General features: G+C 36.8%; 2 protein-coding genes across 2 annotated transcripts in view; both read left to right on the forward strand.

Moving 5' to 3' along the window:
* The first annotated feature begins 11,846 nt into the window (after nucleotides 1-11,846).
* On the forward strand, nucleotides 11,847-38,617 carry LOC127216365 (arylacetamide deacetylase-like 2). Its single transcript, XM_051177005.1, has 5 exons — nucleotides 11,847-11,984; nucleotides 21,632-21,854; nucleotides 25,369-25,438; nucleotides 30,071-30,242; nucleotides 38,015-38,617. The coding sequence occupies exons 1-5, from the start codon at nucleotides 11,847-11,849 to the stop codon at nucleotides 38,615-38,617; spliced, it is 1,206 nt and encodes a 401-aa protein (XP_051032962.1).
* A 26,640-nt stretch (nucleotides 38,618-65,257) lies between these two features.
* The window catches only part of LOC127216389 (arylacetamide deacetylase-like 2), a 26,075-nt gene continuing 19,243 nt past the window's right edge, over nucleotides 65,258-72,089 (forward strand). Inside the window, exons 1-3 of the mRNA XM_051177041.1 lie at nucleotides 65,258-65,476; nucleotides 68,615-68,837; nucleotides 71,030-71,099. Coding sequence (XP_051032998.1) covers nucleotides 65,339-65,476; nucleotides 68,615-68,837; nucleotides 71,030-71,099 — 431 coding nt within the window. The 5' untranslated portion in view covers nucleotides 65,258-65,338. The remainder of the gene's footprint in view (nucleotides 65,477-68,614; nucleotides 68,838-71,029; nucleotides 71,100-72,089) is intronic.

Here is a 72,089-nt window from a genome sequence, read left to right on the forward strand (position 1 = left end):
TTATAGAGAGGGAGGAGTGATGGGTGAGCAAATGGGTTAAGACCAGGCTGGAGAAACTCACAGAACCAGCTGACCTGAACAAGGGGGTGTGGCTCATGGATCCCAGACTGATAGTTGGGAAACCAGCATAGGACTGACTCAGACCTCCTGAATGTGTGTGTGTATGTGTGTGTGGTCTCCTGAAGAAGGAGAAAAAACCTTTTAAAAACCTTATAGAAGTGTACTATTTTAGATGCTTCCTAAAGTGTATACATACTTGAAAAGAATTTAAATGGAGTTGTTATGTATCAGGAAAAAAAAAGTCTCTATTAGACACCATTATCTATTATAGAAAAGGCCAGTGCCAGGTAAGGGCTACCTTTTTCAAATTTGTTGATCAGTGGATACTGTAGTTCACTACTACATTTTGTAAGACTTTGCAATTGCTCTTGGATATACTCTAGAACTTGGTAGTAAGAGTATTGCTGAAGACATTTGAGTCATAGGACATGAAGAAGCGACACTAATACTAATTGGTAAGTTTTAGCCCTGCTGGCTAGATTTCCATATATACTACTTGGAAGAAAAGTACTTATCAGTCCTAAAAAATGTGTGAACCCTGTAAGCTCCAAGAAAACCCACTCTGTTTGGAAAGGTATGCATTCTAGTACACAATAATTGAATTCTTATAATATGGATAACCAACTACATTTTGATTCTGTAATTTCCAGTGTCTTCTGGTATCTACTGCAACTGAAGTTTCACACTAACCAATGGCACATTTTGGCCTCAGCAGGGAGCCTCTAAACCTGCCACACAGTGTTGAGTCTCAACAGCTCACCTTGACCCTTCATGCATTTAAAAAGTACAAAGTTAGAGACATCTGCACAATACACCATTTGACAAGTTTTGTTGTGAGCTCAAAGTACACTCTATGGTTCTCACTGGACCACAGCTTTTGTATGCTGACTCAAAGAAGATTCCACCACAATGATACTGGTCTCTTATTAGTCATGGATGATTACTTTTTATCCCAGACATCCAGCGCCAATTAACAACAAGAAAAAGCTTTCACTTCCACAGATAGTTAATCCAAGTATTACAAAACTGACTCTGATTTAATATTTGCTTCTCTCTGAAACATCACAAGGCAGACCTCCTTCATGTAGACCTGCCTCTACACTCCTATCTTCCTAAATGTCATAACAAATGATTAATTCCCAAGCAATCAATGGTATAATTTAGGCTATAGCTTCAAAGTTCCCCACAGCACCCTCCCAAATAACACCATAGTGGTATCCACTCACAGGTAGAAATTTCTGCTGTTCTGGGGTAAAAAACAAAAACAAACAAACAAACACAAAACAAACAAACAAAAAAACCCCACAACAATAACTACAAAAAAAGAACAAAAGAGAAGTGTGTGTATTATTATTTAAATGTACAAATTACAATAATCACTGAGGGAAACCAACCAAGAGCTCAAAGCAAAAATTTGCAGGTAGGAATTGAATGAGAGACCATGGAGAAACACTGTTCAATGACTTGCTCTCCATAGTTTGCTTTCTCATAGAAGTCAAAACAATCTGCCCAGGAATAGCAGGGCTCCTCCATAATTAATCAAGATAACGTCTCATAGACATGGCTTATAGGCGAATGTGATGTAGACATTTCCTTAATCAAAGTTTCATCTTCCCAGATGGCTCTAGTTTGTGTCAAGTTGGCATGGACTAAGTAGCACACTGGTATTGTCCTAATACCAAAAACAGTTAAAGGTTTCTTGGAAAAAGAAAACAACAAACTAATAGTCACAATGAAATATTGACAAAACATTCGTGAACAAAATTCAAGAACACATCATCAAGTTCACTCATGATAAATGGACTTCATTTCAGATGCTCAAAGATGGTTCAATATACATAAACTAATGAATGGTGTAAATAGCATAAATGAATTCAAGAAAAAAAAGATGATTGCCTTCATACATGTTGAAAAAGCTTTTGACAAAAACAACACTTCACAATAATATTATCCAGATGGATAGGAATACATCTCAGCATAATAAAAGGTGTATGTGCTAAAATTGTAGTTAGTATCATTTGAGGAAAAAGTTGAGTGTGTACAATTTCTCCATTTCATATGGTCCAGTGCTACAAGTCTTTAGAGCAAATAAAAGAACTATGAATATCAATGAGAAGTTAAAATTCCTTTTCTGGAAGTAATCTGATCTTACCATATTTTACCATAAGTGGGCCTAATGCTCCATCAGAAGACAATGAGAACTAATAAGCATATGCAAAATTAATTAATTAACTAATTAATTAATTAATAGAATCAAAGTTAAAATACAAAAATCAGGAGCTCCCCCTCTATAAAAATATTAAACACCTTGAGAAATAAATTGAGAAAATAACCTCATCTTGAATAAGTTGGAAAGTTACTTCTACTGTGTAATCCCTTTAAAAGCAGAAGTGAGAGACTATTACAATGAAAAGGTTAAAACTTTAGGGAAGGAAATTGAGGAAGACATTAGAAAATGAAAAACAAAGAACAACCATGGCTATGGATATCAATAATTAATATTTAGAAAATGATTATCATATAAAGTGCTAATATAGATTTAATGCAATCCAATAAAAATAATCCAATGTAATTTCTCAATGAGATAGAGAAAAATGATCTTAAATTCCCTGGGAAGATCATGTACAGTCAAAATATCCCTGGAGAAAAGAGCACTGCCTGACAAATATCCATACTAGGTTTCTTATATTGCAGAATCTATATAGGAATGAAATATTCCTGATGTTGACTTAAAAATAGACATGGATAAAGTATTACAAGACAAAAGAATTAGTTCATGCCACTATGCCAACCTGATTTTAGACAAACATCACAGAATTATACACTAGAGGGAAGATAGTGAGCGAGGTGGGGAATGTGACTTTCTAACCCTCCACCCGAGACCCACCCCCACACATCCCATTTTGCTTGGCATTGCTTGTCCTCTAACAAGCTGGCAACAGTTCAATTTATTTACTACTTGCGTGGCCAGGGAAATAGGGTGAAAATTCCTGACAGTGATCAGAGCTTTACATCAGCAGCTGAGTTGCCCTCCCAACCGTAACTGAGAAATCAGAACCCTAGAGTGTCAGCCTTAAAATGCTGGAATCCCTAAGAACATTGTGGTAGCATTAGGTGGTAGCAACCTAAGCCAGGGACTGATAGGGATTAAAACTTAACTAGCAGAAGTGGGCTGCTTAGTGCACTCTGTGGATGTTATACTGGGCCTCCTTAGTTTGCTATGGCTGTAGAAGTAAGGCATCAAGCTGTCTAAGGATTTTACTATGGTTCTCTCCCCCTTCCTCCTTCCCCTACCTTCCCTTCTCCCTCCCCATCTTTCCCTCTCTCCCTCCTGCTCTCCCTCCTCCATCTCCCTCTGACTCGTTCTCCATTCTTGCCTCAGTTATATTTTGGGAAAAAGCCTTTCCGTATAGTCAGATGGCTGCCCTGGAGCTGGCTGCCCAGGTTCACTGTGAAGTCAGGATTCTTCTCTTGAACTCCTTGTTGTTGGGATTTCAGCTGGGCCCTACCTTGCCTGACTTAGATTTGTTTTGTTTGTTTTGTTTCGTTTCATTCAAATATTTGATTGGGAACCACTCTCTCCTTTAAAGGCTATCATGTGACCCTGTCTACTTCAAGGAACAATTGAGAGTTCCTCACATGGCCTCCTCCCATTTTCCATTTCTCAGGATTGTCTCATATGACTAAGTGGAAAAAACAATCCTTGGTTTAAGGGAGCATGTGACTGGTTAGGCTAACCCATTTAGTCACTTTGTCCGAAGGCCCTTGTTTGAAAACTTCATTCTGCCTACAAACTTTCTTCACAGAATATAAGATTAGTGTTGACTAGACTATGTATCTCACAGTGACTGGATTCTTGAGGAGCTATCTTGCAATCCTGCTTGCTACAAGCGTTTTGGATTTCTGAGTTTTTTGTAGATTCTTCTGTGTTTATACCACTAAGATATTGGAGTGTGGCTTTGGAACTTCTGCCAGTTTGGAACTAAGTCTAGCTCAGTTTCTTCCAGCTCCTTCCTCACTACTGTGTTTACAAGAAAGTCAACTAGGCATGAACAGTGAATGAAGAACAATGGACAAAAGCATGTCTCTTTTGTCTTATTACCTGTTCCCCTTATTTTTTTCTCTGATTCTCTTGAGATACTTTGATTGGCATGCCCTTCATGTTTAAGTTTTTATTAAACCCTCTGAACAAAGCCTTCATTTTATCATTTTATTATATTCTTTCCTATTAGAAAAAAAAAAGAAAAGAAAGAGATGCCAGAAGCCAGATAGTTAAAATATTCTTCTATAAAACATTATTTATATATATATTATATAATATATATAACTATATATTATATATATATATAATATAAACAAGTCCATTTCAATGAAAACAAACATTTATAGAAAATATTTGGTTATTTGTGCATCATTCTTTCCAAACTACTTCCTGCTGGTAAGGGGCATTGTCATGGGGGATTCTAAGAAGATGCAGAAATCCTGACTGTAGTCCATAAGGCTGCTTTGTCCAGCTATTTTGATTGTAGAATCACCTGGTACTCTGTTTCAGGCAGTCTGGCTTGATCAAACCACATTAGTCTAGAAGGAATCCACATCTTATCATTTTCTGTGGAAACAAAAATAGAAATCCTTTTTCCCCAGTAACTTGTCCTTGAACTTAAATTTGGAGTCAAAGAATTTTTTTATTTAATTTATTATTTTTCATGTCAATAGCAAATCCCTCTCCCTCCCTTCCTCCCTCTCTCCTTCCCTACTTCACTCCTTCCTCCCTCTCACCTTCACTCTAACCCCCTTATCCTCCCATCCACCCACCTCAATTCTGGTAGGGGAATGCCATCCAGTTGGGGTCATGTAGATCTGACAGGTGAAGTGAAGTAGGGACTAGGCCTTCTCTCCTGTCTCTAGATTAAGGAAGTTATTCCTCCATGGGGGATGTGTTCGAAAGGTCCTTTTGTGCACCAGGAATACATCCTGGCTACATTGTCTGAGGTCCCTTAGACTGCTCAGTCCTTCTGGCTGAGACCCATATTCAGGGGGGCCTGAGTCAGTCCCATGCTGGCTTCCCAGCTATCAGTCTGGTGAACATTAGCTCCTCCTTGTTCAGGTAAGATGTCTCTATGTGTTTCTGACACCTGGTCTTGTCCTCTCCATCTGCATCTGTGTTCTAGGTCGACTCAGAGTTTATGTATGGGTGTTTGCTTATGTTTCCAACAGGTATTAGATGAGGGCTCCATGGATAAGTTAGTTGTTGATCTCACTCTCCAGGAAGGGCACTTATGGTAGTCTTTCCACGGAAGCTCAAATTGTTATTTGGCAGGTGACTTGTAGTTCTCTAGACGTTTTTTGTGTTCAATTTTATCTTCAAACCAATACTGGCTCCCTCTTTTATGTTCTCTCTGTCTGTCTGTCTCTCTCTCTCTCTCTCTCTCTCTCTCTCTCTCTCTCTCTCTCTCTCTCTCTCTCTCTCTCTCCTGTCTTCTATTCCTAACCAGGCTCAATCTTCCTGGTCGCACATGTTTTCCTTTCCTCCCCCTCGTTTTCTCCTACTTCTCTCTACATTCGCTGCCCCTGCCACTTCCCCTGAGCTCTGGGGGACTTGTATCCTACTACCTCTGGTGGTGTGAATTATAGGCTAGTGATCCTTTGATCTAGGTCTAAAATCCATATATGAATGAGTACATACTGTGTTCCTCTTTTTGTGACTGGGTTACCTCATTCAGGATGGTTTCTTCAAGTGCCATCCACTTGCCTGCAAATTTCAAGATACCATTATTTTTTCTGCAGAGTAGTATTCCATTGTGTAGATGTGCCACATCTTCATTAACCATTCTTCAATTGAGGGGCATTTAGGTTGCTTCCAGGTTCTTGCTATTACAAATAGTGCTGCTACGAACATAGTTGAATAAATGTCTTTGTTGCATGCATGTGAATCCTTAGGGTAAATGCCTAAGGTCGGTGAAGAATTGTGGTAGGATTTTAGTGAGGATTGCATTGAATCTGTAGATTGCTTTTGGCAAGATTGCCAATTTTACTATGTTTATCCTACCTATGCAAGAGCATGGGAGATCTTTCCATTTTCTGGTATCTTCTTTAATTTCTTTCTTTAGAGTCACAAAGTTCTTATTATATAGGTCTTTTACTTGTTTGGAAGGGTTACACCAAGATACTTTATGTTGCTTGTGGCTATTGTAAAGGGTGCTGTTTCTCTGATTTCGTTCTCTGTCTTTTTGTTGTGTGGAAAAAGTAGGGCTAATGATTTTTTTGAGTTTATCTTGTATCCTGCTAGTTTGCTGAAGGTGTTTACCAGCTATAGGAGTTCCCTGGTAGAGTTTATCATATCATCTGCAAATAGAGACAGTTTTATGTCTTCCTTTCCTATTTGGATCACCTGATCTCCTTTTGATGTCTTATAGCATTAGCTAGAACTTCTAGTACGATATTGAAGAGATATGGAGAGAGAGGGCAGCCTTGTCTTGTTCCTGATTTTAGAGGAATTGGCTTAATTTTCTCTCCATTCAGTTTGATGTTGGCAGCTGGTTTGCTCTATATTGCTCTCATTATATTTAAGTATGTTCTTGTTATCCCTGACCTCTTCAAGACATTTATCATGAAAGGGTGTTGAATTCTGTCCAAGGCTTTTTCAGTATCTAGTGAGATGATCAAGTGGTTTTTCTTTTTCAGTTTGTTTATATGGTGGATCACGTTGATAGATTTTTGTATGTTAATACATCCCTGCATTCCAGGGATGAAGCCTACTTGTTCATGGTAGATGATTTCTCTGATGTATTCTTGAATTCGGTTTGCCAGTATTTCACTGAGTATCTCTGCATCGATGTTCATCAGGGATATTGTTCTGTAGTTTTCTTTCTTGGTTGTGTCTTTGTGAGGCTTGTGGACCAAGGTTATTGTGGCCTCATAAAAAGAGATTGGCAGTGAACCTTCTGTTTCTATTTTGTGGAACAGTTTGAGGAGTAGTGGTATTAGTTCTTCCTTGAATATCTGGTAGAATTCTTCACTGAATCCATCTGGTCCTGAACTGTTTTTGGTTGGAAGGCTTTCGATGACTGCTTCTATTTCATTGGGGGTTATAGGTCTATTTAAGTTGTTTGTCTGTTCTTGATTTTATTTTGGGAAGTGATAGTTATCCAGAAATTTGTCCATTTCCTTTGAATTTTAAATTTTTGTGGAATACAGATTTTCAAAGTATGGCCTGAAAATTGTCTTGATTTCCTCTGTGTCCATTGTTATGTTCCCCTTTTTGTTTCTGATTTTGTTAATTTGCATGTTCTCTTTCTGCTTTTTTTTTTTTTTGTTAATTTGGATAAAGTTTTGTCTATCTTGTTGATTTTCTCAAAAAACCAAATCTTCGTTGCATTGATTTTTTTGTATTGTTTTCCTATTTTCTATTTTGTTGATTTCAGCCTTCAAGTTGATTATTTCCTGGTGTCTACACTTACGGGGTGAGTTCTCTTCTCTCTGTTCTAAGGCTTTCAGTTGGGCTGTTAATTCTTTTATGTGACTATCCTCTGTTTTCTTCATATGGGCACTTAGTGCTATGAACTTCCCTGGTAGCACTGCTTTCAAACTGTCCCATAAGTTCGGGTATGATGTGTCTTCATTCTCGTTGAATATTAGAAAATCCTTAATTTCTTTCTTTATTACTTCTTTGACCCAGGTGTGGTGCAATTGCACATTGTTCAGTTTCCATGAGTTTGCAGGTTTTCTGCTTTTTGTGTTGTTGTTGAATTCCAATTTGAAAGCATGGTGGTCCGATAAGATACAGGGGGCTATTCCTATTCTCTTGTATCTGTTGAGGCTTGTTATGCCACCTAGTATGTGGTCAATTTTAGAGAAGGTTCCATGTGGAGCAGAGAAGAAGATATATTCTTTTGTCTTTGGATGGAATGTTCCATAGATGTCTGTTAACCTAAGCTGAGACATAACTTTTGTTAGTGCTTTTGTTTCTTTGTTGAGTTTCTGATTTGTGGTCCTGTCTAGTGTTGAGAGTGGTGTATTGAAGTCTCCCACTATAAATGTGTGAGATTTAATGTGAGCTTTGAGTTTTAGTAGTGTTTCTTTTACGAATGTGTGTGCCTTTGTATTAGCGGCATAGATATTCAGAACTGAAACTTTGTGTTGATGTATTTCTCCTGCGATGAATATGAAATGACCGTCTTCATCACTTTTAATTAATTTTGGTTTGAATTCTAACTTTTAGACATTAGGATAGCTATGCCTGCTTGCTTCTTATTTCCATTTGATCGGAAAATCTTTTCCCAACCTTTACCCTGAGGTAATGTCTATCTTTGAAGATTAGATGTGTTTCTTGTATGCAGCAGAAGGATGGATTCTCTTTTTGTATCCATTCTGTTAGCCTGTGTCTTTTATAGGTGAGTTAAGATTATAATGTTGAGGTGAGTAAGGACCATTGATTGTTGATGCTTGTTTGATTTAGGTTTGTTTTTGGCAGTGGTATTGTGAATATATTAGTTCTGCTTTACCCTTGGTTTCTGGTGTAGTTGGATTATCTGTTGCATACATTTTTGTGGGTGTAGTTACCTTCCTTGGGTTGGAGTTTTCCTTCCAATACTCTCTGTAGGGCTGGATTTGTAGATACGTATTGGGAAAATCTGGTGTTGTCATTAAATATCTTGTTTTCTCCATCTATAGTGATTGAGAGTTTAGCTGGATATAGTAGCCTAGGCAGGCATCTGTGTTCTCTTAATACTTTTAGAACATCTATCCAGGACCTTCTGGCCTTGAGGGTTTCTATGGAGAAGTCAGGTGTAATTTTGATAGGTCTGCCTTTATATGTTACCTGTACTTTTTTCATTGCTTCTCTTAATATTCTTTCTTTATTCTGAATGCTAGGTGTTTTGATTATTATATGTCGTGGGGTCTTTTTTCTTTGGTCCAGCCTATTTGGGTTTCAATATGCTTCTTGTACTTTCACGGGCATGTCTTCCTTCAGATTTGAAAAGTTTTCCTGGATGATTTTGTTGAATTTTTTTTTTTTTTTTTTTTTTTTTTTTTTTGGCACCTTTGACCTGGGTTTCCTCACCTTCCTCCATGCCTATTATTCTTAGGTTTGGCCTTTTCATGGTGTCCCACATTTCCTGGATGTTTTGTGTTAAGGATTTTTTGGATTTATGATTTTCTTTGGCTTCTGAATCTATTTCTTCTAGTTTATCTTCTGCGCCTGAGAATCTCTCTTCCATGTCTTGAATTCTGTTGGTTATGCTTGTGTCTGTAGTTCCCTATTTTTTGCCCAGTTTTTCTATTTACAGCATTCCTTCAGTTTGTGTTGCCTTTATTTTCTCTGTTTCAGTTTTCAAGTCTTGAACCATTTCCTTCACCTCCTTAATTGTTTTTTTCTTGGCTTTCTGTACTTTCCTTAAGGAATTTGTTCATTTCTTCCACTTTTTTGTTTGTTTTTTTCCTCCATTTCTTTAAGGGATTTTCTTACATCTTCTTTGAGGGCCTCTATCATTTTTATGATGGTAATTTTTAAGTTTTTCCCTTCTGTTCCCTCTGCTTTGTTGTTGTGTTCCATTCTAGTTGGTGTAGATTCCCTAGATTCTGGTGGTGTCATGCTTGTCTTTCTGTTGTTAGGTGTTTTCTTTTATTGCCGTCTTCCCATATCTTCTTCTAGTAGGTGTTGGTGGGGTTTCCCCCTCTCTCTATGGTAATTCTTTGTGGGCTTTTGTGGTTCAGAGATTCAATATTTGTAGCTGTGGGTGTTCCAATCTCTATAGGAGGTCTCGCTGCAGACAGGGACCCAGGTTTGAGGTCAGGGCTGAGGATCCAGTAGAAGATGCCACTAGCCAATGGCTCTAGCCAATGGCTGGCATAAGAGGACAAAGCCTGAGCTGAAACTTGGGAAGTTTCTGCAGGGTAGTCTGATCTCACTGGAAACTGGCACTCTCCAGCTGAGGCCTCTTTCTTTAGTAGTGGTCCTGCTTTAGTGGTCAAGGATCTTGCTGGCAGGAACTCAGAGTAGACCCACAGAGATAGTCAGATCTCTGGGAGGGGCCAAGACTCCAGCAGGGGACTGGAGGTGGGGTCGGAGACCATGCAGGTGGAAATTACGGGTGGTCCTGCGTGGATAGGCAGGTCTCCTTTGTTCAGAGTTGCTCCGAGGAGTCTCCGAAGTAGGGTGGATTGTTGGCTCCACCCTCTGTCCCAGTGCTCAACCACAGTGGTGGGACAGTGGGCAGGGTAGGGCACAGGGTAGGGGTGGGCAGGCTCATGGTGGGGATGGGTAGGAGTGTATCAGAGCTCCAAGGGTGCTCTCGATGGGGACAGGACACAGAAGCAGCAGGATCAGGGGCCAACCCAGGGAGTTCGGGAGGGGGAGAGGTTGTAGGGGAGAGGCAGCCCAGATTGGGCCCAGACTCACCTCTGGCCAATAGGTGGAGGAAGAGGACAAAGGCTGAGCTGAAACTTGGGAAGGTTTTGCAGGATAGTTGTATCTCACTGGAAACTGGAACTCTCCAGCTGAGGCCTCTTTCTTTAGCAGAGCCCCTGCTTTGGGTATCAAGGTTCTTGCCGGTAGAAAGTCAGAGTGGACCCACAGAGATCCAGTTAAAACATTCTTATTTTTCTTTCTTATGAATATTCAAGGGTATATGGAGCTTATATGACTGGATGTGAGGGAGGATAATATCTATCAAATTCCTTGTAAGTTCTTTGCAGTTCAGAGGAGAATGGGTAGGAGAACATGCAAATATATTCTAATGTTTTCATAGTGGATTAGTGTTTCCAGGATGCACATATGGAGTTGTTTCTTTCCATTTGTTTGTAGCCTCCCTCTCCCTTTCCATCCACAATCCATGTAGTTCTGTTTCCCCAAATGCTTTTAGAGAATGGATGGCTGTTTACCGACATTCTGGTATTTAGATAGGTATCAAAGCAGGCCTGAGTTAAGATTATGACATAAAACAATAAAGAATGCCAGGAAGAACTTCTGCCCACAAGTTCAAGAGGAAGGTGGGAGAGCCCTCATCTTAGGAAAGTATTCTTTGGCAGAAGTAGTAGACTATGGATAAGAGAGGAATTTTCACAAAGGAACAAACAAATGCCAAGTTGTGTTCACTTCTAAAATCTTTCATCTAATCTGAATATTGGAAATATCAGGAAGCAACAAATGTTTGCACAATCAACATTCAGATTTTCTAAGATCAAATAAATAACTACATGCATCTTCAAATTTTAAGTTCAATAGATGGTGACATGCATATATATTTAAGCATTTGATGAATGGTTCATAACTTGGAAAGAATAGCAATTCCATTTCCCACTGCCTTTGCAGTTTACTGACAAAGTAATTTGATTTTTCTAATGAACGATGGTGTAGGCGTTAGCCTTAATGTTGATCAAATATTATCTAATATCTTGCTTTACACTGTTGTAACTATTCTTTGTAGCAAGGCAACAGAACAAAGGAACCTCTTGGTCAATTTACTTACCATTTTTTAATTAGGGTCCTAAATCTTCTGTTTTTCTGTTGTTATGTACTTAGAAGAGCCCACTTCTCTCATATGTTTTTGCCATTGCTACACATTTTATTAGACTGTTCGTAGTAAATTCTGTTCCCTAAAGCTGTGTAGTTGTGTAACTGGTTTTGACTGTGGCTTGATCTTAGAACTGAATGTCAAGTCACAGTTGCTAAAACCAATATTTTACTTTAACCAGTTCACCTTCTACCTTTGTCTTACTGCTCCATAGTATATATATGAGATGCTGTTGACTATTACCACATACAAGTTTATTAAAGATTTGTCATGGGGTACAAATCTCTGTGCTTTGGATTCTTTTGTGTTCTATTTGCTTATTGTGTTTATTCGCCTGTTCCAGAGAACATCGAAGAACCCTGGAAAGTGAGATTCATGGATGCTATTATAAAAATGACTTCATTTGTGGTAATATATATATATATATTTTTTTTTAAACTGGGGAGTTGGGATACCATGTATATTTGTGACTTCTTTTATTTCAAAGTGTTTGAAAGAGACATCAGTGTTATTTATTATGTATAAACCAATAATCTTGATATTTATTTAATCACTAATATGCTTAACCAATTTTCTACAAACAGAGGGACACATAGTGATTGCTAACATACTGAATATTATGAAATATAAACATCAGAGTAAAAAGAAGTAGTATTGTCTGAAAGCAATATTTGGAAATTTTTAGAAAGCTTGAATATTTTTTGATGCTTTTGGCAATACCTAAACTTGTATGTTCTTTGGAATCTCACATATCACCTCCATCGAGTTTACAATTATGGAGAATTTTAATCACTATACTTTTAGTTATTTTCTCTTTTAATGTGCTCCCAAACTTTCTGTTCACAGAAACTTTGTGAGGCTTCCAAATAAATTTTGATTTAGGTATATTTGTCAAAACTATCTAATTGAGAAGTTTTTCCTATGATGATATTGATACTGTCATTGTAAGTTAATACAATTAATATATTTCAATTAGATGAACCCACAGAAACAGCTGACCTGAACAAGGAAGGTAACACTCATGCAACCCAGTCTGATAGTTGGGAAACCTGCACAGGACTGACCCAGGCCCCCTGCATGAGGGTGTTAGTTAGGAGAACTGGGCAGTCTATGGGGCCTCTAGTAGTGGATCAGTATTTATCCCTTGAGTATGAATGGACTTTGGGAGCCCATCCACATAGAGGGATACTCCCTCAGCCTAGACACATGGGCGAGGGTTTAGGCCTTGCTCCATATGATAGGACAACATTGAAGATTAACCTCACCCTCCCTGGAGAGCAGAAAGAGGATGGGATGGAGCAGTGGTGAGGTGGGGGCCGAGAAGGAGGGAAGGGTGAGGGAATTGGGATTGACATGTAAAACAAGCTTGTTAAATGAATTTTTAAAAAGAGAAGTGATAGTGACATTTATTCTATTTTCTCAGATATCCCTAACTACATCTGTTTGTGGAACATAGTTGACTCTCCTGTCTGGGTTTGCAGTAACCTGTTGTGATATCTCCTTTAAAATCTGATGAAAGGGTGCACTGTGTACACATGAGCAGAGCAGGTTGACACACTCCCTGACATGTCTCAGACACCCACAGCAACTCAAAAGCCACCTGTTGTGATTTGCTGCTGTATTATCTTTCCTGAGTTCTAAGTTGTTGGAATTCAGCATTTTTTTTTTTTAATGGCAGTGATATAACTTAAGCACAAGAAGACTATTTCTGTACACCACAGGGGATACACTAGGTTACCTTTAACCAAGCCATGTTTTTATCTGGAAGCCTATGGATGCACAGACACTAGGAAGCTTAGGCAGAAGACAGGAGAAAACAAGGGATCCCAGGGACACAAAACTGTGGCAGATGAGGAACATCCTAATGAACTACAGAAGGGCTGACAGATTTCCCATCTGGATATCTACTGTATTTTAGTCTCAGAATTTAACATTTGCTTGGTCATCCTGGAACCATTTTCTTTCTTTACTAACCTGTATTTCACTTTGTTTACTTGACAGATTTAGATGACCCCTCCTGGAGGGCATCACCCTACATGTGGAGTGGGGGGGGAGGATGGAAGAGGAGGGTGGTCTGGGGACATGGGAGGGTAGGAAAGAGGGAAGAGGGAGGGACAGAGGGACAGAAGGAAGGAGGGAGAGGGAACTGAGATCAATATGTAAAATAAAAATAAAAAAATGAATTATATTTTTTAAAAAAAAGTAGAGGTGGATGAGCCAGTGTCTTTCAGTAGAGAATCTGCCAAAACTCAGAGTCTCTCATAAGCATCTGGACTTCAAAACTGGCACTTACCTCTTCATGGATAAGAATATATTCTGAAAACATGAAATTGCAAAATTTGAATTTTAGTCTTTCAAGTTTCAAAACAAAATTGACACGTGCAAATATAAGTATAGTTTTCTTATATATGCACATATAGGAACAAAATATGATTCTTTAAGTGGACTTCTTAGTGATTGAGAGCATCCCAATGGATTTTAAACAATATGTATTTTGTCATTGCCAAAATGGAATTATAATAGCTCAGTTTCCATAAAAATATTTTAATATATTTTATGAAATAAACTGAACAGAATTGATAAAATAATGTAAAAATATTAAGTAAATATTTAGTACTCACCTGTAATCCACTCAAATTATATGTAGTATAAGATAGGCAAAAGCACACAAACTTAATGTTGTTTTACTTTTTGTTTTTGAGTTTACAATATAATCCCACTTTCTTCTCATCTTCCTACCTACATCGCCTCCAATATACCCCTCCATGTCCTCTTTCATATTCATATTTTATATTCATATTGATTATTGCTGCATGAATATATATATATATATGTGTGTATTCATATTCTTGAATATAACCTGTTGAATATGAATAATGATACTTGTATGTATGTTTCAGGGCTGAGAATTTGGTATTGAATAAGCAATTCATGTGGTCTTTAATGCAGATGACAACCTCTCCTGCTGCCTCTTGTCTATATTTTTTTTTATTTAAGTTTGTGTGTGTGTGTGTGTGTGTGTGTGTGTGTGTGTGTGTCTGTGTCTCTCTGTGTGTGTATATATATGCATACAGTTGGAGCTATTCTTGTTGGGCAGACATGCTGGAGAGACACTATATTGGTGAAGATTCTGGCATAACTAGCATAGACAATCTCAAAGTAAACTCTTTGACCTTCTGTCTCTTAAAATCTTTCCACTTCCCCTTCCCCAATGCTCCTTGAACTTTCTCAGGTTTGGGAGTGTTTTATAGATGCACTCACTGGGAATGAATTCCACACCTCTTCATTTTGTTTGGTTGTGTTTTTTTGCATATGTGGCAAAGAGAAGTTTCCTTGATAAGATGTGAAGACTTTACTCATCAGTTAGTTTAAGAAATATTTTTAGACTGTTGGTACGAATTTATTGGCTCAGTACATTACCTTCCAAGATTTGTAACTTCACTAATACTGAGGAGTTAGCTAGGTTTCCAGTACCACTCAAGGTTTCCCTCTTTTTGAGTGAATCTTAAGTCCAATTAAAGATACTGAGAGTTGGTGGCTACTACCAAGGTATGTGTGCTACTACCTCCCTTAGTGTCATTGTGCCATGCTGGTAGTTGATGTGGTGCATAGACATCATATGTTGATAGGACTCTTGTTTGCTTCCCTTACTTCAAACCTTTATGGTGCCCTCTGGTACAATGAAAGCTAGTCTTCAGTGAGGTAACTTCAGGTCAGTTCCAGCTCCTGGCTCTCTGGGCTCTATTTCTTATATTTATGGTATCTTCAGCAACATGATCTCACTTTTTGCCTCTTAGGAGTAACAAAGATAATGGCAATAGGATTATATTTAGAAGTTTCTTGGACCACTGTGTTCAACAATTCAAAAGAAAGCTCTGCATGTCTTGTACTGGGATTTGGGTTATGTAGTCTTTGACTTTTAAAGGGGTCATTGACATTCCAGATGAAAAGTGTTCATTAAAATTTTAGATATATTTTTATTTATATAAAGAATTGCATGTATTATAGTTCTCTTTGCAAATAGTTATTAACCTTTACCTAGTGGCAAGACCTTCATTAATTAAAAAAAAAATAACAAAATAATATAAGATGAAACAAAAATACCAAAGTTGTATAGGTAAAACTTGTAGTAGGAAAAAAATCAAGAGAATGCATAAAGATCAGAAACCTGTGTATTTGTTTTACACTAATAAATCCCATTAAAACAACAACAATGGCAAACAAACAAAACTAAGCTGGAAGCCATAATATGTATATAGAAGACCTGGTTCAGAACCATGAAGACCCTTACTGCTTCTGCAGTCTCTGTGAGTTCAAGAGCTTTGCTCATGTTGGGATAGAGGGGATTGTTTTCTTGGTATCCTGGTTTCCCCCTGGCTCTTACACCCTTCCTGCTCCTTCCTGGGCTCTTAAGGAAGTGATTTGATGGAGACATTCCATTTAGGCTGAGTATTCAAAGGAATAACACACTTTGTTATTAAACTTTACCTAGTGGCAAGGCCTTCATTTTGGGTCTTCAGCAATGGACCCTTTCTGTGAGTTTACAGAGAGCAAGCTAGAATCTTGACAATAGCCTGAGTTGTTTGAGGACCCCTTCAGTGAATAACTCAGTTGTATGTATTTCAGCCCTGTTACATGAAAATTTCTTTTGTGAGAAAATAGGTAGTTTGGTCTCTGTGTCCTCCATTATTTTGTAATTTCACCTATATTACCTTCATATACATTTTTGGAAATTTCTACTGTATTAGATTTCCACACTACCCCTCAATTGGCACTTAATTTTACCTGTGTCTTCCCACATGATCCTCCCATCTCAACTCCCACATCTATCCATAATTAGTTATTCTATTTCCTTTCCTAATGCAATATATCTATTTCCCTTAGTTCCTTACTTATCCTATCCTATGTGCTCTGTGGAATAGATTTTAGCTTGGTTATCATGGACTTAACAGCTCCTCCATTTAGGGACACTCCTGACAAATGCTTGGCCTCAGTGGCTTTTCCTTATTCTTGGAGGGAGAATCCACAACCCCCTTTTTTCTATCCTCAACTCTAAAGCTAGAACCATGGCAGCCACAGCTGCCAAGTTTTGCTGCTTCCTGGAGCTTCAATGTGCTCCCCACTTGTTCAAACACACTTTCCCTAGCTTTGAATTTTCAATGGTTTCCTTCATATCTAAGATGTACTGTCCTTGTACTCATTCTGTAGACAAAGCTGCCCTTGAAACAGAGCTCTACCAGCCTTTGCCTTCAGAGTGCTGGAATTAAAAATTTGCAGCACCATGCTTTTCTCTTAAGATGTTCTTCAATTCCTTTTCACTTTTCCTTCATCCTTTTTACAAATTGGATGTTTAGCCGAGTGAGAGCTTGTTGTGAGGTTACCACTCCCTTTATTCTACTATTCACTAGGCTTTCTCTTTAATCTGCTTACACTTCCTGGTGTTATTTGTATTTTTTTTTCCTGCTCAGTTTTCTCAGATAGATTATTTTTATAAAAGAATAGAGATCAGCCATAGTTTTAACCAAAATACCATGAAACAATTTTCAGACTACATACTAAAATTCTTCTCTGAAACCTCTTGTACCAGGCCTCAATAGTTGAAATCACCCTCACCACCTTTGTCTTCTGTGCTCCTACTAGTATGGCTCATTAAGCCCAGCTTAAACGTTCAATCACTTTTCTAGTTCAGAGTCCCAAAATGTTCCATATGCCTCCAAACAAAAACATGGTATGGCCTATCATAGCAATAAGCCAGTTGTGAAGTTGAATGCTTTTAGTAATTTTCATCAGTGATGTCACCTACTGTAGTGGCATCTTGATTTATCAATGAACTTTCAGTGGTGGCTATATCCTAGAGGCATGACTTCAGGTGCACACATAACCCCTTATATGGAAGAGGAGAGGCTGGCTCACCCTCTTGGGTTATGGCGAAAGCTCGGAAGGGCAGAGGCTGCATCTTCAGGAACAGGAAGACTGCAGCCGTTATTTACTATTATTTGGGTAAGGCTTCCCTAGTAAATATCTGGTTATCATTTATCTTGGGTTGTGTAGACACATTTAAACCTCACCTTTACCCTACAGTAAAGAAAGTAAGAAAAAAGCATATTTTTTTCAGCTGTGCAGCCACTAAACTCAACTACAAGCAACAAGTAAACCCATCCTGAATGTTCAATTGTTTTTAAGTGTCATAAGCCAAATACATTAGTTCATCACTTTTAGTGTCAACCTTATTCAAATTGTCATAGCATGAACAAAATGTCATGAATGACCCCTGTCCTTATAGAGTCCTCATGTATCTCAGAAATTTCTTGAGCTGAACCTCTATTATTTGCATTTCTCTCAGCATTCATGTCTGACGAATCTCACTAGAGTACCTCAATAAACCTGGAGCAACATATTCCTGACACCATGATCTGAAACCTCTGAGAATGTGAAACTGAACAAATCATCCATTTAAGTTGGTTATCTCATGTGTTGTCATGATGATTATAAACTGACTAACATACCAACATATAGATTATGTAGAAGTATCACAACTAGGATATAGAAAGAACTCCTTGAAGCAACTTTTCATGTGTACCCTTGTAATAAACATCTCACTGGCAACTCCTAATAACCATGAACCTTTATATGCTTTTGTAGTTGACCCTCTGTACAACATCATCTAATAGAGTCATTGGAATAATGCTACATGAAAACTTTAAACTCAGCAACTTGGTATTTTTTAAAATTAGTATAGGATATAGTATGTTTCCTTTTGATATTTTCATGCATATTTTTCAAATTCTCTTTTATCAATCTCCTATCTGTTTCCTTCATCCCCTGCCCCTTATCTTTGTCACCCAAGTAACCACCATTGCATTTTCAGCTCACATATGTTTTATTACTTTCTTCATTTTTTTCCATATTTTTTGTCTCTTAATCCATTTTAGAATCCTCTTGCTAACATCATAAATTTAATTCTATGTTTGCACACAAAAAATTAGGGTGTGTGTGTGAAAGGATGCTTGCTGTTATGTTTTCCTGTTACCAGAATAAAGATTACTTAAAAAATAGAACAAAATGTATTCTAGAACATAGATGGCTCTGAATAAGTAATAAAAATAATTCATTTACTCACATAATTTGGGTGGTAGTATATCTCCAGATCTCATTATTTTTATTTAAGACCTAAGATACAGTATGTAAGCAGGTTAAAATAAAGATAACTGGGGATTACCATTGATATCTTAACTAATAAATGGCTATCCCTGTAGTGAGGTAGTCCTTCTGTAGCACTGACCACGCCCATTGGGGGTGGAGCGATGGGCGGAGGTGACCTGAGGAAGGAGGTCGGAGGGGACCAGGAAGGCGCTCTCTCTTTCTGGCGTGACTCGGACAGGAGAGGATTGGGTTGAATTTCCTGGTGTTCATCTGTCTAGGTTGTAAGTTATTTCTCCCTGAATAAACATCTATTCGGCCTATTTGTTTATCCTGATCCTTATTTACCGCAATATATCCCTCTGAGAAATTTTCCTATTGAAACTTTAGTGGTGAGATGATCACTTTCTCAAGAGATCTAAGACATTGTTGCCATGGATTGTGGGATTTATATCTACTAATCATGTAAAGACAATGTTATTTCTAAGACACAACAACAAGAACAGTTTGGGAACTAAGAAGAATAGCTACTTTACAAATTCTTAACAGATGTTTTTGTATATATGCATGTATTTCTATATATGCATGTATAATTTTATTTGAAACTTCATAATATAAAAAGAAATCTGTTGAATGTAATAAAACTACAGTTCTGATATCATCAACAGTACCTGTCACTTCTCAAACATTATTCCTATACAACTGCCATGTTGATCATCTACTTGTTACATTCTTCCAGAACTTGGAATTTTTATTTTATTCTGTTATTTCAATATATGATTTATTAGGTAATTACATAGAGAAGACAATATGTACTATCGACAAGAACAAATGGTATTCCACATTGTTCTTACAGTTTAAATCTGTGTAATATTGACCAGAAAAAGGAATTTCTTGAGTCAGTATATTCATCTTTAATATAGATGGGCATAATATCTGTATGGATTTATAACCTTAGCAGAAACAACAGTATATGCTCTGAAATACTGTAGTCACATAAAAATTATATACTGGTTTAATTGAAATTGGTCAGTCATGCCATAAATAAATTATCAGGAATAATAAAGAGAGCTTGACTTCAATGGCATAAATAAAAAGTGACTTCTTTTTCCTTCAAGTCATCTTAAGAACAAGAGAAGATGCTGTTTTATAGTGGAAAAGGGGAACATGAACCATGATCAATATAGTTACTGGATAAAATTTTTCAACCTTAAACTAGAGATGATGGAGACAGTATAGGGCAAAACACTTGCTGCTCAAGCATTTGAATGGGACTTGAGCTCAGAGCTCAAAGAGTATTGGCTGTGATAGCACATGTATCTCCTACAGTGGATGGGCAGGAAAAGACAAGAGAATCACTGGCAGCTCATGGGCAAAAAAGATTGCATATACAGTTAGATCAATTAAACCTGTGTTTAACAAGTACAAAAGAGGGACTTGTCCCTTCCCCCTTCTGTGAAGGACTTTATGTGAATCTCTTAGAATACACCTTGTATCCTAGTTTCTCTGGTGTCTCTTAGAGTCCTCCTTGCTTCCTAGCTTCTCTGGTCGTGTCACCTAAACTTCTTTACCTAGATTTATATCCTCCTTCTTTACTCCTCCCTGCCCCCTTTTACTTCCTGTATCAGCTTCATCATTTGTCCATATAGTGGACATTCCAGGGAAATACCCTTAAAGAAAGCTGACTTTTTCTCTCCCAGTGCTATATATTACCAACAGATCTTAGGCTATGAGTAGCTTTTCTTGTGCCCATCTTCCCTCTCCATGGTAGTTATTGGTCTGACTTAGACTTGTCAAGTCCTTGTGCATGCTGCCACAATTACTGAGTTCATTTGTGACACCACCATGTTGTGTCTAAAAGACAGTATTTCTTTGTATGTCTGGCTTAGATAGTCTTTCAATACCCTTTCCTGCAATGATCTCTAAGCTTTGGCAGGAGAGAAGGTTGTAGAGATGTTCCATATAAATGTAATGAACTTTACCTTGGTTCATTTTGCCTCTTTTTGTTAATAACCATTTGCTACAAATAGAACTTTCTCTGATGAGGACTGATAGATGCATTAATATATGGGTATAATCATTAGTGTTCAGTTTAATAGTATGTACATTTAATAAAGAAGCAGTAGTAGGTTTTTCCCTATAGCCTATGACCTGCTATTCACAGACTCATGACCCAACAATGGTGTCAGGTATGAGTTTTGTGTTGTGTAATGGAACTTAAATCCAATAAGAACATGGTTGGTTACTCCCATAATGTTCAAAGGGCTATTGCAACATTGGGCAAGTCTTGCCAATCCAGTGACTATTGTAGTTCTCAAAGTTCACTGTTGGGAAAGATTGGTGATTGCTTTCCTCCTGTGAAAGTATGATTCACAACGTACAGCCCTAAAACTCTAGCAAATAGGGATAAAGTTACCAGGTAAAGAGCAACTTAATTTCTCGAAGCATTTATTTATTTATTGTTTGTTTGTTTGACATATTCATGCATTTACCTCATGAATTCTCTTCTCACACTCTTTCCTGCGCTTACTGAAATTATTTTCTAAAAAGTTTCCATTTTACTTACACAGCTTCACTCTGCTGGCGATTCAATGAGTTTAATAGCTTGCTTGAGCATTGCGAGGAGATTATTTGCTATAACAAGGATAACTCATTAACAGCTATGCAAGAAAATGACTCCTCCTTCTTATTAGCCTATAACCAACAATAGTTTTTCAAGAACACAGGGAATTTTATTGACCTATTCCTTATCCTTGATAAACTATTGGTGAACTCAATCTTTCTTTTCAGGCAGAAAACCACATTGAGATTTTCATGCTACCAAAAACACTGTCTGTTTTTATCATTGCATCTATGTGATTTAATGTTATTAAAATAAAAATGTATAATCTTTAAAATTTTCTTGTTTTTTATAGGCCACATTATTTGAAAATATAGGTCTTATGAAATATGAAGAAGTATTTTTAACTGCAACGGCAGTTTATCTTACTAAACCAATTTCCGATGAAAATATTACAGTGATTGACACAAACTTTAGTGACATTCCTGTTCGTCTGTACTTGCCAAAAAGGATGTCTGAAGGACAGAGACCAGCTATAATATTCATTCATGGTGGTGCCTTTGTCTTGGGAAGTTGCAGTAAGTGTACTTGTAATGTATGTGTTGTTCACATATCCATATTGAAATAATTGCTGTGTGCCTTGTATCAATAAGTTGACAGCATATTTGTCAGTACAATATTGATTTGGGTATATGCATCATAACAGAAATTCATTGGAATGTATGGGTCATGGATTAAAAATATTTCTTCCTTTATACCTTGATAAGTAAAAAATTCATGTAGAAATAAGATGGTTTATTAGGAAAACATATTTTTAAATAAATATGTTGATATTCTAGATTTGAAAATGCAACTAACAAGCATAAGATTTAGATTAAAAACACCTAATCACATACACAAGATAAACATTAATATGAACAAGGTTTTCAATTATTGTGTCTCAAATAAAATAATACTGCCATACTACAGTTATAATTGCTTAAGTTGTAGATTGTGCTATATCAATAATATAGAGGCTAGAATCAAAATCATAACCTTTTATTAAAATGATAAAATAAAATAAAGCTGAGTAATCAGTTCCTGTCTGGAGATTTAGTTTAGTAGCTAAGACAGCCACAGAGGCACACATGCATGCACATACAGACACACCCACACATATGAGCACACATACACACCATTTTAGACTTTTGATGACAATAGGTTGAAATATTGTACCATGTACTTAAGCAACAAGTGACAACACTCTTTCCCCCAAAGAACCTGTATCTTAATTATTATATCCATTATTTTGTTCTCATAAACTGGAACATTTCCAAATAAGCATAAATACTATTTGTTCAGCTGGGCAGCCAACTGAGTAAGCATTTTTCAAACAGGTATTATCATTAGTGTTTTAGTGGTGAAGAAACAGATTAAGGAATGTTTTCAAAGTCCCACAGTTAGAAAGGGGAGGAAGTAACAGCCCTATCAGCAGAAATCAGGGCATTCAGGCTCCTGCTCCTACTTAGCAGGCCATCCATGCTCTCACTTTTGCTGGAAAATGCCACCTCTCAAAAGCAGTTAGTCCCTCTGTTTTACTTCAAAGGCATTTCTAGATTTTCATCTTGTTTCCGGCCTTATCCACTCCTTCTATTACATAATTCCATATGTTTGAAATCTCCCAGTACACTACTCCCCATACCCATCTCATACTTATTGCTATTTTACTCGAATCTTATTGATTGATCCCTTCTTTTCTACTCTCTACATATATATCCTGGGAAAAGACATGTTTATCTTTTGGTCAAGGTGAGTAAGGTGAGTTTCTTTGCTTTCCTTGGGGTATTTCCTTTCAAATCATCATCAGATCTGTGGGGGGGGGGTTTGTTTGTTTGTTTGTTTTGGTTTTGGTTTATTGAGATAGGATTTCTCTGTGGTTTTGGAGGTTGTAGACCAGGTTGGGCCTCAAACTCACAGAGATCCACCTGCCTCTGCCTCCTGAGTGCTGGGATTAAAGGCGTGTGTCACTACCACCTGGCTCAGATTTATGTTTCTTCTACCTAGATTTGTACCCATTTTGTTGACTCCTAAATATGTACTGTGTCTTCTACCTTGACCTCTGTTGACCCCGGTTTCTCTTTCAGTTATTATACTATCATGTTTTATTTTCTAAGTCATGTTTCCATGTGTAATCTAAAATGACCACTGCCCTTTGCTACACTAATATTTTTTACTGTTGCATTGAATGAAAGGATATTCTTTGTACTTCCTTTTTCTCCTTAACTTTATCTATTCATTTGCAGCTATAACTAACAAAATAAAAACTAAGGCCATGTGGAAATAAGTTATTGTTTAGACTTTATAAATATTAATAATCCCCAGGTTTTATTATTATATTCTTTAGGTATTGAGCCTACATTTTCTTCTACTTTATTTCTTTAATGTTTCCACTGTAGCCCTCATGTCCATCCTGTAGATATGGGCCTTGTTTTACTTCTCTAAATTTGTTGTTGAATTTGGGTTCAATAAATTCAGCTGTGGACTGGGTTGCATACATGGTCATTAGTGTATCACATGGACTCTTTAACAGATAGCATTATATTCTTTTTCTTAAAGATTAAAAGGGGAAATACATAACACAAACACACAATAAATGCAAAAATGCCCCAGTAATGAGAGCCATGCTCTACTTTAACATTCTTTTGGCTCCTACAGTTTATGACATGTTCTGAACACTAAATTTTGAGCATTTCTTATTCCTATCCATATTACGTAGATTATCATTTATGTTGTTTCCTGTTCTTTTATTTCTGGTTACTCACCACATGTTTTTGTTTGCTACCTTCTTTCTAAACCTTCCGTAATGGGAAAATATGGCCACTTGAATTATTAGTAGACATCTCATGAATAGTATTAAATTTTGATGTCTTTTTTCAAATATTAGAATGTAGATACACACATTTTGTTATTTTGTTCTCTTTTTGCCTGTATTCTCTAGCTTTATGCACCAAACATGATTAGCTATCTATTCATGTTTCCCCAAGCTGTGAATTCTCAGTTACACTATTGCTAAAATAAAATTTCCTTTTTCTTTTGTTCATTTTCTGGCAATTCTTATGTTTTTATGTTTAACACAACAGATGGAAATTTCTACTTTATAGGTGAATTAGTATATATTGCTAATTAAGAAGAATTTGACATTACCTTCTATTAAAATTTTAGGAAAATATTTTCCTCTTCTACCTCTTTTATACTTAACTCTATTTTATATGTGGTTAACTTTTATAAGAATTACAAAAGTATGAGTACACCCTTATCTAATTCTAATGAAAATTTAAATTGTCACTCTATACAGAAAGCTAACCTAAAATTTACTTGTGAGATTATTAAATATTCATGGCCTTCTGTAAATATGTAAGCTCTGACAAAAGAAAAACTCAATTGTTTTAATTGCACTAAATAGTACACCTTTCCTTAAGTAAGTTGATATTGAAAAGTTTCTAAATAGAATCAGGCCGGAGAAACCCACAGAAACACCTGACCTGAACAAGGGCGATCTCATGGACTCCAGTCTGATAGCTGGGAAACCAGCATAGAACCAACCCAGGCCTTCTGAGTATGGGTGTCAGTTAGGAGGACTGAGAAGTCTATGAGTCCTCTTAATTACTTGAAAATGGTGGGGGGGACAGGGGAGGAGGGGAAGGAGAGAGAACTGGGATTGTCATGTAAAGTAAGCTTGTTGCAAATTTAATTAAAATATTATCATAAAAAAAGAAAAATAAAAAAGAATAACTATGGTGAATCTCTGAATTTATGAAAATTATAATACTGTCTACATTGATATCTCCAACTTAATTTCAGATTTTCTAATACATCTACCACTAGTCTAATGGAATATGGTGTTAATGAGTTGCAGACAATCTGTTTTCCTGGACTCTGACAGAATGTTGATCTACAATGAAAGTGGAGAATACTGAGTTTCCATTAGTCAATTATGATTCATATTTTTATCACATTCACAAGCACTGCTGGCTGCCCACTGTTTTCTATTTACAGGGTACCATTATATATTCATTCTTTTCATTTCAGATATATTCATTCTTTTCATTTCAGAGATATCAGCTTATGACTACCTGAACAGATGGACAGCAAACAAGCTTGATGCTGTTGTTGTGGGAATAGAGTAAGAGAATGAGACTACTTTCTGCAGCCCTGGCCTTCACAATGTAGGCCAAAGCAATCAAATACCCATATCCTTTGGATTCTTGTTTTTATTTCTTAATATTTTACTGTTTATGTATTCTCAAAGGCATAAGTCTTTGCTTTGATTTCTGCTATTGTAGAACTATTGTGAGGCCAGAGGAGTAAGTATCTTTGTTAATGCAGCTATGAAGTCTTTGGGACTATGAACTCCAGGATTCTCAAGCACCCAATTTTACCTGCAAGTACCATCCCTTGGAAGTTTATTAATTATATGATTGTGACATTGTGTTTTTTGGGAGCTGTTTATAAACATTGTGTGGAGTTAGAATTGTTCTTGCTTCTAGTTTTATTAAATGAAGATTTTTGAATAATTTGAACGTTCCAAGATATTATCCAAATGATTGTTCTTAGTATTTTATTACATGACTTTTCAAACATTTACAATAATAGAGCAAATATATCAGTAAGTGCTGATTACTTTAGGACCTCATGTGTGTCGTTTGAATTACTGAGAATCTCAGCAGGTAGATGATGAGATTGCTGCCCATCTTTCCACTTACTTAATGAAGAAATTAATGAACAGAACTGTCGACATCAGACAAAATCACTCTAAGGAATTTCATGATGAAGGGTATATTGGGGGCAGTAGAATATACTAAAGAGATCAGTTCTGTCTTGCTCTTAATTACTTCAATATAGAACTAAACAAATGGCTTAAGTTTTAAGAAATATCTAAATTGTGACACTAAATATGCAATGCCTTCACTGCTGCTATTTATATATATATATATATATATATATATATATTTTTTTTTTATTTAGAAACAATCTTATTTCACATATTAACCCCCCCTTCCACTCTCCCATGACCCCACTGACCTCCATAACCCACCCTCCGCTCCCCAAGGATAGTGAGGCCTTCCATAGGGGATCATCAAAGTCTGTCACAACATTTGGGGGAGGGCCTAGACCCTCCTCTGTGTATATAGGCTGAAATAGTATCCCTCCATGAGAACAGGGATCCCAAAGTCCATTGGTGCACTAGGCTTAAATACTGGATCCAATTTAAAGGTCCCAAGACTGCCCAGGCCTCCTAATTAACTGGCACACACATTCAGAAGGCTTGTCTCTGTCCCATGGTGGTTCCCCATTGGACTGGTGTCCATTTTCTCTCACTAGGTTAGGTCAGATGTTTCTGTAGGTTTCTCCAGCAAGGTCTTGACTTCTTTGCTCATCCCCTACTCCTGCTCAACAAGTGGATTCCAGGAGTAAGCTCACTGTTTAGCTGTGTCTCTCTGATTCTGCTTCCATCAACTACTGGTTGACGGCTCTAGGGTGGAATTTAAGGTAGTCATCAAATTCATTATAAGGAGATAAAAGTCAGCCTCTCCACTACTGCCTAGTCAGGGTCATCTTTGTGGATCTCTGAACATTTCCCTAATGCCAGATTTCTCTTTAAACTTATACTGGCTCCCTTTATTAAGGCATCTCCTTCTATTCCTTCCCAGATTCAATCTTCCTGATCCCTTATGTCCTCCTCTCCACTCCTCTTCTCCACTTTTCTTTTTTCTCCCTCCCTCCCTTCTCCTCTCATGCTCCCAATTTGTTCAGGGGTTCTCATCCCATCCCTTTCTGCTACCCCAGGGGATCATATATTTCTCTCTTAGGGTCATCCTTGTTTCCTAGTTTCTCTGAAGTTGTGGATTATAGGTTGGTAGTCTTTTGCTCTATGTCTAATATCCATCTGTGAGTGAGTACAAACTATGCTTTTTTTTCTGTGTATGGGTTACCTTACTCCCACCCATTTGCCTAAAAATTTCAAGGTTCCTTTTTTTCTGCTGCATAATACTCCATTGTGTAAATGTACCACATTTTCTCTATTTATTCTTTGATTTTAGGGGCATCCTGATTCTGGCTATTACAAACAATTTGACTATGAACATAGTCCTTGTTGTATGAATGTGTATCCTTTGGGTATATGCACAAGAGTGGAACTGCTGAATCTTGAGGTAGACTGAATTCCATTTTCCAGAAAAACTGCCATTCTGATTTCCAAAGTGGTTTTACAAGTTTGCACTCCCACCAGATTGAGGAGTCATCCTCTTTCTCTGTATCTGGCTAGTATAGACTGTCTTTGGTGTTTTTGACTTTTAGCCCTCCGATAGGAGCAAGATGGTATCTCAGAGTTGTTTGGAGTTGCATTTTGCTGGTGGCTAAGTATGTTGAGCACTTAGTGTCTTCCAGCCAATTTAGATTCCTCTATTGAGAATTCTCTATTTAGTTTTGTATCTCACTTTTTAATTGGATTGTTTGGTGTTTTTGTGACTAGCTTCTTGAGTTCCTTTTATATTTTGGAAATCAGTCATCTATCTAATATGGGGTTGGTGAATATCTTTTCCTATTCTGTGAGCTGCTGTTTTGTCTTGTTGACTATGTCCTTTGCCTTACAGAAGCTTTTCAATTTTAGGAGGTCCCATTTATGAACTGTTGATCTCAGTGTCAGTGCCATTTCTGTTATGTTCAGGAAGCAGTCTCCTATAACAATTTGTTCAAGGGTACTTCCCACATTCTCTTCTAAGAAGTTCAGTGTGGCTGGATTTATTTTGAGGTATTTGATCCATTTGGATTTGAGTTGTGTGCATAGCGATTCATGTGGATCTATCTGCAGTCTTCTACAAGCTAGCATGCAGTTATTCCAGCACCATTTGTTAAAGGTGCTTTATTTTTCCATTGTATAATTTTAACTTGTTCATCAAAAATCAAGTGTTCCTAAGTGTGTGGGTTAATGTCAGGGTTTTCAATTCAATTCCATTGGTCTACCTATCTATTTTTGCACAAATACAAAGCTCTTTTCAAACTATACCTCTATAATAGAGCGTGAAGTCAGGGATAGTGATGCCTCCAGAAGTTTCTTTATTATACAGGGTAATTTTGGCTATCCTGGGTCTTTTGTTTTTCTATATAAAGTTGAGTACTGTTCTTTCAAGTCTGTGAAGAATTGTGCTGGGATTTTGATGGAGATTGCATTGAATCTGCAAATTGCTTTTGGAAAGATTGCCATTTTTATTGTTGATTCTACCTATCCAAGGGAGACCTTTCAACTTTCGGGTATGTTCTTTAATGTCTTTTTTTAAAGACTCAAAGTTATCAGTATATAGGTCTTTCACTTGTTTGGTTATCATTACCCCAATATATTTTGTTTATGGCTATTGTAAAGGGTGATGCTTCTCTGCCCCTTTATCATCTGTATATAGTAGGGCTACTGATTTTTTTTTTTTTTTTTTTTTGATTTAATCTTGTATCCTGCCACTTTGCTGTAAGTATTTATCAACAGGAGGAACTTCCTGCTAGAGATTTTTAGGTCACTTATATAAATTATTATATCATCTGCAAATAATGACAGTTTGACTTCTTCCTTTCCAATTTTTATCCCTTTATCTCCTTTTGTTGTCTTATCGATGTAGCTAGAAATTTGAGTACAGTGTTGAAGAGATATGGAGAGAGCGAACAGACTTGTCTTGTTTCTGATTTTAGAGGAATCATGTTGAGTTTCTCTCCATTTAATTTGATGTTGGCTGTTGGCTTGCTCCATATTGCTTTTTTATGTTTAGGTATGTTCCTGTTATCCTTTATCTCTCTAAGACCTTTATCATGAAGGGGTGCTGGATTTTGTCAGAGGCTTTTTCATCATCTGGTGAGGTGATCATGTGGTTTTACTATTTTAGTTTGTTTATGTGGTAGATTACACTAATGGATTTTCATCTATTGAATCATCCCTGTATCCCTGTGATCAAGCATATTTGATCAAGGTGGATGATTTTATTTTAACTAAGTTTAACACAATGTAATCTTAGTGAAGGCTTTTAAATAGTGAAAATTGTTTAAGAATTCTATACATTTTACGTTGTTGGCTGTTCTTTACCTTGAAGAATATTAATGGTTTGTACTATTGTGCTCAGATCATGCTAATTTCAAATATTCCATGCCAGATTAAAATAAAAACATGAGGATTGTGTGATGAATATTACTCAATATAATCATGAAAATAACTCACCAATTCTAATGGTTTTGAAAGTGATAGAGTTAAAAAATGAGATAGTCAAGTTGAGTTATATTCCTATGATAGAGCACAGATACATACCACAGAAGACAAGAAAATGCAACAGAACTTAGCCTTTTTTCAACCTTATGAATCAATTTAAAAGGTTTAGTAAAATCCATTTTTATACTTAAAATATTCATATTTTACATTCTTCAAATATAGTTATATTTACTATTATATTGCATTCATTTAAAACACCTGGATAATCCTAACAGTGATTCTGAATTGCTTTTGAGTCACCAAGCACACTGAGGGCCACTGAAGCTCACAGGCTTCACAAGGTGAACACACCTGTGAAGTTCCTCCTTAGAACCAATACCTGGAACCCTAGCTGGAATCCACTCCTCACATTTAAGACAGAATTTACCAGTGAGCTTGGGGTTAATTGTTAAGATTTATGACTTAAAGTGAGGCCAATACATCGGTCTGTATGTTGATGAGTGTGAGATAATTAGTTGCATAGTTTTAACAAGGGTTTTGTTGTGTTTTTTACTTGATTTACCTCTACAGCTACAGACTTGCTCCTCAGTATCATTTCCCAGCAGCCCTTGAAGATTGTGTTTTTGGGATCAAGTTCTTTCTCCAGGATAAAGTCCTTGTAGAATACAGAGTGGATCCATCTCGAATTTGCATTATGGGAGACAGTTCTGGGGGTACTTTGGTAGCAACAGTGACTCAACTGGTATGTTGTGCTTGTGTCATATTTGTTTTAATCCTAACACACACAAAAAACAGTGTTTAAAGTGTATTTGCATTAATTTTAAATCACAATCTGGGAAATTTGAAATAAACAAGAACAATTATTCATTTTGATGATAAGGAAAGGTTTTACAATCCTATTTTAGGGAGTGGGGGACAGTTTCTGGATATTGAACACAGGGCTTTGTGCTTGCCAGGTAGATTATCTACCACAGGATTATGTAACCTTCCCTTTTAAATTTACTATTTCAAAATGGGCTTTTGATAAGATTCCCTAACTGATCTGTACTTTGTGTAACTCTTGAACTTGTGAGCCTACAGGCCCTGCAACTTAAGAACTATGCTGTCTCTAATCTCACTCCATTGCATTGGGTGTGTTTCAAATATTGCTGACATTATTAGCACTAATGAAATAAATAGTTATGTGGTAAAGCAAAAAGAAAAAGAAAAAAGAAAGAAAACTGTCACAATGATCCAGGCTCACCTGACAGTATTGGGAAAAAGGTCACCAATCTCTTGGAACTACTCTAACTCTAGTTATTTTTTTATAAGGATATTTTTTTGTTCACAACTTATTGAATTTACATAAGAAGCTATTAAAAAGCTTCTCAATATTTTTGTATCATTAGAATTGATGAATAAATTAGTTACTTTTTCCTCCTCTGAAACTAAACGTTTAACAAGAAGCAATTAAAGGGGAAAGAGGGTTATAATGGATCCTGGTTTGAAATATTCAGTGAATACTGGCAGGGAAAAGGTATGCTAGTGACAGTTGTCTATCACTGTGACTGTTGGGAAGGCTGTTGGCTCTTATTCCCAAGTCTAGCATTCAGAAAGAGGTGTTTGCTGGTACTCAGCTCCATTTCTGATTATTTCTCTTTTATTCTCCTGAAGCTCAAGACATATGGAGATGTCTCCATTTTGGGGGAATCCTTTTCCCTTAGTTAAGTCCCTCTTCAATACTCTAGAGATACTCCCAGAGATGTGCTTCAATGTCTTACATGATTCTAAATTCAGGCAAGTTGATATTAATGAGTAACCACAGCAATGTGGTAAATGGTAGCTTGTGAAAGATTACATATCTCCATTTATTAGAATTCCTACTGTAATAAAAGCAAGACACCTAGTATTAAAATTCTTACAGAGCATAGCTAAATAATCATTATATAACAGGTAATATTGTAAAAGTAATTTCAGCCCAAAGTATGACTCATATTCCTCCAAATGTTTTTGTAGAACAAAAATGTATCTTTTCCATTATACAGATTAGCCTCCTCTTATAAAATAGATATAGTCTTAAAATTTGTATTTATTAAATTTTACTGACTATTTCCAGGTGTTCCTTTTTGTTTGAAATTTATTCTAACTATTCAAACTATGTATTTCCTTCTTCAAGACTATTTTTAAGAAAACTATCCTTTTAATTATTCAACATTATAAAAAAATCCCAATTAATGCCATATCCTATAACCTCAAATTTTTTCTTGAATCATTTAATATTCTGTCCTTACACACACACACACACACACACACACACACACACACACACACACTCACACATGTCCTAAAGCAGATCATGGTTTTCAAACAGAAGAGCAAAAGATAGATGTACTAGAATATAAAACTATATGTTTTGTGATTAAAAAATATAACTTACAAAATAATTTCATTTATAAAGTACAAAGAGTTTCTTGGGAATCCCATATCTTTCATATTTAGTCTTAACATATAAGCACAGGATATTTTCATGAGTTGAAAACTCAACTAAGTTTAAGAATGGAGGGACATTGTTTAACCCTCTTCATAGACACTAGAAATCTTAATGTGGGTTTGGTTTATATCATAATCATATTGACAATGATCTTAGTTTTACACAAATAAAGGTGCATTCCTTTCATTAGCAATAAAATAATACTTTACTGCACAAGTAAAAAGTACATATAATTTGTTCTCTAGGGTGTCTACTTGTCTGTTGTTGTTAATTTATTTTACAGAATATTTTACTTTCCCTTTCATAATTACTATATGTTGGCATAGATACTGACCTTTGTCTGTACTTGGCCTTTAAGACACTTTCTACATTCTCTACAAATAATATATTTCTCATTTTCAAGTTTTCTTTCATCTTTCTCAAAAAAAAAAAAAAAAGAAAGAAAGAAAGAAAGAAAAGAAAAGAAAACATTTAACTCACAAAAGTTATTGTGAGTTTTACCTGGCAACACAAATGATCGAAACACATATGCCAGGTCCTCTCCTCATTTGCATGATCCACTGTGCTGTCAGACTTCCATTGCACAACCCCATATAACAAAGAAATTACCAAGACTACAACAGGTGAGCTTATAACCAAGCCTGAGTTCCCTCTGGATACAGGACTTGCATGAAGACCTTGGCTGCTCTTTCCTCACACAGTATTCTCAAATATACCATCAGAAAAGAATGACACTATTCTAAACTGTGAATCTGAAAGCTAATATAATGACTTAGAGATTTAAAATGTGTCACTTCACTAGGGAGCAGCACTGTGATGATTTTCATATAAATCCCGAAGTTCATGAGGCTCTGCTAAGTCATTTAGAAAGATAAAAGGATGATGAATGAATTAGTTAAATAAAGATAAAAGGATAGTTACATGCTGTGATGGTTCAGAAATTGTCAGGAGTAAAAAAAAAAAAAAAAAACCCATAAACAAAACTAGGGTAATCAATAAAGATATACCCCCTCCTTTGTATTTAACAGAATATAGAAGTTTTAAGGTGTATATGTGTGTATGCATAAATAGTATAATAGCATATATGTGTGTGTATGAATGCATAATATAATAGCATATCTATATTGTGTATTTGTAGCATGTATATGTGTGTGTATATAGCATGTATATATGTGTGTATGCATAAATACTATAATAGCATACATACACACACACACACACACACACACACACACACACACACACACACACCTTGAATCCTAGCACTTAAAAGGCAGAGGCAGGCAGATCTCTGAGTTCCAGGTCAGCTTGTCATACAGAATGAGTTCCAGGACAGCCTGTCTCGAAACACACCCCACACACACACACACACACACACACACACACACACAAACACACACACACAAACAGTGTTTAATATACAATGAATAATGATCATTGGTCCACTGGGATTAAAGGAAATTGCTCTTTCATTTAGGAAGTGATTCCCTTAATTAGGTATTAAATTTATAAACACAAGTGTATATGATTATGGTGAAACATACTAAAATACATGGGACAGTTGTTGCCAGAATACTAATCCTGTGGTTGTGGTTGGTAAAAAATTCATTAACTTTTGACATTTTAATCCTCAGCTGATTGACAAAAGTCAGTTTAGCCTGTGACTTGAGCTAAGATAGGAAAAAGCTCTACGTGCTTGATTAACAAAAGGCATGAAGAAAGGCTTAGAGCTAGTAGAATAAAATATTTTTAACAAAGTGAAATCATTGAGGACTAGAAAATAGGCTCATCAGATAAAGGTGCTGGACACATATAATAAATTAATAATAAATGTAATACAGTGTTTAGAAAAAATAAGATTATAAAATGGGCACATCAGCAAAGATGATTAGGGGATCAGGAGCATGTGCTGGATGGCTGAGAAAAGAAACCACTACATCGAGCTACCGTAGTGATTTATCTCTGTTGTGTTGGAATGCTAGGGTCCACTGTGCTCCCACAACCCTTATGCCCACCTGCTCCATTTTGTGCCACATATTTCACCAGCCACAGTGGGAGCCTTATGTAACCTTTCTTTCCTGCTACCCAAAATGCCTTTGCATTTATTGGAGTGGCTACTGAAATTCTGTTAGAATGTATGCAAGAGAAGTCTATAAAAGTAAGTCAAGCAGTTTAAGACACAGTATTTGTTACAGCCCTCTTTACAAAGTCCTAACATTGAGATGGGAGTTAGCCTTACAACTATACTGTTTTTCCTTCCAAGATTCTGACATTAGGGTAGTTGGAAGAAGGTCTTATACTTTTTAGAGAGTATTAGGCCATCTTTTGATTCTGTGGCAAGGGTGATGCCCCTCCCACAGCCCTGGTGCAATGTCATAAGAGGCTGCCAGATGTGGAAACACTGTGAAAAGCAGAGATGTGGCTACCAAGTCTTTTTTTTTTTTCTGTGTTCTGGGGTTCAGATGCTTTGGCCCAGGTCAGACCCTGTTATTCTTCTGAGTTTTTCAAAGTCAAGGTTTCCATTGCTGCTCCTCAGGTCTTCAGTGTCCTACGTACATTTAGATGCTTCCAATTCTTCCATAATTGTCCAATTGTCCTCTTCTGTGCCAAGGAACCCTTAACTTGTCACCAATGTCTCTCTAGGGGACTTGGCATAGGATATTCTGAAACTGATTTAGTGTACTGAGATCTACTCTTTTGGAGTTTATGATGAAAACATGGGCATTAACAAGTACTTATTTGTAAGGAGTATGGTTTTTCCGCCTGCCTCCTGGTCTTGTCCCACCGCCGCACCTGCAACAATTAACACACTGAGACTCTGTATTTGATACAATTCTGTTGGCCAGTTATTTGTTTCTTATTGGCTAGCTCTGTCTTAATTATTAACCCATTTCTATGTATTTCCACGTGGTCTCCTTACTGGGGAATGGGGCAGGCATCTGGTCTCCCCGGTCTCTCCATGTTGACCCCTCCTACCTACTTCCTCTTTCCTTCTTGTTTCCTAGTCCCTCCTATCTTCCTTTCCTATTGGCCAACAGTGCTTTATTCATTAACCAGTATGAGAAACATATACAGAATGACATCTCCCATCACTTTTTAAGGTTTTTTTTTTTTTGAAAAGATTTTACAATGACATTTTAAAAAGTGATTTCTTAGTAGTAAAAACAAATATTGCCACCATGAAGTTTTATTAGCTTTATTACATGCCACAGACTGCATAATTATGCAGTGAGAACACAGCTGACAAATCATTGAGCTAACCCACTGGGGTCATTTCCAATGGAGGAGGCCCACACACAGGGTGGTGGGAATATTTGCTTTATGAACAGTCACTGTCCTTACTCTAAATTCCTTGTGAAGCCATAGTGTTCCCTTTCTGTGGTGTGATTCATGCCAAAAACTCCAGCAGTGTATTAACCAATTACTGGGAACATTTCCCCAATGCATTGGTGTATTGAATGACTCCCCTCTGGCATTCATAATTCTAGCAAGAAAGTAACCACAGTCAATACCCTTACTCTCTCAAACAGGTCTTTGTATAAACTTAGAAGTCTGCCCCTCTGCATTTATCTTCCTTGGCAGATAGTTGGTCAGTGTGTGTATTCAAAGCAAAGAGACCTCAACTGAGACAAACACAGATGCTCAAGGACAAAACTTACATCTAAAGTTGTTGAGATAGAAGACAAAAGTGTCCTGGATTCACTCTGCCAGAAGATAGGAAAGTACTGTTGCAAATTAACCTCATATTTACCTTAAAGCATGCCTGTTCTTCACTTGCCAGTCTACTAACAATAGATCTATGTCATAAAGTTGTAATTGGCCACTGTGCCCTCCCTGTCCGGTGGCAGTTTTGCTCCTATGGCCTTGAACCCTTGTGTTGTCATAGTAAATGGATGAGCTTCTTATCACTTGTTCTAGGAATGTGCTTTTGATCAATATGAGAAATTTCTTTATCACTTCAAGGCTCCTGAAGGAGAAAAGTTTTTAGACTAGAAGAAGAAGCTAGAAGTAGTAGCAGGGGTAAGTTAAAAGCAGGATAGGATTATTAGAGTAGAAACAGAACAATAAAGAGCACAGGAAACAAAGAGCATGACTCTCAGATTGTGTTTGAGGTTTATTATAGAAACCTTTTATCCCCTCCTTAACTCCTGAGAAGCATTTCACCTTTGGGACCATGGGTAGGAATGGAGCAGGTCTCATCGCCTTTACAATTACAGTGTCTTTAGGGAAAAACAAACAAAAAACATCAGAAAAAGAAAACAAAACTAAACAAAAAAACAGGAATGAGCCACTTAGGACTGCACAGGAGTGGCAAAATGTGAAGCCCAGACACTGTCACCCAAGGTTCTTCCCTTTAAGGCCGTGTGTTATGACATTTATTACAGCTTCTTTTGATTTAAAGATTGTGTAGTTTTCAACTACTACCAAAACTGCTGTTCTGTTTTCTCTCCTTTAAATGTCACAATTTTCATATAATGTCTCTGTGTGGGAGTGCACATGTTTGTGTGAGTATACATGTGTGTGCACGAGCATGTACATGTTCATGAGTGTAATCGTGAATGTATAAGTCAAAGGTTGATACTTAGTGTCTCCCTCTCTCTTTTTTAACCTTATTTTTGAAATTCAGTCTCTCATAAAACCTGAAGAACAATGGCTCAGTCAGATTGGCTGTCCAGTTATTTTTGAGGTCCCTTTGTGTAAACCTTACCCACACAATGCTGGGTAACAGACTTTCTGCTATGCCCAGCTTTCTTACATATACTTTACTGACTGAGCCATATACTAGCTAATTTCTCATTTTCTTCTATATTTAAATATAAAATTAAAAGGTTAAGCTAAGGTTTAACCTTGCTATTCTTCAGGTACAAGACTGCTAGCTCACTTGGAGGCAGCAATCCTATTACATATGAAGGAGTTAACACTTGACCCTGCCTCAGTTTTGACACTATGCTTATGACTGGCTTTCAATCTAATCTTCAGAGGGCTCTTTTATTCAGAAAAAAATCCTATCCCAAAAAAGAATAAGAACCATGGAAAGATTCTCTTAGGGAAAGCTTTTACTTCTTCATTTCTTTATGAAGTTACACGAACTCCTTTCTATTGCACTGCAATTTGAAGTTGTAAGATGGTTAATCTTGAGATGATATGAAAATTTCAGTGATTTCTTTCGTTTTGTGTATGTCCTTTGCTTTCATGAGTTTATGGGCTTGAGAACACTTTGCATACCTTGGAATACCCAAAGCAGGCAGTAGATGCAGTTGCTGGTACACAGCTGCTGTAGAGGATGGTGCTGTTTAAGTACTCAAGCCCACAGGTGAAGGCTAGTCTCATTGCTGAAGAGTGGGCAAGAAGAAAAGCATGTGCTACACACTACGGGCTCCATTTATTTCTGATAAGAAAAAGGTTACATGCACAATATCCCATATCTTTTCTTTCTTCTCTTCTGGTTTAGATAAATTATTTTCTTTGCCTTCTATCACGTCTAACACGTCACATTACTTAGATAAACATTAAGTATTTTCTTTAACATATCAAGTTCCATTTGACATTACTTTATATGCGAGTTTTGCTAGTTGTATCTCTTTTTATTTGCAGATTTTGTTCATTATATTACTTAAGTCAAAACATTTTTAGGAAAATTAGACATGGTAATACATGCTTATTATTAGATCACTTGGGAGACTGAGATAGAAGGAAAGTAAGATGTACAACATGAATTTCTTATAAACAACAAAAGCTAAATTTCTAAAACAAAAAAAACTGCAAAATCCAATGTCATAAACATAGTCATCCCATCATCATTACTAGGATGTGACTGTTCATCTTCCTGTTTTGTTGTCATATGTGAATTAATGTGTGAGCAACAGAGTGTACATTGTTTCTGCACAGATTTCACTGGGATAAGACACTCTCTTGTCTCTTAATAAATTTATAAACGTTATCTGAAATTAGTGTTTCAGATTAATAAATTTACTTATGCTATTAAAATGAAATTTCAAATTGTTTTAAAGCCATTGATTCATTCATATCCATTATATTTCTAGCTACAGAATGATCCAGAATTTAAAGACAGGATTAAGGCACAAGCTTTGATATACCCTGGCCTACAATTGCTTGATACATTTCTGCCATCTCACCGAGAGTATGAACATGGTCCAATTCTGTCCAGGGGGATGGCATTTAAGTTTGTATCCCTATATGTGACTGAAGACAAAGTTCTGTCCCAGGCCATACTGAGAAATGAACATATGCCACGAGAATCAAAACACCTGTTCCAGTTTGTTAACTGGAGTGACTTCCTTCCTGAGAAGTATAAAAAGAACCATGTTTACACTGAGCCCATTCTTGGAAAACTGAATGCTTCCTATCCAGCACTTATGGATACCAGACTGTCCCCTTTGATAGTCAGTGACTCCCAGTTACAGAGTTTGCCATTAACTTACATCCTCACTTGTGAACATGACGTCGTAAGAGATGATGGTCTCATTTATGTCACACGGCTTAGAAATGCTGGGGTTCAAATTACTCATGACCACATAGAGGAAGGAATCCATGGAGCCCTATCATTTACCAGAGCTCCAGTGTTTTTACATCTAGGATTCAGAATGAGAGACAAGTATATAAGTTGGTTAGAGGAAAATCTATAAGTCAGTGGTGCATGTCACTAAGCAGTCTGTAAAGTAACCTGAAAGTTATAATAAGGCTTTAGATAAAGCTACAGTTAAATTTGAATGAAGATTGCTGTGTATGTTTAAGAATAATACTTCATCTTCTCAACATCAAAAACATTGCTAAAGTAAGGATATACATTCTGTATTCCCATTAATTCCCATTTGTTGTGAAAGATATATTCTTGAGTATTCAAAAGTAAAACAGTAAAACATTGTGTGTTGTTACATGTGATAAACCAAATTCAGAATTTATTATATGAAAAATAATTTTGAACAAAAATTAATTGTACCATGAAGACTGGATGTGTTGACACATTACTCTACCTGCGGGTCACTGCACCTTTGAAATGTGAATGATGCTTTCCCAGGGTTCACCCAATACCATTGGAAAACAGGCATTTATAATATGATTTGTAACAGCAGCAAAATTACACTGATGAAGTAGCAACAAAAATAATCTTATGGTCAGGAGGTCATCATAAAAAGAGTAACTATATTAAAGAATCACAGCATTAGGAAGGATGAGAAACACTGCTTTATGGTGACAGACTGTCTTAAAACAATAAAATAAAAAGGAAGAGTAAAGAAAATAAACCATAAATGAAGATAAAGTATGATAAAATGGAATTGTAATGACATGAGTGGACTGAGCATTATACTGTACTTCTGCTATGGTTTTTCCAGTCATGTGCTCTCCATCTGTTCATACATTATTTTGTTCTGCTCTAGGTAGAGTAAGTTAGTTGCTGTTTTCATTCACTCCCCCATGAGGTTTATATACTGCTTTTATAAGAACATTTTGTTTAGTGGAGAAAAAAGTTAACAGGACTACAAACTGTTCTAAAGCTTTAACAATTTGGCCTACTTAAACTTTAGTAAGATCAAACTTGTAGGCACCTACATGGATTGCTTTTATTGATAGACAATGTCTCTTGATGCATGATGATACCCAGCAAACTGAGGAGTTCAGACAGAATATAGTATTCTTTTGGATTTCTGTACTGACTCATTGTGCATACACAGAGGCTGCAGATTCTAGGAGTTATCTGAGTTGGTGATGTTCAGACTTGTTTGCTTCCCTGTGATGATGGGACCCATGCTCCTGTCAGCACAAATCAACTCAGAAATATCCACATTTCTGCTTGCGAACATTGAAATTGATGTGTAATTTCCTGATGTCCTGGTGGTACTGCTGCTTATGTGTAGTCGTTTGACTGTTTGAGCTTTCTCTTAGTGCCAAATAAACTTGTGAAATCAAAGTTAATGTGTCTCTTGGATTTAGTTAACAATCTGACCCTAATCTCCAAACACATTTCACTAGTGCTTTTCTTCAGCTTGGACCTTTTTTGTTCACCTCAACCATGAGCTTCTCACTAATCTCTCAGACTTCATCACATGATTGCCTTCCCTGAGATCCAGACACTAAGCTCTTGTAAGAACATCAGGAAGAGTTGACTAAAGGTTTCTTTGCTGTTGTTTGTGATATTATACTATGTCTTAAGCAACATCACTCTGCTTGTTTCGTTTGTAAAATAGAGGAAATATTTCTTATCTCATATCAAACCATGAGATGCCATACTTAGAAGCCACAGGATCATGATAAACCAGTACAGAAGCTAGCTTGTTGGAGCCCCATTCTTATAGTGGGATGCCATGCTCAGTCTTAATGAATGGGGAGGGACCTGGCCCTGCAGCATCCTATTGTGCCAGACTATGTTGTTTCCTTATGAGAGCCCTTATCCATGAGGAAAAGCAGAGTGGGAGTGGGCTAGCAGAGAGGTGGGGGGAGGATTGAAGGAGGTGAGGGGCTGGGAGGAGGTGTGGGAGGGAGAACTGTGGTTGGAATGTAAAATGAAATATGAAAATAAAAAATAGGGAAAAATTAAAATTGCTTGTCTTCATTAACTATTAATTGAAAATTGAGGGAGGGTTAAAAGGACATAGGCAGACATGGAAAGTGATAGTTGGTTCCTTCAGGTGACAGATACTTGTTCCAGAAGATGTTTGAGGACAATAGTTGGAAATGCTCTAGAAGAGGGTATCTAAAATTAACCAATAGCGAGAAGGTGAGGACCAGGGGACCCAAAAAAGCAACAACCCCAGGGCCTGATTTGCTGACTCCCAGCCTAGAATTTCTCCCATCCCAAAGGGAGCTATTTGTAATACATGTAGTACCTTTCATTCTCAATGGCTTAGTGTTATGCTATTCCTGGATGTTTAATTCTTTGTTCTTACCATGGAATGTCCCCAACAATTCCTTAAGTGACCACTTGCACCCTTGTTATAGTATTTGAAGTTTTGTGCAGAATATGAGGTCTCTTCTCTGAATTGGTATACCTAACTGAAAGATATAGTCAGAAGAGACTATAATAGTTTGGTTTTGCTTCAGCTCCTTCTGAGTGAGGGAGTCCCTCTCCCCAACCACTGTACTATTATGGTCAGATCCTCCATCTATACAAGAAGTAGAATGAGAAACCAAAGCTGATGGAATGATGGTCTTTGATCTCATAAAGAGAAAGACAAATCTCCTGAACAACAAGGACCGGGCTTATATAGTCACTCCTAAGCCAAGCGATGCTGCCAACTGGACTCCAAAAAACTGATCATCTTCCCAGGATAGAAGGATGGCAGAGGGCTGATTCTCTACTTAATATGACTGGGGAAAGCCCATTAAGAGGCTCACATCTATGTTTAAACCTTAACCTCACACTTAGCTCTTGAGCTGTGAAATAGCTAAGTATAGGTGCATCAGGGTAGGCTGGCTAGGGGGAAAAGGAAACATTTCTCTCTCATTCTTGAGCTGTTGTATCCAGAAGGCAAAACCTGAATTTGCCTTGAAGTTTCCTGATGTAGAGCAATAAAGGTCATATGAAACTTGCTTTGAGTTTGAGTTGGGAAGCACTTGAAATTCAAAGGCAGGGTTACAATGAGTGAGACAGGAGTGGAAGTTCTGTGCATTGGAAAGTGATGGTACCCCTGAGGAGCTTCAGCTGTTTATTTGGAACCCACATGGCTACTGAAAATTTGTCTTTGATCACCCTAAGAGTCCTTAAGAAGAGAATAATCAATGTCCCTCCTTAAAACTTTCTCATCAAAATCCACACTTATACATGGGACCCTGCCCTGTCACCTGTGAACTGCTTATGGGATGTGATATCTGAGCTGTGAGGGAAGGTTTAAGGGTGGCAGGAGCAGCATCTCCCTTAGCTGGCTGTATGGCAGATACTAGCTCTGACCTTAAAAATGTTCTTCCACTCAAGCATACCAAGTCTTCAAGGAAACCTTCCCCATGCCCCGTTACATGTGCAAATGTTCTGTGCTGTATTTACAAGAAATGTTCGGCCATGTGACTGGAGTTCCCAAGCTGTTGGGAGAGTGTAGAAAAAGTGATATGAACACTAAATATATGGTAGCTGGTAGCAGTCACTGGGACAGGGCTTGCATAACATATAAGAGGCACTGGGTTCCATCCCCAGCTCTAAAAAATAAATTAGAGTTAAGAATTCCATAGTCAATCTGTGAGGAGATCTTGGCTTGGGTTGTGAGTAAATTGGGCTGTTTTCTTGCTGTGAGGCTTAGGATCTGTTGCAAGCCTCTGTGTTTCTCAACAACTTAACAATTTCTGTCAAGCATTGCCAGCAAAGAAAGCAATTTCAGTGAAGCTGCTGGATGCAGGGAAGGACACACTATGTATGGTAGAAACCAAGCACTCCTGCACAGTTAGGAGAATAAAAAGGGGATACATGCTGGGGCTCTGAAGTCAGACTGCTATATTCTGAAACCCAAGTTTTGTTTTCCCTTTTTCTCCCTCGTTCGAGCTTCCCATGGATAGAAGGCAGGTATAGCAATCGAGTTCCACTGCATGCTGTAGTCTGGACTCTAATTTCTACTTCAAACACCATCGCCCTTAGTCTGTCATTGATCTGCTCACTACTGATAGGGAGGGATCTCTGCACCTATGTTGTTATCTTAATGGACAAGAGTGTCCTTGCAAAAGTCCACCAGTTGTACCATGGACTCTTCCAGCTGCATGATTCCTGAGAGTATGGCATTTTTTTCCTCCCAATCCAACACCCTATGCCAGCTCAGAAATGACTTTGGACCTCTCCTTGTTGGGATCTATAATTTCTGTGGCAGTAAATTCAATGGCAAATAGAGTGTTTTGAAGCATGGCAGCATCAAATAACTTGAATGAAAAAGGGGCTATAGGAAAACAGGGCCTTAGTCCCAGCAAGGAGGGACAAGAAGGTGATATGGCCTGAGAAAGACCAAAGGAGGAAACTAGAAGATGGAAGATGATTGAAACCAAAGGCAGATGAGGAAATCCCTCTATATGTTATAGCCCATCCTCTCACAGACAGACTCACTACTTGACATACTGATGATGAATCTCCAGGTAAACTAGGGAGTGTTGATAGGGAAAGGGCAATCAGGATAAGACTTTCCTTTCTTCCTCTATTCTTGAAAATAGGACAAACTGGTTCCAAGATGCCTCTGACACTCTCAAACAGGGAGCAGAATTAGACACTCAGCCACTCAAACAACAAACAAACAAACAAAAACTACATGCTTTTTTTGTCAAGAGGCATAGCCCCAGTGTTTTCTAATGTACACATCTGTGTAAATTATTTTAGTGTGTGTTGTATGTATATGTGCACATGTGGATGTGCTTATCTGTGCTTTTGAGTATGGAGGGAGATAGTCAGCATCTTGAATTTTTCTCTAAGCTCTCCTCTTTAGTTTTTGTGAGAGGATCTCTCACTGAGCCTGGGGATTGCCATTTAGGTTTGACTGGCTGCTCGGGAAGTCAGAGGTATTTTCTTGTCTGTCTTCAGTACTGTGGTTACAAACATGCCACTACATCTGGAGTTTTATATGTTTACCAGGAATATAAACTCAGGTCCTCATGATTCTGCTCAAATGCTTTACCTATGCCAATGGATTTACCACAGAGAAGTTTAGATTATTTCCTTACTTATTCTGTGGAGAAGTTTAGATTATTTCCTTACTTATTCTGTGGATCTTTGAAGAGACATCTACTCATCTTAGATAGGACAGCTGCAATAGATCAAAGACATGATTCCTCCTAAGTTTAACTTGCTGATCCAATGAGGTTAATGCTAGTTACTTACTGAAACATGGGCAAGAGGTGGGAAGCTACACGCACATATGTCCATTAACACTATTCAAATACAGAGGAAATGAGGAATGGAACAGTGACACTTAATCAGTGGGGATGTAAGTGGGATTAGAGAGTCACCTACATATGCTGTGTTTAGAAATCCCAATCTGTTTCCCTAACATTTCCTTCTTATACTTTCTGGTTCTAGTTTATGGCTTATGTTATGAATCTTGCAGACTATCTGGTGATTCTAATATCTAGTTGCTGATTCTACTTGTTCCCCTACTGTAAATCCCATAGGAGAAGACAATGGGACTAAGGAGCACCACAGTAATGAGGTCCTGCTAATGGTGCTAGGAACATCTTATCTTTCCTCTTGGGTGGGCACTGTAGTCAGAATTTCCTTGATAGCAGGGCATGATTAAGTTCACAAAGATAAAAGGCCCTCCTCAAGCAAAAGGACACAGGGTAATCAATTGAGTAATCAGTTGAGTCACGACCGGGGTATGATGACTAGGTCATTTAGATAACCCAGGCTGACTTGTATCAATAGGCAGGCAATAACTAGGACTTCAGGCACATAACTCAGATGTCATGTCTTTTACAAGTATGTGATAGTAAAGACTGAAAACATGAAAACATCCACAGCCTTGCCTGTGGCTACTGTAGGCATCTTAGAAAGGTGTCAGATATACTATCCCAGACCTCACTCTGTCCTAAACCACAGAGATTCTCTCATCATGCCAGTGCCCCACTACACAATGCTACTCATGCTATAGTTATACACTAGAGGGTGAGATTTGAATTACCAAGAGAATCTGTTGCTGACTTCACAGGAGACACCTAGCTGGGGCTTGTCTAATTTAATCAACAAATAGAAAATAAGATAAAGTCAGAAAAAAAGACCACCATTGATAAGCTGGTATATTGAAGCAGCAAAATGCTGAGAATATATTGGTTAAACTATCCAAGCAACATTGGTAACAACAGGGATGGGTAAGCATCATAGCAAATTAACAATTTTGTGTAAGCAAAACCAATGCCATTTAACTGATTTGAATTTTAGCTGTTTGTAAGCATCTGTGCTTATTTACTGGGCCAAGATTACCTGATATGGTCAGAAAGAAATTAAACCAGTCTTGGATTGAATGGACCACAGCAAGATTGAGGCTGGGGCAATTTTTATTGAGAGTAATCTGAGTTTTTGTACCCTTACCAGAAACAGAATATAGTGGCAATTGCCAGGATCAATACAGTTGTATTTGTCAGGATACAATGATGTTGGCAAGCTATACTGGGTATGCAAGATTAATGCCTAAGACGAATTGTTCTGTCAAGCTTCCATGCTCCCTTGACTTTTGTTGTTGTTGTTTGTTTTTTCTTCTTTAGGCTTGGTTTGTGGATATATTTTATTTATTTATTTATCTTATTTTACATAATGATGCCAGGTCCCTCTCTGTCTCTCCCTGTCTCTCTTCCACCTTCTCAAGCCCAATCCCTCCCCCAACTCCCTTCCCATCCTATCCCGGCCCCCCCCCCAAATGCTGTCTGGACTTCTTTTTTATTTTTTTTCTCCCTCCCTCCTCTCCTCTCACTCCTCTCATTTCCCCCCCACCCCCATCATCCCACCCACCTCCCCATCTGCTCCTTGGGGAGGATAAGGCTTCCCTTAGGAAATCTGCTAAGTCTATCCCATCATCTTGTTGAGGCAGGACCAAGACACCTCCCCCTACACACACACCCCTGTGACTAGGCTGAGCAAAGTATCTCTCTGTATAGAATAGCTCCACTAAGTCAGTATCTGCGTTAGAGTTAGATCTTGAACCCCTGCCAGTTCTGCCTTGACTTCTAAGGGAACATACAGAGAAACACAAAGCAGCCTGAGTGCTTCACTGCCTGAGGGAATGCCCCAGTTCCACAGGAACTGAAAGGTACATGGTGCCCAGAATCCATTGACTAACCTGAAAGACCTATGATGTATGCCTTTCATGGAAGCTAGACCAGGTCAACTCTGTGGTTCCTTGCAGCTGATAATTACCAATACCACCCTATGGATGAATTTGTCATTGAAAAACAAATTTAGGAAAATGCTCTGTGACCACTAGAAGCTATGCCTTTACCTTTACCAGAAACAGTCAGATACAAGACTGGAAAGTTGGTGTTGGAAAACTGTGCATGGTTAGATCTTTGTTTTGCCATCTCTGGAGATGAGGAGAGTAGCCTGGGTCAGGAGCCTGAAGCTGTTCATCAATTAGGCTTACTACGTCCCTCCAGAGGTATGATTAGTTTAAAGTTTACTTCCATTTAGATCCCTGACACCATACAGAAGAATCAATACTCACGATAAACACTGAAAAACACACACTTGATGATGGTGGATGTTGTTTGCATTGTTTCCACTCCCTTGCCACTCCATAGACATTCTTTGTTGCTCACAGGGATGTGATTTCTAACAAGAGAGTTGTTTTTTCTCAACATTGTTTCAGTCAAGCAGGTGGATATGTTGTTGCCAAACCACTTGTTATACCTAGATAAGTATTTTCAAAACTCGGGTAGAAGTTATCTGGAGGCAGGCCCATGAGCTGCACAGTGGGACTGTTTGAAGGAGCTGCTGTGACCTTTGTGGCAACTACTTACATGGATTTCTGGGATCCTAGGTTAGGTCATTGGCACAGGCAAGCCTAATAATCATTCTTGCAACAGGAGATGCTTCAAGTGTATTGAAATGTATGTAGGCTATAGTCCACTACTGCTCCATTGTGATTGTGTCAGTTCAAGTGTTATATCAAACTAATGAGACAATATTTCATATATGAAGCTGGTAAGAATTGGATGTACTGAACAACAGCTGTTCATTTTACCTTAGTCCAACCCTATTCCCCACATCATGTACATATTTATTGTGCTATTGTAACCACCTCATGGAAACTAGGCAAGCTACCACTGAGCTATACCCACAGCTGTCCTCATGATTCTTGCTTAAAATTCTCAAACATAACTTCAAAATGTGTTGGGGCAGAGTATTATTAAGTATGGGTACCTGGTGGAAGCAGGCCCAGCTTTTGGCACTCTTCATTATGGGTATCAGATCCTTTAGTGCCTTAGTCCAAGATTACTGTTTCCTAGGAAACAATGCCATGGGAGGCTGCTTTATGGAGTCCTTCACCTGACCTGCAAGTGGGTATGTGGAGTCTGAACTTGATTCTTGCAGGCTCTCCTGAGTTCAGGAGAACCACCTTCAAATGAACTTAGACCTATCCTTTCATTTGTAACATATTTGGAAATAGCAGATCAGCTTCATGTGGCTGGTATTGTGGATGGATTTTCTGTTTCATTCATGTTGGACATCTTAATCAGTGCACAGTGAGCTTATTTCAGATGATGCTAATGACAAAATTATACAAAACTTAAACAGCCATAAAATATAATAAATAACTTGATTTTGAAAAGGAGTAAAAGTATTGAATATACTTTTCTCATAGAAGAGAAACAAATGGCCAAGTGGCATAGGAAAAAAATTATTTGAACATTGTTAGTCACAGAAGAATTCATGTGAAAGCATTATGTCCACTCATGTGAGAATTTAGATTACTAAGAAATCAAAGTTAAAATGATTTGGTGAGGTTGTGATGGAAAGGGATACTATAGTCTCTTTTTATGAGGTGGTGAATGACTACCAGCTACTACAGAAAGTGTGAAAGTAGACTATAATATTTAGAACTATAATTAACACATAATATACAAATGCCATTTTGGATATATTGACAAAGGGAATGTAATCAGTGTGTTGAAGAGGCATTTACAGACCTGCTTGTTGAAATCTTGTTCACAATTGTTATTATAAGGAACCAAGTGTCCATTTTTGGAAAAATGGATAATGAAAAGGTGGTACATATTTGCAAAAGATAAAAGTTATTTAAACATAACAAAAGTATAAAATCCTATCATTTTCTAAGATATGGATAAACATGAAAGACACTGACTTAGCTGAAAGACAAGATAGAAAAAAGCAACACATTGTCATCTGTAAAAGTTTGTCTCATAAAGTTTAGAGTCACAGCTTAGTGCAGAACACTGTTTTAGCATGAACAAGGGCCTAGGTCTACTGCCCCAGAATTGCAAAAAGAAAGAAAGGTCTAGAGACCTACAAGACTGACTCCAACTAACAATTTGGGCAACTGTGGAAATACTACCACAAATGCCCTTCCCTGATGATGAGATCAACAACGAACTTATCCACCATCATGGAGCCCTAATCTAGTACCTGTTGGGAACAAAAGCAAACATCCATAACTAAACACTGAGTCGAACTACAATCCAGATGCAGAGAGAGAGGACAAGACCAGGTTGCAGAAACACATGGAGACAGCTGACCTGAACAAGGAGGACCTAACAGGTCCCCAGACTGATAGCTGGGAATCCAGCATGGGACTGACTCAGAACCCCTGAATATGGGTCTCAGTCAGAAGGACTGAGCAGTCTAAGGGACCTCAGACAGTGGAACCAGGGTGTATTCCTGGTGCACAAAAGGACCTTGTGGAGACATCCCCCATGGAGGGATACTCCCTTAACCTAGAGACAGGAGAGAAGCCCTAGTCCCTACTTCAAATGACTTGACAGATCTACATGATCCCACCTGTATGGCATAGCCCTGGATGTAGAATGGGGGTGGGGGGATGGGAAGTTAGGGTGGTCAGGGTGCATGTGAGGGGGAAGAGAGGGTAAGAGGGAGGGAGGAAGAGGGAACTGGGATAGACATGTAAAATAAAAAAATAATTAAATAAAACAAAGAAAAGAAAACAGCAGAAAAAGAAAGTTTGTCTCATAGATGATGGTAACATAGTGGCTAACTAAGGTAGTGGTGGCAAGGAGTTTTGATTCAATGTTGGTCAATGGATATAATATTTCCATAATATTAGAGGACTGATTTCACAGTTAGTATCATTAATAATCAAGTGTTATGACTTTAATATCACTGATAGCATACTTTAAATTTTAAACAACTTGAAATAATCACTAAATAATGTGTAGATATTAAAAACACAGTTCTGTAAATCAGAAGTTATGTACAGTCATTGGTAAATAATGATGATAATAGTAGTGATAAAACATAATTAAACAAAACTCAATGGAAACCTAGTGTAGTGAGATGACATATAACAAGCATAATGTCTGATTGTGACATTCATTCTTTCTCAATTCAGAGATAGTATGGCATTTGGCCTGAAGTGATGTCATTAAACCACTCAGAAAACGAAAGCCACTACATGTATGTATGTATGTATGTATGTATGTATATGTATAGGACTAAGCAAGGATCACCACTCACTGTTTACAAGCTGTTGTGCACAAGTGCAGCAATGTAACAATAGCTATGTTATAGGAAAACTTAAGAATCAAGATTGCATCAATAATATAAAATACCATAACTCAATTATAAACATCTAAATTCACTAAAAAAGCATTATAAAATTTGCAAAGTTACAAATATATATGAAATAAATGTCATATTGACTTGTAAACAGAACTACAGTAACTAAGGCTTGGGAAATTCTCTACCTTTAAACTAAAACATAATTTTATGAAAAATAAAATGTATGGCTCTCATTGAGATATACATATAACTATAGTTAAATATTGTATTTTATCAGGACATGTTATAACTTTTTCAAAATGACATGTACAATTAAGTTTTACAGAAGAGATCAAGGATAATACCTAGATTGTTTTCCTTTATGTAGTCAAAGTAGAGACGTAAAATATTTAAAAGATATTAAACCCTGTAACTCAAAATGTAGATAGTTAATGTCCCCCCCACACACAATTATTTTAATTTAGCATGAAGGTCTAAGTCATTTTGTAAACAGACCATAGCTCTCTGTAAGTGGTCCATTTGGTAATGACCATGCCAATCACAATGGATTTATTGATAAGGAATATCAAGAGAGATAAGGCCAAAGAATATCCAAATGGCAGAGTGATTGATCAATGAATTGCAATAATTCTTTTTTTTTAATGAAGTTTAGTTCTCTTACTGTTCTTTTTTCTTACTCTTCTCTCATACAATACATTCTGACCACAGTTGTGCCTCCTTCCATTCCTATCAGTACCCCACCATCACAAACCCCCTTCTATTCTAGATCCACAGCTCCTCCAAGGTATACCAACCAAACATGGCACAACAGGATGCAATAAGACTCAGTACATACACTTATATCAAGGTTAGATAGATCAACAGAGTAAGAGGAAAGGAGTCCGAAGATCAGACAAAAGATCAGAGACAGCCCCCACTTCCACTGCCACACAAACCCCTAGCTAAACAACCATGACGTATATGCATTGGACCTAGTACATAGACATTCAAGCTCTGTGAATGCTGCTTTAGTGAGCCCCTATAAACTTTGCTTACTTGTTTCTGTGGGTCATGTTCTCCTGGTGTCCCCCACCCCTCTCTTTCCTCCAACCCTTCTACCTCTCTTGCATGGATTCCATCAAGCTTGCCCTAATGTTTGGCTGTAGGTCTCTGCATCTGTTCAAATCAGCTTCAGGAGAAAGCCTCTTTGATGATAGTTGGGCTACCTACCAATCTATGAGTACAGGTACAGGACAAAATAAGAATCATTTCATTAACTTTTTTTTTTTTTTTTTTTTTTTTTGGCCAGTTTGATTTGGTTCTACCATTTATCTGGGCCATCCAATTTCTGGTGCCTGGCCAGACAGACAATTTCAGAAATGGGCTCCCTCTAGTGGATTGGGCATCAAATTAGACCAGTCATTGATTGGACACTCCCACAAGCTTTGAGCCACCATTTCCTCAACACATCTTACAGGCAGAACTTGTTGTAGATTGAAGGTTTTGTGCCTAGGTTGATGTCCCAGTCCCACCACTGAAAGCCTTGCCTAGTTACAGAAGATGGACACTTCAAGCTCTACATTTTCTGTTACTAGAAGTGGTCACTAGGGTCTTCCTTATAGATTCCAGGAAGTATTTACTACAGAAGGTTTCCACACTACCCCCCTTCTACTCTAATTCCAGTCTTCTCTCCCTGTGCTCTTTCCCCTCGCCAACATGATCCCTCCTGTTCCCAACCACAGGCACCCATAGTCTGCCCACAAAATCTATTCCCCCTTCCCAAAGTAATTCATGAATGCCACTCAGAGTCCCCCTTGTTACCTGGCCTCTTCCTCTGGGTCTGTGGATTGTAATGAGATTATCTGTTACTTAACAGTTAATATCCACTTATGTGTGAATATTTATCATATTTGTATTTCTGGGCCTGGGCTGCCTCACTCGGGATGATTTTGTCTAGTTCCAATCATTTGCTTGCAAATTTCATGATGTCATTGTTTTATTAGCTGAGTAATACTCCATTGTGTAAATGTACCATATTTTTCTTTTAATCCATTCTTCAGCTGAGGGACATCTACATCATTTCCAGTTTCTGTCTATCTCTGTCTATTAAAAATAAACCCACTGTGAACAGATTTCAGCAAGTATCCTTGTAGTAGGATAGAGCATAATTTGAGCATATGTCCAAAAGTGGTATAGCTGGGGCTTGAGGTAGATAATTCCCAATTTTCTAAAGAACTACCATATTTACTTGCAAGAGACTGCAGAGGTTTGCACTATCACCAGCAATAGAGCAGTGTTCCCTTTATCCTTCATCCTTGTTAACGTGAGCTGTAGCATGTGTTTTTTCTCTTTTACTTAAATTAGAAAATATTATTTTATATACCAATCCCAGTTCCATCTCACTTCCATCCTCCCATACCCCCCACCAATTCCTCATCCCACCTCCATCCACTCCCCACGGAGGGAGAGCCCTCCCATGGGTGATCCTCAAAGTCTCTCTTATCAATTGAGGCAAAGCCTAGGTGCTCCCCCATGTATCTAGGCTGAGAGAGTATCCCTCCATAGGGAATGGGCTCCCAAAGCCCATTCCTGAACTAGGGATAAATACTGGTTCCACTGCCAGAGGACCCATAGACTTCCCTTGCCTCCCAACTGACACCCATGATCAGGGATCATGGTTCAGTCCTATGCTGGTTCACCAGTTATCAAGACTGGGGTCCCAGTACTCCCACTTGCTCTGGTCAGCTGTATCGGTGGGTTTTCCCAACATGGTCTTGACCTCTTTGCTCATCAATCCTCCCTCCTGAGGATTCAGCTCAGTATTTAGCTGTGTGTGTCTGCTTCTGGGCAATGGCTCTAGGATGGCATATAAGGCAGACATCAATCTCATCATCAGCGAAGAGCACTTAAGGTAGCCTCTCCACTATTGTTAAGATTCTTAGCTGGTGTGATCCTTTTGGATCCCTGGACATTTCCCTAGTGCCACATTTCACTTTAAACCTATAAAGGCTTACTATATTCAGGTATCTCTTTTCTTGTTCTCGTTCTCTATCCTTCCCTCACCTGGATCTTCCTGATTCCTCATGATATCCTCATCCTCCTTACTTCCTTCCCCCTCCCTCCATGCTCTCAATTTGCTTGGGAGATCTTGGCTCTTTCCCCTTCTCTAGGTGTTGATGTTTGTCTCTCTTAGGGTCTTCCTTGCTTCCTAGCTTCTCTTGGTTTGTGAATTGTAGGCTGGTTATCCTTTGCTTTATGTCTAATATCTACTTATGAGTGAGTACATAGTATGTTTTTCTTTCCATGACTGGGTTTTTTATAGTTTCATCCATTTGCCTGTAAATTTCAAGATTTCATATTTTTTCTTTATTCATTCTTAAGTTGAGGGGCATCTAGGTTGCTTCCTGGTTCTGGATATCAAATATAATGCTACTATGAATATAGTGAACAGATTTCCTTGTGGTCTGAACTTGCATCCTTAGGGTATCATGCCTAAGAGTGGAATTGCTGGATATTGAGGTAGACTGATTGCCGTTTTCCAGAAAAATCAACATATTGATTTTCTAAGCTGTATGAGTTTGCATTCTCACCAGCAGTGGAGGAGTGTTCCCCTTTCTCTACATCCTCTCCAGCACAAACTGTCCTTGGTGTTTCTGAATTTAGCCTTTCTGACATATATAAGATGGTATCTCTAACTTGTTTTGATTTACATTTTCCTGATGGGTAGGATGTTGAACAATTTCTTAAGTGCATTTCAGCCATTTTAGATTCCTCTATTGATAATTACCTGTTTAGATCTATATTCTACTTTTTAATTGGATTTTTTAGTGTTTTCATATCTAGCTTCTTGAGTTCTTTATATATTTTGGAAATCAGCCCTCTGTCAGATGTAGGGTTGGTGAATATCTTTTCACATTCTGTGAGCTGCCATTTTGTTTTGTTGACTGTGTCCTTTGCATAACAGAAGTTTCTCAGTTTCAGAAGGTCCCATTTATTAATTGTTGGTCTCAGTGTCTATGCTACTGGTGTTATGTTCAGGAAGCGGTCTACTGTACCAATTCTTTCAAGGATACTGCCCAGTTTCTGTTCTAAGAGGTTCAGTGTGACTGGATTTATGTTGATGTCTTTGATCAGTTTGGACTTCAGTGTTGTACATGGAAATAGATATGGATCTATCTGCAGTCTTCTACATGTCAGCATCCAGTTATGCCAGCACCATTTGCTGAAGATGTTTTCTTTTTTATCCATTGCATAATTTTAGCTTCTTTATCAAAAGCCAGGTATTCATAGGTATGTGGATTGACATTGTCGATTCCATTGGTCTCCCTGTTTTTTTTTTTTTTTTTTTTTAATGCTAATACCAAGCTGTTGTCATTATAATAGCTCTATAGTAGAGCTTAAACTCAGAGATGGTGATGCCTCTGTAAGTTCCTTTATTATACAGGTTGGGTTTTGTTGTTGTTGTTTGTTTGTTTGCCCTTCTGTTTTTTTCCTCATATAGTTGATTATTATTCTTTCAAGGTCTGTGAAGAATTTCACTGGGATTTTGATGGGAATTGCATTGAATCTGTAGGCTGCTTTTGGCAAGATTGCCATTTTTACTATGCTCATTCTGCCTTTGCAAAAGAATGGGAGATCTTTTCATTTTCTGTTATCTAGTTTCTTTCTTTAAAGACTCAAAGTTCTTGTAATACAGGTCTTCCACCTGTTTGGTTAGAGATATTTTATGTTGTTTATGGCTATTGTAAAGGATGATTTTTCTCTGAATTCTTTCTCAGCCCATTTATTGTCTGTATATAGTAGGGCTACTGATTTTTTTTTAAATTAATCTTGTATCCTGCCATTTTATTGAAGGTGTCTATCAGCTGTAGGAGTTCCCTGATAGAATTTTTTAGGCTACTTATGTAAACCATCATATCATCTGAAAATATTAAAAGCTTGACTTCTTCCTTTCCAGTTTGTATTCACTTGATTTTTTTTTTGTTGTTGTCTTATTGCTCTAGCTAGAATTTCAAATACAATATTGAAAAGATATGGAAAGAGTGGAAAACTTTGTCTTGTTCCTGATTTTAGAGGAATCCCATTGAGTTTCTCTCCATTTAGTTTGATGTTGGCTATTGCCTTACTATATATTGCCTTTATTATGTTCAGCTATGTTCCAGTTATCCCTGATGGCCCCAAGACCTTTATTATGAAGGGATGTTTTGTCCAAGGCTTTTTAGCATCTAATGAGATGATCATGTGGCTTTTCTTTTTCAGTTTATTTATATGGTGGATTATACTGGCAGATTTTCACATGTTGAACCATTCCTGAATTTCTGAGATGAAGCCTGCTTGATCATGATCTATGCTTTTTCTGATGTTTTCTTGAACTCAATTTGCCATTATTTTATTCAGTATTTTTACATTAATGTTCATGAGGGAGACTGGTCTATAATTCCCTTTCTAAGTTGTATCTTTGTGGGGTTTGGGTATCAAGGTAATTATGGCCTAATAAAAAGAGTTTGGCAGTGGAACAATCTGAGGAGTATTGGTATTAGCTCTTTTAATTTGTGATAGAATTTCGCATTGAAACCACCTGACCTTGGGATTATTTTGGTTGGAAGACTTTTGATGACTGCTTCTATTTCATTAGGAATTATAGGTCTATTTAAATCTCTTATCTGTTCTTAATTTAATTTTGGTAAGTCCATTTCCTTTACATCTTCCAGTTTTGTTGAGTACAGGTTTTCAAAGTATGACCCAATAATTCTCTGGATTTCCTCAGTGTCCCTTGTTATATCCCTTATTTCATTTCTGATTTTGTTAGTTTGTATGTTTTCTCTCTGCCTTTTGGTTAGTTTAGATAAAGGTTTGTCCATCTTGTTGATATCTTGAGGAACCAACTCTTTGTTTCATTGCTTCTTTGTATTATATTTTTTCTTTCTAGTACATCGATTTCAGCCCTCAATTTGATTATTTCCTGGCATCTACTCCAATTCCTCCTGGGTGAGTTTGATTCTTTTTGTTCTAGAGCTTTCAGGTGTGCTGTTACTTCTCTAGTGTGATCATCCTCCAGTTTCTTCATATGGGCACTTAGTGCTATGAGTGTCCCTTTTAGCACTGATTTCAAAGTATCCCTTAAATTTGGTGTGTTGTGTCTTCATTCTCAATATATTATAGGAAGTCTTTAATTTCTTATTTCTTCCTTGACCTAGGAGTGATGCAATTGAGCACTGTTCAGTTTCCATGAGTTTGAAGACTTTCTGCAATTTGTGTTGTTTAATTCTAACACTAAATCATAGTGATTTGATAAGATGCAGGAGGTTTTTCCAATTTTTTTCATCTGTTTAGGTTTGCTTTGTTGCCCAGTATGTACTGATTTTAGAGAAGGTTCAATGTGGTGCTGAGAATGTGTATTCTTTTGTGTTTTGATTGAATGTTGTATACATGTTTGTTAAACCCAATTTTGGGTCATAATTTCTGTTAGTTCCTTTGTTTATTTGTTAAATTTCTGTCTGGTAGTCCTGTCCAGTGGTGAGGGTGGGGTGTTGAAGTTTTCCCCTAAAAGTGAGTGGGGTTTAATGTGTGATTTGAATTTTAGTAATGTTTCTTTTACAAATGTGTTGATGTTTAGAATTGTGACTTTACCTTGATGGATTTTTCCTGAGATAAATATGAAACGTCCTTCTTCATTTCTTTTGATTAATTTTACTTCAAGTCTAATTATTTGTTAGATGTCAGGATATTTACACAAGTTTGTTTCTTAAGATCATTTGATTCAAAATATTTTCCCAACTCTTTACTCTCAGGTAATGTCTGTCTTTGAAGTTGAGATGTGTTTTTTGTATTCAGCAGACGGATGGATTCTGTCCTCATATATATTCTGTTAGCCTGTGGTTTTTTATAGGGGAGTTAAGACCATTGGTATTGAGGTATATTAATGACCATTGATTGTTGTTTCTTGTTTGTTTTGGATTTGTGGTTGGTGTTGGTATTGTGTGGGGGTTTCCCCTCCTTTTTTCATTTGGCTTTTGGTAGAGTGGGATTATCTCTTGCCTTTGATTTTGTGAGTGTAGTTAATTTCCTTGGGTTGGAGTTTTCCTTCCAGTCTTTTCTGTAGGGCTGGATTTGTGGATATGTATTGTTTAAAACTGGCTTTGTCTTGAAATATCTTGTTTTATCCATCTATAATGATTGAAAGCTTTGTTGGGTATAGTAGTCTGAGCTGGCATCTGTGGTCTCTTAGTATTGGTAGAATATCTATCTAGGACCTTCCGGCTTTCAGAGATTTCATTGAGAAGTCAGGTGTAATTCTGATAGGACTGTCTTTATATGTTACTTGGTCTTTTCCCTTTGCTGCTCTTCATTTTCATTCTTTATTCTATATATGTACTGTTTTAATTATTATGTGGTCAGGAGAATTTTTTGTGGTCCAGTCTATTTGGTGTTCTGTAAGCTTCCTGAACTTTCATAAGCATATCCTTCTTTAGGTTGAGAAAGTTTTCTCCTATAATTTGTTGAATATATTTTCTATACATTTCAGGTGGGTTTCTTCACTTTCTTCCATATCTATTATTTTTAGGTCTAGCCTTTATACAGTGTCCCATATTCCCTGGATATTATGTGTTGGATATTTGTTGGACTTAAGATTTTCTTTGGTCAATGGATATATTTCTCTAGTGTATCTTCAGTGCCTGAGATTCTCTCTTCCATCTCTTGTATTCTGTAGTTTATGCTTGCATACGTAGTTCCTGATCACCCAGCTTTTCTATTTCTACCATTTCCCTTAGACTGTGTGTGTGTGTGTGTGTGTGTGTGTGTGTTTATTGTCTCTATTTCAACTTTCAAGTCTTGAACTGTTTTAATTGTTTTGTTCACCTGTTTGATTGGTTTTTTGTTTGTTTGTTTTCTTGGCTTTCCTTCCTTTATTTATTTTTTTTTGTAAGAGTTTTTTTCTTGCTCTTTGTTTGTTTGTTTGTTTGTTTGTTTGTTTGTTTTTTTGTCTTTTCTTCCATTTCTTGTTTTTTTCTTCCATTTCTTTAAGGGATTTTTCTTATTTCCTCTTTGAGGATGTCTATTATCTTCATAAAGTTGTTTTTAAGGTCATTCTCTAATGCTTCATCTATGTGGGCATGTTCAGGTCTTGCTGGTGTAGACCATTTAGATTCTGGTGGTGTCATAATTGTCTTTCTGTTGTTGAATGGGTTCTTATACTGTCATCTTCCTGTCACTTCTTCCAGTGAGTTCAGGTGGGTCCCTCCCTCTCCCTGTGTGTAAAGGATCAAGTCTCTCTCCTGATGGGTGCAGGCAGGTCCAAGACTCCAATGATTACAGTCACTCGATGATTTGGTCTCCTCCCAGGTCTTTCTCCTGTTGGGTTCAGGTGGGGCTAAGTGCAAGGGTGGCAGATTCTGGATGTTTTTGTCTCCCAGGATGGGACCACTATGTGAGGTCCCTTGATCAGGAGACTCCAAGGAAGGGTGGGGAGATTGGACTGGAGAAGTCCCCATACTGGCCTCTCCTGGTGTGTGCAGATCTCACTTGTTTGTTTGTTAGTTTTGTTTTGCTTTTTTTATTAGACATTTTAACAGGTGTCAAGATGAAATCTCTAAGTAGTTTTGATTTGCAGTTCCCTGATGGTTAACTATGTCGAACATTTCTTAAAAGTGTTTCACAGACACTTGAGATTCCTCTATTGAGAATTCTTTGTTTATATCTGTATCCCATTTTTTAATTGGGTTATTTGCTTTGTTATTAGTTTCCTAACTTCTTTATATATTTTAGGTATTAGCCCTTTATCAGATGTGGGGTTGGTGAAAATCCTTTCCCATTCTGTGTCCTATTGACTGTGTCCTTTACCTTATAGAAGCTTTTTGTTTTTTTGTTTTTTCTTTTTTTCAGTTCCTTTTTACATTGACTGAATTTGTATGTTGAACCATGCATGTCTCTCTTGGATGAAGCCTACTTGATCACAGTGGAAGATCTTTTTGATGTGTTCTTAGATATGGTTTGCAAATATTTTTGAGTATTTTTGCCTCTATTAGAGTGACTGTGGCCTAATAAAATGAACTTGACAATGTTTCTGTTTTTATTTTGTTGAACAATTTGAGGAATATTGTTTTAAACTCTTCTATGGAAATTTTGTAGAATTCTGGGCTAAAAACTAATGATCCTGTTTTTTTTTAAGTTGGAAGACTTTTAATGACTGCTTCTATTTCCTTAAGGGTTTATGACTATTTAGTTTATCTGATCTTGATTTAACTTTGATAAGCAGTATCTATGGAGAAAATTATCTATTGTTATTAAAGGTCTTCAAATTTTGTTGAGTAGGGGCTTTAAAAGCATGTCCTCATGATTCTCTAGATTTCCTTGGTGTTTATTGCAATGCCTGCCTTTTTTGTTATGACTTTAGTAATTTAGGTATTCTCTCTGACATTTAGTTAATTTGGATAGGGCTTGGCTATCCTTTTGATTTTCTCAAAGAACCAACTCTTTCTTTAACTGGTTCCTTTTATTGTCCTTTTTGTTTCTGTTTTATTGATTTCAGCCTTCAGTTGGATTATTTCCTGCCATTTACTCCTCTTGGGTGTGTTTGCTTCTTTTTGTCTAGAGGTGTGCTATTAAGTTGCTAGTAGGAGATCTCTATCTTCTTTATGGAGGGAAGTTGTACTCTGAACTTTCCTCTTAAAGGCACTGCTTTTATTGTGTCCCATAAATTTTGGTATGTTGTACATTCATTTTCATTGGATTATAGGAATTTCTTTCTTCTTTCATTCTTTATCCAGTAATCATTCAGTTGAGAGTTGTTCTGTTTCCAGCAGTTTGTAGTATTTCTGTTGTTGAAATAGAGCTTTAATATGTGGTGGTCTCACAGGATGCAGATAGTTATTTCAGTTTTCTTGTATCTTTTAAAACGTCTGCACATATCTATTAAGTCCATTTGGTTCATAACATCTGTTATCTCCAGTATTTCTCTGTTTAGTTTTTTTCTGGATGTCCTGTCCATTAGCGAGGTTAGAGTAATGAAGTCTCCCACTACTGATGCATGAGGGTCAATTTGCAATTTAAGCTTTACTAATGTTCCTTTTATGAACATGGGTATCCTTGTATTAACAATTGAAACATAATCTTGGTGGATTTTTCTTTTGTTGTGTATGAAATGTCCTTCTCCATCTCTGTACATTGGTTTTTGTAGTATTACTAGTTTCCAATTTGCTGAGTAATTTAAGGAGCACTGTTATTGTTTCCCTCTAAAAGTCTAGTGGAACTGAGTAGTGAGCCCTAAAATCTTACCTCCTTTCATTGGAAGAATCTTCAATGCTCCCTCTACCTTGTACAACATATATTGTTATACATTCTTGATTTATGTATAGTAGTTAATATTTGTTTAGAAATTTACATAATTTATATTTTTTGAAATACATATGCAAAGTATTTTCTCAAGATCTTCTGGATTGCATTAGTATCTGTGTTAATGGCCTGTTTTATAAATTATATTTTATTAATTTTTTTTCTTTCTCTTTTGGTTAATTGGGGTAACGAGTGTTGTTTTTATGTTTTCAAAGAATCAAATATTTTATTCACTATTTCTCTTCACTTTTCTTTAAATTTCTTTTTAATTAATTTCTGCTATTATCTTCACTACATTTTTCTAGCTTAGTTTCAATTTGGCTTTTGTTGTTTTTCATCTAAACAAACAAACAAAAAAAATCAGTCTTTACATTTAAACTGTATCATAGACCAAAAAATTATAACTAATGAACTGCAAACACAACATATCAGAGCCCTTTCCCAGAATTAAAACAGCCATAAGAGGAAAGTGTACAGCTATGTGTGCTAAATGATGAGCCTCAAGGTTCTAGAGAATAAGACGTTTCATTGATCTCATCCTATAGTTCTTAATAGTTAGGTCCATGATTTTCTGTTTTATTCTATCAATATCAGAAATTAGCATTGATTCCTGATATATTCTTTATTCTGCTATCCTTGTCTATGGGGGATATTAGCCATATTTTGTTGTATTTGTTATATTTTAATTTTTAATATATCTCTTTTGGGGAGGAACTGGTCTCATGCTATCTGGGCTATCCTTGAATGTGCTGTATAGCCTAGCTTGTCCTTGAACTCTGTAGCCTCCTGCCTCATTTACCCTAGTGGTGAGAATATAATAGAATGCCACTTTGCTTAGTTACTTCTTTTTCTGTTTTGCTTTTTTTTTTCTTTGTTCAGAAATTGAATTCCACTGCCGACTCTCTCATCCATATTGCCCCTATCTTGTTTTGGTCATCAATTGACGTCTTTGAGCATCAACTTGTTTGTATGTTCTTTGAAATAATTGGTCAGTTTTACAAGTATACTTCAGGATTCTTTGTCCATCCTTTCAAACACTTCAGTGTCTTTCAGTTTACTAATTATAGAAAGTGATTTTCATGTTTCTGGTATTTATGTGTTTTGGTTAAAATTCTGTCAGGTTTAATATATCTTTTTTTTTTTTTAGAGATCTTTAAATGAGCAACCTCTTAAGGGGTAAATTCTCAGTGCCACTCAGAGAGCAAAAAATAAAACAAAACAAAACAAAACAAAGAGCTGTAGTAGGTAATACATCCAACCAAGTCAACCCTTCCCTAATATGTCTCCCTCAAAATCATATGCCTTTATCTTCTCCCTCCTCCTTCTTTGCTTTTTAAAATAACTCCCGTGATCCAATTAGCACTTGCTATATGTACAAGCCATTCACTGAGAATGAGAAGCCTATTAGTAGCCACACCCTCAAGGAAAAAAATTACTCTCACTCTTCTCTCAGACCTTAGCTGTCCATAGCTCCTTAGCTAACATGAGCATTCCTAAATCCTTCCCTGTTCTGTGCTTGATTTTTGGCTGGATGGTTATTTGTTGTGTGATTTTGCATGTAATATAGCATGCCATTCCCAGAAGACAGCATTACACAGCTCTCTTACCCATTCTTCAGCTCTTACATTCTCACTACCTCCCTCCCAAGAAATCCCTTGAGCACTTATAAGACTATGTGTTAACCCATACCAACATACCAGGTATGTTATAACTGGATAGATTTTAGAAACTTTTAAAATAAAAATAATAGTAAAATGCACCACACAAATGCATAAGTTGTAAATTGTCATTCTATGAATATGCTTGGAAAACAAAATACTGGTTGAGCCAATGAAACATATACAACCACTCACGTGTCTTTCCTAGGCTATGATCAAATCACAGCTGTCTCCTTTCCAAATACGACTGTTCCACTAGACTTTACAGGAAAATCTTTACACATTACTACATAATATTATCATCCATTATGCATCCCTGAAAATTCTACCTTATTCTTGCATAGTTGAAAGGATGTTATATCTTGAATGTCTTAAACAGAGGCACACTACATTTCTAATTTATCTGATGAACATACTTTGTAATTGACCTGATTAGTTTCTAAAAGTGTCTACAGTTTGCTACCGAAGCACACTCTTTTTGCAGTTTAACATGTTCTTTTCTTTATATTTTCATGAGTTGCCAATAAGAACCCAGACAGACTTACATTCATTGCTTAATCTAGAGTATATATGGTGGAGTTTTATTTTTGTAATGCTTTCATACTTTTATCTATGTATTTGTTATATGAGTGTATGTGTCTTTGTGTGAAAATGTTTGTGTGCATATTTATATATACACATGTAAAGGTCAGAGAACAACTCTGGAATCATTTCTCTACTGCCAGCTTGTGGGATCTGGAGATTGGCTTCAGGTCACCAGGCCTCTAGGAAAGAATCTTTACCCACATAAGGAACATCTTACTAACCATCATTTTTATAGTTGATTGAAACTTTATTGCATAGAAATTGTAACCAATGAAATGTCACAGAATGAAGTTAATCAGAACCAAAGTCTGTGCAACTCATTGTACTCTGAACAGGTAGAAGAGAGAACAGTCATTCTGAAGCTATGGCCCTTCATGTTGGATTTTACACTTCACTATAAAATATATTTTATGTACTTATCTACCACCCAAAACTAAAAAAGTCTATGGTGGTGCTAAAACTAGAAAAACACTAAGCTTTGCACCCTGTTTTATTTCATGACTCATGTCAATTGCCTGAATTCAGTCCTTTTATTTCTTTTTTAGTTTGAAACAAGCTTGTTTTATATGTCAATTCCAGTTACCTTACCCTCCCCCCTCCTCCCCTGTCCCCCAACCCCCATTCCATTCCCTTTCTGTTTTCTAGGGAGGATGAGGCTTTCCATGGTTGGTCTTCAATGTCTGTTATATCATTTGGGACAGGGCCTAAGATATCCCCCATGTGTCTAGGCTGAGAGAGTATCCCTCTATGTGGAATGGGCTCCCAAAGTACATTCATATATTAGGAATAAGTATTGATCCACTAACAGAGGCCCCATAAACTACCCTGTCATCCTAACTAAAACCTACTTTCAGGGTCTCTGGATTGGTCCTATGCTGGTTTCCCAGCTACCAGACTGGGGTTCACTAGCTCCCCCTTGTTAAGGTCAGCTGTTTCTGTGGATTTCTCCAGCCTGTTCTTGACCCTTTTGCTCATCACTCCTCCATTCTGCAGATGGATTCTGGGAGTTTGATTCAGTGTTTAGCTGTGGGTGTCTGCTTCTGCTTCCATCAGCTACTGAATGAAGGCTCTAGGATGGCATTTAAGAAAGTCATCAATCTTATTATTGGGGAAGGGCATTTAAGGTAGCCCCTCCACTATTGCTTAGATTGTTAGTTTGAATCATCTTTGATGGTCTCTGGACATTTCCCAAGCCCAGATTTTACTTTAAACCTATAATGGCTCCCTCTATTATGGTATCTCTTTTCTTGCTCTCTTCTATTCTTCCCCTTCCTCAATCTTCCTCCTCTGTCATGTCCTCTTCTCCCCTCCTCTTCTTCCTTTCTCTTACTCCTAACTCCCTCCCCCTTACTCCCATGCTCTCAATTCGCTCAGGAGCTCTTGTCACTTCCCCCTTCTCTGGGGACCATGGATGACTCTTTTAGGGTCTTCCTTGTTTCCTAGTTTTTTTTTTTTTTCTGGTGGTGTGGATTGTAGGCTGATAGTTCTATGTCTAAAATCCATATATGAATGTGTACATACCAAGTTTGTCTTTTTGTGACTGACTTACCTTACTCTGAATGGTATCTTCTAGTTCCAGCCATTTGTCTGCAATTTTCAAGATTCCATTGGTTTTTGTATTTTTTTTGTTTGTTTGTTTTGGTTTTTTTTGTTGTTTTTTTTCTGTTGAGTAGTACTCCATTGTGTAAATGTACCACATTTTCTCCATCCATTCTTCAGTTGAGGGACATTTAGGTTGCTTTTACATTGTAGCTATTACAAATAATACTACTATATACATAGTTGATCGTCTTTTGTTACCTAATATTTATCCTTATGTGGAATAATAATGGGATATCACTGTAGTTTGTGATTGTCATAGTTCACTTGGGTAAAATATTATGGACAACATCTATGAAACAAACAACAAAGAATTGTGTCTCACAACTATAGAGAGTAAAAGTCCAAAAAGGGGTGGGGGTGTGGGATTCACTGTCTGGTGAGCCTTGTGTTAAATCCTTTACTTGTTGCTGTGGCAGAACATCTAACAGAAATGATTTAAGGGGGAAGGTTTGACTTAAGCTCATGGTTCAATAAGATACTTTCTGTATAAGACAAGCTTTCAATCTGTAATAGAATAAACACACACACCCCCCATAGTTACCTGAGATTTATATAAAATTCCTGGACTATCTGATGCTGTTATAGTAGCAAAGTTCTACAATCTCCTGTTTACAAGTTGGAGAGGAGGAGATGCCACTGATGTAAGTCAGTACAAGCTAGAGGTCTTGAGGACTCAAGGGACAGAGGCTCTTAAAAACCAAAAACTTTGACATCCAAGGATAGGAAATATAGAGTTCTTATGTGATTTTCTAAATGAAGGACCAGTAAACTAGGGTTATTTAATTGATGGTCCTATGAAAAGAGGGGTGATATACTTAATAGGGTCAACAATAATATAGTATCCAAGTATCCATCAGGTACTTGGTCTTTCATTTAGCCAATAGGTTGTAAGAGGTAGAGGGTTGGGCATGTGAACAGATTACTTTGTTGAAGTTCAGGGGTGTAGGTAGGCAGGCTTCCTGAGACTGAGTGACACTACTTAATTCAATGGGAAGAAATAATTACGCACAGGGACTCAGGAATTACACTAGCAAGTTCACCAGGCTCAAAACTAACAGCACAAGGAGGTTGAGAATTTCAGTGTGAGGGCACTTTAAAACAGGAACTGGGTGGAAACATTCTCAAATGCCTGCATTAAAAAACAAACACAGGACAAGTACAGACAGTAGAAAGAGATGAGCATTAATATGATTAGAGTTATAACTAGGCTTGTTCAAGAATAGCAAAAATAGAAAAAAAATAACACTTTCTTTATATGTTTCTCCTATCTGTACTTTCAATGCATCAGATGATGTCCACCCACATCTCTGAGCCATGCCACTAGCTCAAGCATCAGTCTTCTGGAAACACCCTTACAGACACACCCAGGGATAATATTTATGATGACTCTGTGCAGCTAATCCAAGTCATGTTGACTCATGAATTTGAATCATCATATTATGCAATTTCTAAAAACCAGAATGTTTGCTAAATTACTTGTCCTGAACTTTCTGGTAATTCTGGTCCAGGCTTAAGGTTCTAGCTTAGTGAGTGATGGAACTTGAAACAGTCTCCACACCCTCTATCTTTTTGTCTAAATCTTGGTCCACACCAAGCAGTGTTTGTTAACATAGGTAATAATCCTCAGTAATAATATTAACCTACATTTTGACTGGCTATCAAGTAACTTCCTATGAGCCTCTTATAAAATATGTAGCCACAAAAGATAATTTGAAGAATGTTCCTTGCTTGTACTTGGGCTCTGATTTCCTATAACTATTCTCTGCTGGTATTGGTAACACAGAATGAAGGAACACTTCAGGGAATTTTAATTGCATGTTAATGATAGGTACCTGGCCTTATGAATTTCAACATCTGCTTCAGAGTTTGTGTATTTGTAAAACAAGTTAGAACTGAGACTGTGTATTTGAGTTGAGAATCAGCCTCACACTGTGAGAATGGTTGTGTCATCTGTGAGAGTTCATAGTTTATACTCACCCTGTGACATTTTATTCAGCATTTATGGAAATATTGTAATTCTTGCATTGTGAAGAGCCTGGGATACTATGGGATTCAAAGCTCTCTGTTTTGGGCTGTTTTGTGTTAGTTTTTTATCTTATATTTATACACCTATACCTGACAACATTGAAGAGACTTGGAAAGTAATGGCTTTGGATGCAGCTGCTAAAACTTGTACACTTGTGGTAAGAATATTATATTTTTCAGTGATTTAGTATGTGCACCTGTGAATACTTAGATAATAATATTGATATAATTTTGAAAGAAACATTACTTTTGAAAGAATATTTTTAAATTGTATTTTCACTCTAGTTCTGAGAGAAAAACAGTCCCATAATTATCTCATAGTATAAAGACATGAATTATTGATAATAGTACTTATTTCATTTTAAATCAGGACTTTTCTTATATTCATAGCTACTTTTTTCTGTCTCCAATTGTAAATTCTTGAATTTCTGGATTATCTTAGGACATGCAGAGTGTATATAGTTGATGGTACTTTGGGCACTGTAAAATATGCTTTAATTGCGTGTATATGTACATATATATGCATACACACATAGACATACATATGATATACATACATACATACACACATATATGTATATATGACTCTTACTTTCCCCACAATTGTCTCTTTTTCAAATGCACTGGTTTCTGACTGAAGTAAATGGATGAATAGATGAGCAAGTCCATATCAGCTCCACAGATAAACTCTGGATTTAAACCCATGTTTTCATCAACATCACAACATTATCAGAACACCCCACTTTAAAATGTTGCTGTTACTTTCTCAGCTCCAAATGTTTTCAGCCATCATCACTTATCTACAATGAAAATACATACTTTATATATTTTACATGATGAATTATTTTCCTGTACTTCTATAATGATAATAAACAAAACAAAGGCATAATTAAAGTTTATCCTAGCAAATTTAGAATCTTTGGCAATTTTAACACTGTATTTTATAATTCAAGATTGCAAGGTCAATAACAACTGTTGATTTTTAACATATGAAAGCGAAAACTAAAGTTCTTCATAATATAGCACTGAAAAAGCAAAGTGCATTATTGTGCAGTCATAAGGTATTTTTGAAGGGTTTTGTAAAATACTCACATATAACCTTGAGAAAATTCCTGTAACATACATTATACCAATTAACCTATATGTGAGAATACTTATTGTAAATAGTTGTCAGAATTGTTCTGTATATTAAAATACCAGGCATGCTACAATAATGTGTGATAATATTTACATTGGAAGTTTTGTTATAGTCTTAAAATGCTTAAGCATCAAATTACACACATAATATGTTCACATAAAAGAAATAAGGCCATTGATAAAATCTTAATTTTAAAAAGCAAATTCACTGAATGAAAAATTATGTGAAAACATTCATTTCTTAAGCATTCATATTAATGTGTTATCTATTTGATAATGCTTAATTAGTAAGAAAATACTCAAGAACTATTTTACTACATTTTAATTAATCAATTAACCAATTAATGTGTGTGTGTGTGTGTGTGTGTGTTGGAATGAAGGTACATGCCAAAGCAAGTGTACATTTCACAGGACATTGTTTAAGAGTCAGCTCTCCTCTTTCCCCACGTGGCTTTTCTAGGTGTTCATGATTCGAAGTCAGTACCTTTGCCTACTAAGACATCTTAGTTATTAGAATAAAGAATACTTCAATAATAAGGCAATATTTGATAAATGTTAGCTTGAACTGCACTCTTCTATATAGACTAGAAATATTGATTCATCTAAACTCTAGTAGAGCTCAGTAAGTAATTTATCATTGGTTTTATCATTGCCTGAATGTTTTTTTTTTTTAAAAAAACTTATGACAGTACATCAATCTGTACTTTTCTTTTTTATTTGTATTATTATATATTTTTTTATTTAAGATAATTTTTAAACTTAAATATATTTTGGCAATGTTCTTGCCCTCCACCAAGTTCTTCATAATCTCTTCCTACCTACCCAGCCAACTCTTAAGTTATTTCTCAAGGAACAAACCCAGTATCCTTCGAAGGCCTGTTGTTTTCTGAAGGAAAACAGAGAAGTGGATTTTAGAAGAAGAGGGGTGGAGGTGAGCTAGGAGGAGCATAGAAAGAGGATGTGCTTTATGACTGAAGAATAAATAAATACAAATAGAAATAAAATAAAACAAACTCAAAACTGAATATAATAAAACCCCCAAAACTTATGTAGACAACCAAATACAGTAACATCCAAAAAGAAAATAAATAATAAAACAAAACAAGCAAACAAAATAACCACCAAACTGTAACCATATAAAAGCTCACAAAGAGACTATGGAGTCCATTATATGTTGGTCAACTTGTCCTGAATATAAGGCCTGTTCTGGAGTGAATAATGTACCCACTGTGTGTTATCCACTGGAGAAAACTGGTTTTTCTTCTCCCAGCAAGTGTGACAGTTCAGTTGTTAGCCTATACTCTAAATAAGATAAAAACAAAAGCTACCACATAGAAGCTGCTGCACAATATAAACCAACAGAGGGAAAAGAGCTTAAAGGAAGACCCAGAGACCCACTCCTTCACACACTGATGAATTTCACATAAACTCTAAGCTGGAAACCATGATATACGTGCAGATGGCCTGGAGCAGACCCATGCAGTTGCCATGCATGCTTCTCCAGTCTCTGTGAGTTAGTAAGAATTTTTCACATATTTGGGAATGACTTGACATGTGTGGCTGCAGTTAGTTTTCTGCATACGTTTCCCTCATAACTCCCTCATGTGGAGTTTGAAGATTTGTTCCTTATGCAAATTTCCCAGTTCCTAGGTAAGCTTGTTAGTTAATCTCAGGAAGTGTTTGCACTAAAATCAAGGAATTTTTTTTTTTTTTTGAGAAATAGGCAGAGGGACACTAAATAATTTAGAATAAAAAAACCCAGCAAATTTAGATCATGTATGATGTTATCATTTGGTGGCATTTAAAAATAGAATTAGATAAAAATGACTTTAGATGGAAAGTATGACAACATTCAAAATTAGAAGGATTATAAGAAAGAATTTTTAATAAGAATAATAATTGAGAAAAATACAAAAAGTCTTTAAAAAGTAAGTAAAGATGTTTTATGAATGATATTTAATCTAAAACACCTGAAATTTTCAAAGGCACAAGGGTCAGGCAATAGGATGTTCACAATATTATTTGTAGATAAATTTATAATTTCTGTTTGGTTTCTTTGTGGTTTTTTTTTCAATTTTCTTTTTCTAAACTTCTTCATATTTATCTGGTATTACAGATTTAATGTTGAATTATTTTCATATTTTGTTTTGCTTTTATAGGCTCTGTGTCTTGAAAACATGGGTGTTATGAGATATGAAGAGTTTATTTCCATGATAATCAGTCTGGACTATACACAACCATTTTCAGATGAACATGTCACAGTAACTGATACGGACTTTGTTGACATCCCTGTGCGTTTGTACTTACCCAAGAGGAAGTCGGAAGCCCCAAGACGGGCTGTGATCTATTTTCATGGCGGGGGTTTTTGTTTTGGAAGTTTCAGTAAGTTCTTCACAGAAGGATAAAGAATAAATGGCTGCATGCTTGTAATATACAAGTTTTGGTATATTCACATATGCTTATATGGGCATGCTTAATAGAAATGTACATATTAGACATCCAACATAATGATAAGTACAGTTAGATGTATTTGGTGAGTGACCTGATAGAGGTTTCCACTGCAGGGTTTGCTCTGTACTGATCAACACTTGTTTCCTTTTGTTTTTGTGATAAGAACTCATCTATTTCAAGTCTGAACTCTGGAACTCATCATTTAACTGGTGGTAGCATTTTACTTATTATTATCAACTTCTTGAGCACTGGGATTGTAGGCATGTTCCTCACACCTGGAGTTTGCAGTGCAGGGGTTCATATTCAGGGGATCCTGAAACCTGAAAGAGCATCCTAGCAAGTGAGCCCCAGATCAATCACTTACCACAGACAGCATTTTATTTTCATCTTTCATGTGAGATAAACCACATCTAAAAGTTACATGGACAGGTCAATTGCTATGGAGTTTTCTCCTGGGGCTCAGGACATTTTCAGCAGCTGTAACATTGATAGAACACACACCAGAAGCACATGTTCTTGCTACAAGAGGGAGCTTGTAATTTGTTACAATAACAGTAACAGTATAGCTTGGAGGGAAGTTGATTAACTTGGTACTAAGGGAAGAATACAATACAGAACTTCAGAGTAACAAGCCCTATCCATGAAGTCCAGATTCTGTGCTGGACTCTTGTAAAACTTATAAGGGACATATACAATTGATTAAAAAGTAAATATATAAAAAACAAGCAAAGTAATGGAGTTGTAATTTCAAAGTAGTATATGAATATTTTTATTAACTTCACATAATATTTGAATAACCAATATTCCCCATTTTTGGAAAAGGTGATGAATTTTCAATAATATAAAGAAAATTAAGTGTACGTTCTTGCCTCTCACGAATGGCAACAGAATTCAGTAGATTAAAAGCTGATGGTCTGTGTCAGTTCCTGCCTATGCTTTCTAAAAGTCTTAAAGAAAATATTGCTATGCAGTTCTAGAATTTTTCTTCAGTTATTCAAGGTTAATATACATACATATACATACATACATACACACACACACACACAGACACACACACACATATGGTAGGTACAGACTCAAGATAAATGTGTCCTATTTGCACATCTAAACCTTACAACCTTACAATAACTTGCAAAAAGATCTTTAAAAGACTGATTTGCCATTCCTGAGACCAGTGGTTCTCAACCCCCCTAATCTACAACATTTTAACACAGTTCCTCATGCTTTAGTGACCCCTAACCATAAATTTATTTTTGTTGTTACTCCATGACTATAATTTTGCTACTGTTATGAATACTAATATAAATATCTGATATGCGACCCTTGTGAAAGGATCATTTAGCCACAAAGGGTGCATGACCGACAGATTGAGAACCACTGCCTTAGACTTTGTGTTAATGTCCTAATTATTGTAGTATCATATATTGGACTGTGTTTCAAGATAGCAGAGTTTGTAAGGACTTGTAATGTCATCTTACACAACCAATTACCTATCTATCTACCCATCTGTAACCTATCTATTTATCATCTCTCATCTACATACATATCTACACACACACACACACACACACACACACACATGCACGCACATATGAAGGCATGCACACATGTATTTAAAGACCCAATTGAGTGATTATGCTAAGAATTCATGAAGATGAATGTTAAAATGATCCTTTTTCTAATGAAGAAACTGAGCAGTAATGTTTAGCTATTGATAGTAGTCTTTAATTATAGACCTAGCTGTAGAGACTGTAGGAAGACAAATTAAAATCTTCTACTGTCTAAAACTTGCAGACTGAAGGATAAGAGCATAGTATGAGCTCATATCCCACTATGGGATATGAGAAGGGTCGTTGTGTGACTAATAGAAGAGGGCAAGTTATAACTAGAATGTGCCAAGCCTAATTTCTTTTTAAAATACAAATTTACAAGTCATTCCTCCATCTCTGGGAAAGATTTGAGACTATTACCTTGGTTTAGAGCCCTATGCATGGGAACAGGGATAGGAAACAAAGATTCCTGTCTAACAATCTGAAATCCCATTCCTCATAGAGATATGCATCATTATTTGTGTTAATTTTTAAATTACAAGGAGTACTTTGACCTTTCTTTCTTCATTTTAGAACAGAGGGCTTTTGATTTCCTGAATAGATGCACTGCAAGCAAACTTGATGCTGTTGTTGTGGGAATGGAGTAAGAGTTCAGTTTCTTTAATTAGTATGATTTTTGCCTTAACAGTCTATAAATTCAATTTCTGATTAATACATTTACACCTTGAAATATAATTTTTAAAGTTCCTATATATTATCTGTCACAATTGCTGCATAGACTACCCCTTAACAAAGTCCAGCATCCCAACTATTCCCCTTTAATTGCAGAAAGCTGAATTATACTGTAAGTTGAGCATTTTGTGGAGTCTTTTGTTTAGATTCTATATCAACCAATTGTGTCCCACATTACATAGATAGGAGGAAGTAAATTAAATCATTGCACACTTGAGATATTTGGTCATATTTGGGCTTGGAATAAAAAGTTTAGTTTTAAAATGTTATTATTTCGAGAGTAACAGGCAATGAAGTTTGGGACCAGTTAAAATCTGTGGAACAAACTCTCAAAAGTTATTCTATACTCTGTATTTGGAGAATGCACGCTGGAGTTTATTAGGACAGCCAATCATTTTCTTATTCATGTTAATATATTCTAGGTCTCTGAATCTGCATTTGCCTATGAAATTCATTGTTTTAAAGGGATTTTTTCCATTTTATCATTAGTTCACAGTAAGAAAAACATAATCAGAATCCAATATTTTTAATATTATATGATGATATTTCAAAGGAAATAGCTGCTAACATGTTTATTATTTTTATAGTACCCAAAAGAACTTAATATATTAATGACTAGATTGTGATACTGGGACAGTCTCCTTTTTATTTATAGAGATTTTGAAGTAATTGGAATATTTTAAATTAATTTTCATTTAATGGTACAAGTTTATGCCTGCTACATATTTCATCTAATCCTTATAGTTTGCATTGTTTTAAATTTACTGTGTTTGACATAATAGATATAAACATATCTTGGGTATGTAGACATATCTAAATCTGAATAGAATAGAAACAGAGAAGTAGATGGGGAGAGGGAGAGGTGATATGGGATGAGAGAAGGAAGGAGAAAGAAAGAAAA

The sequence above is a fragment of the Phodopus roborovskii genome, unplaced genomic scaffold, assembly GCF_943737965.1.
Source record: "Phodopus roborovskii unplaced genomic scaffold, PHOROB, whole genome shotgun sequence".
NCBI classification, from domain to species: Eukaryota; Metazoa; Chordata; class Mammalia; order Rodentia; family Cricetidae; genus Phodopus; species Phodopus roborovskii.

Coding starts and splice junctions, on each gene's coding strand:
- LOC127216365 (XM_051177005.1), top strand. CDS start 11,847: ATGGGGTACAAATCTCTGTGCTTTGGATTCTTTTGTGTTCTATTTGCT. Junction 11,985..21,631: donor TAAAAATGACTTCATTTGTG/GTAATATATATA, acceptor TGTTTTTTATAG/GCCACATTATTTGAAAATAT. Junction 21,855..25,368: donor CTTTGTCTTGGGAAGTTGCA/GTAAGTGTACTT, acceptor TTTTCATTTCAG/AGATATCAGCTTATGACTAC.